At 44.6% G+C, this 72,089-nt stretch overlaps 4 non-coding genes across 4 annotated transcripts; 1 reads left to right on the top strand and 3 right to left on the bottom strand.

Annotated features, from left to right (window-relative positions):
• Positions 1–40,217: 40,217 nt before the first annotated feature.
• Positions 40,218–40,355, bottom strand: LOC119948249. Its single transcript, XR_005456658.1, has one exon. It is a non-coding gene; the product is annotated as a small nucleolar RNA SNORA7 (small nucleolar RNA).
• Positions 40,356–47,027: 6,672 nt separating this feature from the next.
• On the bottom strand, positions 47,028–47,165 carry LOC119948557. Its single transcript, XR_005456946.1, has one exon. It is a non-coding gene; the product is annotated as a small nucleolar RNA SNORA7 (small nucleolar RNA).
• Positions 47,166–48,817: 1,652 nt separating this feature from the next.
• LOC119948532 lies at positions 48,818–48,955 on the bottom strand. Its single transcript, XR_005456922.1, has one exon. It is a non-coding gene; the product is annotated as a small nucleolar RNA SNORA7 (small nucleolar RNA).
• Positions 48,956–65,967: 17,012 nt separating this feature from the next.
• On the top strand, positions 65,968–66,105 carry LOC119948417. Its single transcript, XR_005456813.1, has one exon. It is a non-coding gene; the product is annotated as a small nucleolar RNA SNORA7 (small nucleolar RNA).
• Positions 66,106–72,089: the final 5,984 nt, after the last annotated feature.

The raw sequence follows: 72,089 nt of genomic DNA, 5'->3' as shown, positions 1-72,089 counted from the left end.
TCTAGAAGGGGGAGACAGAGAACAAAACAAATTAACAAAATAAAATAAGTAGAATAAATATGTACAAGTAAAATAAATAGAGTAATAAATACATACAAACATATACATATATACAGGTGCTGTGGGGAAGGGAAGGAGGTAAGGCAGGGGGGATGGATGGGGGAGGAGGGGGAAAGGAAGGAGGGGGCTCAGTCTGGGAAGGCCCCCTGGAGGAGGTGAGCTCTCACTAGGGCCTTGAAGGGAGGAAGAGAGCTAGCTTGGCGGATGCTGGGAAGGAGGGCATTCCAGGCCAGAGGGATGACGTGGGCTGGGCATCGACGGCGGGACAGGCGAGAACGAGGCACGGTGAGGAGATTAGCAGCAGAGGAGCTGAGGGTGCGGGCTGGGCTGTAGAAGAAGAGAAGGGAGGTGAGGTAGGAGGGTACGAGGTGATGGAGAGCCTTGAAGCTGAGGGTGAGGAGTTTTTCCCTGATGCATAGGTTGATTGGTAGCCACTGGAGATTTTTGAGGAGGGGAGTAACATGCCCAGAGCGTTTCTGGACACAGACAATCCGGGCAGCGGCAAGAAGTATGGATTGAAGTGGGGAGAGACAAGAGGATGGGAGATCGGAGAGGAGGCTGATACAGTAGGCCAGACAGGATAGAATGAGAGAATGAACGAGCAGGGTAGCGGTTTGGATGGAGAGGAAAGGGCGGATCTTGGCAATGTTGCGGAGCTGAGACCGGCAGCTTTTGGTGACGGCTTGGATGTGAGGGGTGAATGAGAGAGTGGAGTGGAGGATGATCCCAAGGTTGCGGGCTTGTGAGACAGGAAGGATGGTAGTGCCGTCAACAGTGATGGGAAAGTCAGGGAGAGGGCAGGGTTTGCGAGGGAAGACAAGGAGTTCAGTCTTCGACATGTTGAGTTTTAGGTGGCGGGCAGACATCCAGATGGAGATGTCCTGAAGGCAGGAGGAGATGCGAGTCTGGAGGGAGGGAAAGAGAGCAGGGGCAGAGATGTAGATTTGGGTGTCATCAGTGTAGAGATGATAGTTGAAGCCGTGGGAGTGAGTGAGGTCACCAAGGGAGTGAGTGTAAATCGAGAACAGAAGGGGACCATGAACTGGACCTTGAGGAACCCCTACAGTAAGGGGATGGGAGGGGGAGGAGAAGCCTGCAAAAGAGACGGAGAATGAACGACCGGAGAGATAAGAGGAGAACCAGGAGAGGACGGAGTCTGTGAAGCCAAGGTTGGATAGTTTGTTGAGGAGAAGGGGGTGGTCCACAGTGTCGAAGGCAGCTGAAAGGTCGAGGAGGATTAGGATAGAGTAGGAGCCGTTAGATTTGGCAAGCAGGAGGTCATTGGTGACCTTTGAGAGGGCAGTTTCTGTGGAATGTAGGGGATGGAAGCCAGACTGGAGGGGGTCGAGGAGAAAGTTGGTGTTGAGGAATTCGAGGCAGTGCGTGTAAACGACTCGTTCAAGGAGTTTGGAAAGGAATGGTAGGAGGGAGATAGGGCGATAACTAGAAGGTGAGGTGGGGTCAAGAGAGGGTTTTTTTTAGGATGGGAGAGACATGGTCATGTTTGAAAGCAGAGGGGAAGGAACCAGTGGAGAGTGAGTGGTTGAAGATGGAAATTAAGGAGGGGAGAAGGGACGGAGCGAGAGATTTCATGATATGAGAGGGAATGGGGTCAGAAGCACAGGTGGCTGGAGTAGCACTTGAGTGGAGGGAGGAGAGCTCCTCTGAGGATACTGCTGGGAAGGATGGGAGAGTAGCAGAAGGCGTTGAGAGCTGGGGGGTTGGAGAAGTGGGGGGAGTGACTTTGGGGAGGTCAGACCTGATGGATTTAATTTTATTAATGAAGTAGGAGGCCAGATCATTGGGGATGAGGGAAGGAGGAGGGAGAGGAACCGGGGGCCTGAGAAGGGAGTTGAATGTACGGAAGAGCTGACGGGGATGATGGGCATGGGTGTCAATAAGGGAGGAGAAATAGTTTTGTCTGGCAGAGGAGAGGGCAGAGTTAAGGCAGGAAAGGATAAACTTGAAGTGAACGAGGTTGGCATGGTGTTTAGACTTTCACCAGCAGCGTTCGGCAGCTCAAGAATAAGAGCGAAGGAGGCAGACAGTGGCAGTGATCCAGGGCTGTGGGTTAGTGGTACAAGAGCGGTGAAGGGAAAGGGGAGCTAGCGAGTCCAGCTGAGTAGAAAGGGTAGAGTTGAGAGCAGTAATCTGATCATCAAGATTGGGTAGAGAGGAAAGGGAGGCAAGGTGGGGTGTGAGGCGCTCAGAAAGATGGATGGGGTCAAGAGAGCAGAGATCTCTGTGGGGGAGTAATATGGATTTACAGGGGAAAGGAGTGTGAGTGAGGAGGCAGGTGAGAAGATTATGATCAGAGAGAGGGATTTCAGAGTTGGTGAGGGTGGAGACAGTGCAGTGGTAGGAGATGATGAGGTCGAGGCTTGAAACCCCCTCCCTTCCCACATCAGAAAGACCACAGTTTTCCCTCCTAAAATCTCTCCTCTTCCAACAAGCTTGCCCCAATTAATTCCCCATCTCCCTATGCCATATCATCCCTCCATCCAACTCTAACACTATTTATTTATTCATACCCTCCTTAGCACTTGTGCATATCTAGGTCCACTTTACTACTGATCTCCTTAGTTATAAGTATTTTTATGATTGCCTCTTCCATTGGAATGCAAGCTCCTTGTGGGCAGGGAACATGTTGCTTCATTTTCTATACTTCCCAAATGCCTACCACAGCACATCAAAACCAGTGGGACCCCAATAAATGCTGCTACTACTACTAAACCGTCTTCTTAAGCACTTCTGCCTCCTGTCATAAACATTTCACATCCACCTGTCCTGTTAGATTGTCAGTTTCTTGAGGGCAGGTCCCAAGCCCTTAGTAGAGTGGTCTATACACAATAGGTGTTGAATAAATGCTATTGACTGATCAATGGAAATATCACTTCCTCATTTAGAATTTCTTAAATATCCTAAGATGCAAACCATCAAGGTCTGATGATTCAAATGCATTCCTTTGTTTCAAATATTCTATTTCTTTGCTATTCTTACCTCTTCATATTTGAGCTTTTCCATAAAGACAAAATTCAACACACATTTAAGAACCTCTATGTTTGCAGTCATCTACTTGCTTTTCCTTCCTTTCCATCAGGAATATGACATGTTCTCTATTCCACTTGTGTCTAATATAATTAAAGACTTTTTTTACTACTTTCTATGCCTAATGTTACAGGCAGCTTTAGCTTTTTGATTCTTGTCCCTACACAGGATTGCTAATTATTTATACACACCTCTTTGGTAAGGTGACCTTATTTCCATTTTTGCCACTTTCTCGTCTGCCTTTCAGGTCTCTGTTTAAGTCTGAGTTTAGCCAGCTCAACATCTTACGACTCCTCTTGTCCCTATACTATGAAATAGTTTGTCCTAGGGCCTGAAAATTGTTTTTATGAAGTACAGTCATCTGGACAGTCTGGACTCCTTTGCCTTTAAGGCTTCATTCCATTGGGTCCCTCTTACAAGTGCCCCAAGACTATCAATGTCTGCTTGTTGGTTTTGACCTTGCTGACATCTCTCCTTTGGGTCTTGATGACAAGCATTTTCACCAAGGTTTCAATTCACTTGAAATTCCTGCCTTTTTTCCATTCTATCATAATTCACTATAATTTCCCATCTTGCAACTCACACAGGCAGAACGCCCACTGATGCAAACCAAGAGATTTCCATTTTGTTAAATCCAAAAACCAATCTTGCCACACTGCAGTCACTGACAACATTTCTTTTTTTGCTTCACGTACACCATCTGGTCTTCATAAACCCTAGGGCTTCCAAACCCAGGAAACACCACTGTGGAAACTTTGCTGAAATGAAGGGTGGGCAGTCTAGAGTTCAGCTTCCCTATATTAATCAGTCAATCAATGGTGTTAAGTACCTCTGGTGTGTAGTGCTTGAGAGATTACAATAGCAGCAGAAAATATAATCCCTGCCCTCAAGAAGTTTACAATCTCATGGGGGAAAAAGAATGGAAAAAGGGAAAGGCGAATAAATAAGTGCTTAAATGGAGGAGTATGTACTTAGAAAGTAGGGGAAATTGTGGCAGTTTGGACCAACCGTGGCTTTGTCTGAAGTGGTGTGGAGTCCAAGGACTGTTCCCTCCCAAGAGTAATGACTGCTACTTGTTGACAGGTTATTGTTGTTTTTGTTGAATTTACCTTGTTACCTTACCTTGTTACCTTGACACCCATGGCCCTTGCCGTCATCATCAGTTGTTTCAGGCATTTTGCTCCCTCCTCAAACCCCCTGTCACCCCACCTACCCCCATCTCTTGCCCGTTATGACCTGGCCACCTACTTCACTGAGAAAATTGAAACTACCAGGCATCACCTCCTTAAAATCTCCCTTGCTCCTCTCCAGGTCCTCCCTCCTCCTGCCCGTTCTTCAACTCTCCCATCTTCCCCAGAAGTATCTCAAAAGAAGATCTCCTGGCTTCTCTCAAATTCCACCCCCTCCTCGTGCACCTCCAACCCCATCCCTTCACGCATTATCAAAACACCTGCCCCCTCCCTTCTTCCCTCCATAACCTCCACCTTCAACTGTTTGCTCTCCAATGACTTCTTCCCCACTGATTTCAAGCATGCCCAGGTCTCCCCATCCTAAGAAAATCCCTCCATTGATCCCATGGCTCCCTCCAGTTAATGCCCCATTTCCCTCTCCAAACTCCAACTTGAGTGAGTTGTCTACACCCGCTGCCTCAAGTTCCTCTCCTCCAAATCTCTCCTTGGCCCCCTCCAATCTGGCTTCCTCCACTTCACTCCACAGAAACGTCTCTCTCAAAGGTCACAAATGACCTCCTTCTTGCCAAATCCAGTGGCCTCTACTCCATCCTAAATCCAACAGCCTCTACTCCAACCTATCTCAGCTACCGGACACCGGTGACCACCCCCTTCTTCTGGAAATGTTATCCAACCTCAGCTTTACTGACACTGTCCTCTCCTGGTTCTCCTCCTATCCCTCTGGCCACTCATTCTCAGTCTCTTTTGCAGACTCCTCCTCTGCCTTCCATCCTCTAAGTGTGGGAATCCCTCAGGGTTCATTCTGGGTTCCCTTCTATTCTCCATCTACATCCACTCCCTTGGAAAAGTCACTTGCTCCCATGGCTTCAACTACCACCTCTATGCAGATGATTCCCAAATCTACATCTCCAGCCCTTATCTCCCTCTCTGCAGTCTTGCATTTTCTCCTGCCTTCAAGACATCTCTATTTGGATGTCTCACCAACACCTCTAACTTAATATTTCCAAAACAGAACTTCTCACCCATACCTTGTCCTCCCCCTGATTTTCCCATCACTGTAGACAGCACAACTATCTTTCCTGTATCACAAGCCCATTACTTCGGTGTTATCCTTGACTCCTCTCTCTCATTCAACCCACATACTCAATCACTACATCCTATATATTCAACATCTACAACATGGCTAAAATCTGCCCCTTCCTCTCCATCCAAACTGCAACCTTGTTAATCCAAGCAATTATCCCATTCCTCTTTGTTCACTGTATCAGCCTCCTCCCTGACCTCCCTGCCTCCTGCCTCTCCCCACTCCAGTCCATGCTTCACATTGCTGCCTGGGTCACTTTTTCGATAAAAATGTTCAGTCCATGTCTTCCCACTCCTCAAAAACATCCAATGGTTGTCTACCCACCTCTGTGTCAAACGGAAACACCTTATCATTGGCTTCAGAGCACTCAATGAGCTCTTCTTCTCTTACCTAACCTCGCTCATCTACCATTCATTCATTCCATCATATTTGAGTGCTTACTGTGTGCAAAGCACTGTACTAAGCACTTGGGAGGGTACAATACAACAACAGACACATTCCCTGCCCATAATGAGCTCACTCTCACATTTTGCTCCTCTAATGCCACCCTTCTCTCTGTGCCTTGATCTCATCTCTCTCACCTCTGACCCTTTGCCCACATCCTCCCTATGGCCTACTATAAATTATTTATATTAATATCTGTCTCCCCATGTAGGCTTTAAGAACATTGTGGGCAGGGAATGTGTCTTCCAACTCTGTTGTACTGTACTCTCCTAAGTGCTTACTACAGTGCTCTGCACATAGAAAACACTTAATAAATCCTATTGATTTATTGCAACTCCCTCCCCTCAATATCCAACAGACCAACACACTCACCTCCTTCAAAGCCTTCGCTTGGTTGAGTTTTAATCCCGGTTCTGCCACTTGTCTGCTGTGCAATGTTGGGCAAGGCACTTTACTTCTCTGTGCCTCAGTTACCTCATCTGTAAAATGGGTATTAAGACTGTGAGTCTCCACAAGGGACTGTGTCTAACCCAATTTGCTTGTATCTACCCCAGTGCTTAGTACAGTGCCTGACACACAGTAAGTGCTTAATAAATGCCATTATTATTATAATTACTATTCAACCCACCCTCAGTCTCACAGAATTTCTGTACATATCCATAAACTCTGCCATATCTCTTATCTGTAATTTATCTTCATATCTGTCTCCCCCTCCAGATTCTATGTTCCTATATTGTATTGTACCTTCACAAGTGTGTAGTACAGTGCTCTGCACACAGTAAGTGCTCAATAAATACCATTAACTAATTGATAGACTGTAAACTCCCTGTAGTCAGTAATCATGTCTACAAACTATTGTATTATAGTCTCCCAGGTGTTCAGTACTGTACTCTGCACACAGTAAGTACTCAATAAATACCATTAATTAATTGATCCAGTGTGTCACAGGTATGATACACTTGTGAAATGACATAAAACTTAAACTCTGTTTTATTAAGAGAAATAGTTCATTGAGACAAGTGAAGCTACACCTATTTAGAAACATGATGTAGATCTGAAAGTTGAAAGGTTTTTCTTTCTGGAAAAAAAAATATTGAATTCTAATGTGTTTGGGAGACTCACTGAGATTAACATTCAACATTTTATTTTTCAACCAACTGAGAAGAAATGACTAAAGAGAGAGAGGATATGATTTAGTGGCCTGAAGACTGGATTAGGATTTAACGGAACTGAAATTCCACCTTCTTTTTGATGTGCTTGAGCCAACTGCTTTATGCTCTCTGGGTCTCAGTTTCCCTGTTTGCCATCCTTAAGTGATGAAAAATTCCGGAAGATGATTTAAGGTTTCCAGTGGGCAGGTGTTATATGAAAGGGGGCAATTAGTTTGAGCAATAAAAAATCGACCTTGAGAATCCAAGCACTGTATGTATGGTTTCCATCGAAAATGTATGAGTTGTCTTTTTGCCCTATTACCTTTTAAAATTAGATCTAGTCTTTGCATATATATATATATCCCCTTTAATTTGAGGAGGTCACGGTGCTGTACTAGAAAATTAAGTCTGAGCCTCCTGAGACATGTAAAGGTTAGGGCTTGAGACAAGTCAGTTGTGGATCATGAGTAGAACTTACAATTCCAAATATCCAGTTTTCTGAAACTGCTCTTAGGCTGGAGGATTGGCAACAGTTTTTTAATGAAATAATAACAAACTAAGGAAGGAGTTTAAAAAGTTCTCAGTTTAAAGTTTTTTTTCATTGGCTGGGGGAGGGCAGTCACATAAGGGAAGAAAATCAATCAATCAGATTTATTGAGTACTTACTGTGTGCTGAGCATTGTGTACTAAGCGCTTGGAAGAGTACAATACAGAATTGGTAGACACATTCCCTGCCCACAATGAGCTTACAGTCTAGTGGGGGAGACAGACATTAATATAGATAAATTATTATTATTAGGTGGCAGGTATCGACCCCTATATACACTGAACAGTATTCTTGTACCTAGATCTCCCAAGGGTATACAATTTAGACCTCAGAAGCTACAGGGAGGAGGATAACCTTCCTCCACTCCATTCAATCAATCAATCGTATTTATTGAGCACTTACTATGTGCAGAGCACTGTACTAAGCGCTTGGGAAGTACAAGTTGGTAACATATAGAGACGGTCCCTACCCAACAGTGGGCTCACAGTCTAGAGCCCACATTCCTTTATTCCCTGCTCCAACCAAGAGTGAATAATGATAATAATAATGATAATGATGGTATTTGTTAAGCTCTATGTGCCAAGCACTGCTCTAAGCACTGGGGTAGACACAAGGTAAACAGGTTGTCCCACGTGGGGCTCACAGTTTTAATCCCCATTTTATATATGAGGTAACTGAGGCACAGAGAAGTTAACTGACTTTCCCAAAGTCACACAGCTGACAAGTGGCGGAGTCAGGATTAGAACCCACTACCTCTGACTCCCAAGCCCAGGCTCTTTCCACTAAGCCATGCTGCTTCCACTAATCAATCCATGGGCAGCAACAATCTGAATTTTCATGCTCTCCGCAATCCCCCAGGGCATTTCTCTCAGGAGCACAGGGAAGTTTGTTGAAGGGTGACAAGAGGGAGACCTATTTCCCTGAGTAGAATATCTGGGAGCACATTCACCCCTGACTTTTTGCCCCCTATTTGTCTCTACCATAACCCAGTGGCATGAAATCATAGCTATGATTTTATTTTGGGCATTTGTCTGTGCTCTGTTTTAAGGTTTCATTATTCCTCATGTGTCTGCCACCAGTCCTCCGTCCCCACTTAGAGCACTCTTAGAGCATGAGTCCCCCAAAAGGACAAGGACCACATCTAGTTCCCCCCGTATCTTCTCCCAGTCCTTAGCACAGTGCGCTTCACACAGTAAGCACTTAATACTGTTACCACTGCTATGATCCATCACCGACCTACCCAGGGACCTGCACTTCCCAAATAAGGTAGAAAGAGGGTTATACGAAGACTTTGATGAATTTGAGGCAGAGGAAGCCTGGTGCAGGGAGGTGGACCCAAGTCAAAATTACCCCCCACACCCACCCCTAGCCCTTGATTGCCTGAAAGGGGCACCTGTGTATCTCCCACACACCCACTTCCCCAATCCCCCCCACCCCCACCCCGGGGTTATCTTTAACTCGGCAGATGAGGGGGAAGGCTATACTGTCAGGAAGGACACAGGGAGCTCCCTTTGGGAGGTGGATCCAGGGCAACTGCCTCTTTTCTCCAGCAATTAAAGCAGCCCTGGATGGAAGAATTCTCTCACCCCCTAGGAAGTCCAGGAAGGGAAGCCTCCATGAGCTTATGACAGCTTTTCTTCCTGCCTGCATGGGGGAGAATTAGGCATGATGTTAGAGCCAATAAACCACTCTGAAACCCTTTGGATTACGCACAAAGTGAATGACAGTATCATAAGGATGGGCTATGAGCCAAAAGTCCTGAATTTTAGTTCTAGCTATGCCACTGAAACGCTGGGAGTTCACTAGAATTCCTTGCCTTCTGGTAAAGCAGATATTAAAATACCTCTTGCCTGCTGCTACTCCTCCCTTTGAACCTTGTGAACATTAACAAGGAGCTCAGTTCCATAGCAAGGCTTACCTAAGCACAAATATTCCCCCATATTAGGAGGTGAGCACCTCGGCTTACCTTGTCTTGCAGGGTCATTTACTTAGCATAAACTCTAAATCCAGGCATTTGACGGATCAGAATCCCCTTCAGCACAGCTGCCTCTAACATGCCTTCAGACAGAAAGCAGCTTCTCTCCGCCAGTTTCCTGTTAATGTTGATTCCCTGGTCTCCTGACCTGATCTGTTCAGCTGGGTTGGTTTGCTCCCTCTTCTTCAAGCAGTACACTTTCCCTTCCTGCACACTAGTATCCCTCTGAGGCCTCTCCTAATGGAATTTACTTTCTCGGTGTAACTCCTATGATGAAGAGGTGCTGTAAAAATAAGCATTATTATTACACTTACGTAAATGTGAGTTAGTGTGATTGTTCCTGCATGATTAGATGAGCTGAGTCTTTTTTTGTAACCATTTTTCCTGGTTTTGTAAAGCTGCCAATACTTTCTCTTTACTTGCCACAGGGTTCTTTTCAAAGCTGCTACATTGTCCCCAGATGATAATACAAAGAATAACACTGTATCCTTCTCCTATCAGTTGCCTCAAGAGGGATCCTCAGATGTTCATCCCTTTCCTTCCAAGAGGAGAAGAGAGCATCCCTGGGTAGCACCTGACAGTAGTAGCCATCACTGATGTCACCAACAACACTTCTGTCTTATGTATGGGTACAAAGTGTGGTGCGATCTATGGGGATGAGTCTACCTGGATTTTCCTGGTTAGCATTAGGAACTCTCTTTTTCTGTTATTTGAAATAAATATAGAAACTATTGGTCAGTGAGCACATTCTGTAAGCATGTGCTACAGTAAGGTCATCGTATGATTAGCAATATGTTTACACATGCCAAGCTTCTCCCCCTCTAGACCGTGAGCTTGTTGTGACTAGGGAATAAGTCTGTTGTTGAATTATACTCTCCCAAGCACTTAGTACAGTGCTTTGCAAACAGTATGTGCCCAATAAATATGATCGAATGAATGAATGAACTGTACCTTGTTTTCATCTTTCTCACTGCCGAATCCCCGCCCACGTCCTGCCTCTGTCCTGAAATCCCTCCTCAAATCTGACAGACAATTACTCTCCCCTGCTTCAAAGCTTTACTGAAGGCACATCTCCTCCAAGAGGCCTTCCTTTCCCCTTCTCCAATCCCCTTCTGCATCTCCCTGACTTGCTTCCTTTATTCATTCCGTCCCAGCCCCACAGCACTTATGTACATATCTGTAATTTATTTATGCATATTAATATCTGTCTCCACCTATAGACTGTAAGCTCATTGTGGACAGGGAATGTGTCTGTTTATCGTTACATCATACTCTCCCAAGTGCTTAGTACAGTGCTCATGACACAGTAAGCGCTCAATAAATAAGATTGAATGAATGAATGAATGACTATACATCAATGAAAAATGATAATAGTCTGGCATCAGAAATTACCACCACAGGTCACCGCTGAGGGTTAAATACTCTACTCTGCCTACGAGGCCGAGCAAGCAATGTGAGTTCTAATCCCAGCCCCACCACTTGGTTGCGTGTGACCTGGGGAAAGGCACTTCACTTAGAGAAGCAGCATGGCTCAGTGGAAAGAGCCCAGGTTTGAGAGTCAGAGGTCATGGGTTCTAATCCTGGCTCCGCCACTTGTCAGCTGTGTGACTTTGGGCAAGTCACTTAACTTCTCTGTGCCTCAGTTCCCTCAACTGTAAAATGGGGATTAAGACTGTGAGCCCCACGTGGGACAACCTTGATTACCTTGTATTCCCCCCCCCCCCCCCAGCACTTAGAACAGTGCTTGGCACACAGTAAGCACTTAACCAATACCAACATTATTATTATTATTATTATTATTATTCACTTCTCTTTGCCTCAGGTTCTTCATCTGTAAAAGAAAGATTAAATACCTGTCCTCCCTTCCTCTTAGACCATAAGCCCTATGTGAGATAGAGACTATGTCTGATCTGATTGTATTGTACCTACTCCAACACATTATAATGCTTGGCACCCGAAAGACACTTAACAAGTGCCACAATTATTATTATAAGCATTATAATTGGTGCCGAAGAAACAGCAGCTGGCTCTACCTATCCTGCACTCAGCTCTGGAAAAGCAAATAATATTGCTGCAGTAATACCTTCTTTCTACTAGAGCTAACAGGCAGGCAATAACCATCAGAATCTCCACTCAGCAGAGTGGTCTCCTTAGTAACATAGGCTCAAAGCAGCATCCCTTTTTCTGCCCTAAGTGTCGAGGGGGTCTCAATGCCCCTTGTTCTGATCTTAATAATAATGATGGTATTTGTTAAGCACTTACTATGTGCCAGGCAGTGTTCTAAGCACTTGGTTACTCCCCTCACTCTACTCAGCTCAGGCTGGACTCCTGCCCATTCACTCTGCGGCCCACGAAGCAGGGTTGGGCCCACAATACCTCCGGGGAAGAGGGAAAGACTAGAGGAGCTGCCCCTTCCCAGATGTGCACTCAGTAAACTTACTATAATGAGACCCAAGAGACCCCTTATCCATTTGTTATTTTAAAAATGGATGATCCAATCAAATCTCATTTTAACAAACACCACTGTAACAAGCTATTCATTTTAAGAGCCTTTTGCATGTCCTTTTGTAATATTGTATGTATTTCCAAAATAAGTAGTGTTTGTTTTAGTAATGGTGATACTTGCTAAGCACTTACTGTGTACCAAGAACTGTTCTGAGCACTGGTGTAGATTCAAGATAATCGGGTCAGATACCATCCCTGTCCTATTTAACACTTGCAGTCTAAGTAGAAGGGTGAACAGGCACTGAATCCCCATTTTATGGATGAGGAAATTGAGGCACAGCAGTTAAGCAGTGGAGCCAGGATTAGAACCCAGGTTCTCTGGCTCCCATGTCTGTGCTCTGTCCTCTAGGCCATGCTGCTCCTCTATCACAACATAACAGATTTTATATTGTTTCAAAATTAAAAAAAATAAGATTAATAAAAACAAACCTAGAGTGTTCTACAGTTCCCAAAAATGACCATTTACAGTACAAAAAAAAATCCCAAATGGTAAAATACAAGGCCACAACTGCTTACAGGCTCAGTTTACAGCCTCTGAATCCTACCCATTGTTCCTGAACACTCTAAATTGCCCCTGTAATCTGCTTGATTAGAGTGTTTTTCTTTTTCTCCCAGGACTTTGAGTTTCCACTGGAAAGGAGGGAAGGAAGGAGGGCTCTGGAAGAATGGGGGAGACTAGAGAGAGCACCAGGGCTGAGTTCAGACCAGAACAGAACAGAAGGGTAACTAAAAATCTGTAGGATGTGGAAATTTGTTCGGGAATAGAGCTGAGGGAAGGAGGAGAGATGAGTTCTTGAATTTTAAATGTTTGTTAATTTGAAATTTGTACTATTAAGAAAGAATGGAAACTGCGTGTAGTCATTGGAAAATATTTTCTTTACTTGAATGGGAATGTCCTATAGTTTTCAGCCCCCAGCTCCTTCCCTGGCACTGGCTCCACAGGAAGGGCAGCCATCTTGACTAAGAATGAGAGAGCTGGTCCAGCTTCTTCTGAACCAGGCAGGGATTGATTTAGAAAGCACTGAATTAGCTTGTTTTCTTTTCTATTCAGCCTCTTAGTCAGCTTGGTCCCATGTTAAATTTTAAATTGGGCATTAAGAATTTCACAGGACAGGCTCTAATGAAGCCCCAATGAAACTATATAGGTGTATGTGTATGCATGTAGACAAATATAGGCACACACACACACACACACACGGAGCTAACCCTTGCTAACCATGGGAGTTGTGTTCCTGAAAGTACTTGTGACTAGAAAAAGCAAAAACAGTAAGACCCACAGGGGTTAGAGTCTGCCCGGCTTCTATCACACAAGGTAAAATTCAGGGATGTTTGTGGAAAACAAACTCAAAGGTATTCTAAGCCAGTTTCAAGTGAACTGCACAACAACCTACTATCTCCAGCACCAGAATTACATTATACTTCTCTATCAGTTTATCAGTAGCTATCATCGATGACCATCAATGGTATTTATTGAGTGCTCACTGTGTGCAGAGCACTGTACTTGGGGAGTTCAGTACAACAGGGTTGGTAGACACCGTCAACAAGGAAGTAAAATTGTAATTGTTTAAAATTCACTGTTGCCAATAAACAATGTGACCCAGGTAGCAGAGGTAGAGTGACAGTACAACCAGAAGTTGTACGTACCTACAGAATGTAATGCACTGTACTAGCACTTGGGAAAATAGGTCAGAAGCAAAAACTTGTTCCCTGCCCACAAAGAGCTTACAATCTAACAGATTGTAATGTCTAATATTTTAATCCATGGCTGTGGTCAACCATTTTTACTCAAAACTGTCTAGCATAGTAGTCAAAATGGTATACAGAAAATTGAGCATGGGTACTCAAAACTGCAGTTGGGAAACCCATAGTTGGTAACAGAAACCTGTGCTTACACACACGCACACACCCCCCCACACACACACACGTATGTGCATAAATGTCTCGCCTTGAAAATTACATCACTGATGTAATCTCTATACATATTAATGCAAGTGTGGCTAAAAACTGAGGCGTGTCTGACAATCCCTTCCACACTGTGCACAAATAAAAATCATTCCCTTCGCTGTGTTCTTGCCTTAGCTATTGGCATTGCATCGTGCTATTTTCAATTCTGCTTCTTAGTGTCACTATTTTCACCAAATCTCTGCTCAAAAAGAACCCTGTTTCTTGATTAACTCATGCTCAGCTGGCTAGTCTTTTGCTATTATCTCCCAATATTTCCCCACTTCAGTCTAGGTTGCGCTTGACTGTTTCTGCCTGTCAGTCTCTCCAAATATGTGCTAGTCTTCTCGATTAGGCTTCCTACTTCTTTGGAGCATGTACTGCCTAGGAAGCAGAATTCATTGGCAGTTTTTGGTTCTATATCATCAATACAAATCTTTCACTGTGTTTAAATGTTCCACAGTACCGGCAGGCACATAACTTCTATATTCTTCAGGCCGGTTGTTAAATCTGCAGAACATAGTCATCAGCATAGAATAGTTTCTACCTGAATGGAATAAAAGCCAGAAGGAAGTCCAGAATAAAAAGAAGACAAAATAAACTCAATTATGTTTCTGAGACCGTGAACATCTTTTGGCTTTCATTCCCACACTCTGGGGTCTACAGCAGTAAAGATAGGCAGGGATGGAGACCTGTGTCAGGACTTGAATGTTTTCTCTGAACCCTCCTATTGGCAACATCCTGTATCCAGTACTAAATAAGACCCCTGTGGGCCACAAGGCTATTCAGTTTTGGGCCTCCTTCCAGTGCCACCCCCACCTTCCCCCCCCCCCCCCCCATTCCTGTTATCCTGTCCCAGTGCCACCCCTCATCTCCCTCCCCCAACGCGGGTCCCCATCAGCTCATTTCCACCCAACCTCTCTCCACCCTTCGTGCCGTCCTCTCAGGCCTTCCCCACAGCCTCAGCCAAGTGCAGCCTGTGGAACCCTCACTTCATTGTCGGAAAGTTTCCCTTCATCATTGACCTGTTCCTGACCTAGTCGCTGCTCCTCTTCGCCACCACTGAAACCTGGCTCTCTCCAGATGACACTGTCTCCCCTGCCTCTCTCTCTCTCTCTAGAGGGGGGCCTCATCTTCTCCCATTCCCCCAGATTCACCAGGTGGGCAGGGAAGGTGTCCACAAACTCCGACGTGGCTGGACTCTCCAAGTGCTTAGTACGGCGCTCTGCACATGGTAAGTGCTCAATAAATACTACCAATTTATCAGTTCAAACCTTTTGAGCTTTAGTTATGCAGGAGGGCCCCAGGATTATCCAGAATGTTTTGGGCCAAATCCTTGGATTTTTGCTCATGGGTTATTTAGAGATTCCCTCCCAGAAGGTTTCAGGAAGCAGCGTGACTTGGTGGAAAGAGCCCGGGCCTGGGGCGGGGGTGGTGGTGGCGGGGTCAGAGCACCTGGGTTCTAATCCCCGCTCTGCCACTTGTCCGCTGTGTGATCTTGGGCAGGCCACTTTGCTTCTCTGGGCTTCAGTTTCCTCAGCTGTAAAAGGGAGGTTCAATTCTGCTCCCTCCTACTGAGCCCCATGCGGGGTAAGACCTTCATCCAACCTAATTATCCTGTCTCTACCCCAGCGTTTATTACAGCACGGGCCCTAGAGTAAGTGCTTAACCAGACCCGTAATTATTATCGTTATTATTTCCATCTCCTCTCCTGTGGGCCTTGTGAATGAGGAAACAAAGCACAGACCCGTTTTGACAGGGTGGGTTTAAATGCCATTTTATATTAGGATATTGTCTCTTCGAGACCTCCAGGTGCCAACCTAATTCAGTCTGGCCACAACCAAACCCCAGGTGTGTACCTGATTCCTGGAAGCATTTGCCTGTCGCAGACCGGATTGCTTCTGCAGGCTACCGCAACTTAGACCCCAGAAGGACAACTTCCCAGAAACAAATGCACCGACTCCAAAGCCTCCTCCATTTCTTGCCTTCGCCCCCAAAGCCACTGCCGCCTTTTCACCCACCTCTCCAGTCAGGGCGAAGGGGTGCAGAGGGGATTTAAAAGCCATAAAACCAACACACAATCGGGAACTACCCACACAAAGACGAAACCATTATAAGTGGCTTTTGAAAACCCGGCCACCCCTGACAGGGTAGGATAAGTGGTCCTCGCTGGGGCCAGGAGGAAGGTGTAAAGTTTAAGCTCATGGTGGGCAGGGACTGTGTCTGTTTATTGTGGTATTGGACTCTCCCAAACGTTCAGTACAGTGCTCTGCACACTGTAAGCTCTCAATAAAGACGAAAGAATGAACGAAAGAGGACTAAGCAAGGCCTAGTTTTGCTTAAGAATCGGCGTGCGTCCGGGAGAGCCAAAAAATTCGCTGAAACGATATAAATCGCTAAACTAAGGGATGGAAAGCACCAGGCTAATTGGATGAGGAATCAGTCATATTTATTGAGTGCTTCCTGGGCATGGAGCACTGTACTAAGTGCTCAGTAGCAATCTCCATATGGACCAATAATTTGATAGTTTGACTTAGATTTCTTTTCCTAGGTAAGTACCTTCCAACTTCACTGTCCAAGTGTTCCCTTTCCTAATCTATGTCTCGTACATATTTACTATTCTATTTATTTTGTTAATGATGTGCATCTAGCTTTACTTCTATTTATTCTGATGACTTGACACCTGTCCATATGTTTTGTTTTGTTGTCTGTCTCCCCCTTCTAGACTGTGAGCCCATTGTTGGGTAGGGACCGTCTCTATATGTTGCCAACTTGTACTTCCCAAGCACTTAGTACAGTGCTCTGCACACAGTAAGTGCTCAATAAATACGATTGAATTAATGAATGAAAGGAATCGGCTTCCTTCTCACTTCGCAAAGCCGATTTTGTGACATTCCATTTCCCCCATCCCTCTCTTTCCCTTCCTCTGAAGCCCTATCATCCGCCTCTACCACCCACTCCAGATACTTGTCCTGGTCATTGATTGATTAATTGATTGACAGGCCACCACTCTCCCCACCTTCAAAGCCTTGCTAAACTCACATCTCCTCCAAGAGACCTTCTTTGACTGTGCCCTCATTTCTCCTTCTCTCTCTCCCTTCTGTATCACCAATGCTCTTGGATCTGTAGCCTTTAACCACTTCATATTCACCCCACCTTCAGCCCCACAGCATCTGTGTACACATCTGCAATTTATTTTCATCTCTGTCTCGCCCTGTGGGAGAAAAATGTGGGCAGGAAATGTGTCTACAACCTCTGTTGTACTTAGTACAGTCCTCTGCACAAAGTGCTGTTCAATAAATACCATTGACTCATTGAATAATAATAATGAAATAATGTGTTTGGCATTTCACCACCTGGAAGAGCTTAATATCATCTGCAAATTTGAAAATTTCACCATATACTCTCTCCTCCAGATCTTTTATGAAAATGATGAAGTCCAGCCAAGCAACAATCCCTTGGGGAAAATTATTTGCACTTTTCCATCAAAAAAAAAAAATCCATGTCCCTCTAGTCTTTGTTTCCTAGCTTTTAGCCGTTTTCTAGTCTCATAATGACTTTTTTTAAAACCTTTTGTGTGGAACCTTGTCAAAGATCTTTTGAAAATCTAAATACATTATGTCCACTAGTGTCCCTTGAACAATCTTATTATTGATCCTTTCCAAGACATTTGGCTGGTCACTAGCTTTTCCACAATTTTTTGAGCCTCGATCATAGTGATGATAAAAATGGATTTTTCATCCACTATTCCCTGGTGAAAATCAGGGCATGTGGAGGGGTCACGTTTGATATTGCCATTACTCAGGAAGCCCAGCCTTAACCATTTTTGTCTGTTTTCTCTTCCAGTTAAATAACTCCTCAATAATTATACTAATTAAGCTTCCACTTTCAATGCAAAAGTAAATGAAGTAAATCTGTTGTGATCCAAATCACCTACTAAATTATGAAATATCAGAGCTCTGTGAGACGATGAGACCACTCACCCAGAAAGAGGAATGGCACAAGTTACATCGAAGCCAGCCAGCTACAGAATCAACATCGGTTGACTCGATTATCTTGTACCCACCATAGCACCTAATATAGTAGTTGGCACATAGTAAGCACTTAACAAATACCATATCAGTGAGGGAAACCGACTTCCTAATAAAGGACAGCTCAGGGAGAGATCTTCAGATTTCCTATCAGCTGTCCAACCAGATAGTCACTTGCCTTGGGCCTCCTTAATCTTCCCAAAGGCATTAGCGACCTTCCAATGACCCTACTTCTAAATCTAAACAAAAATTCCTAGGCTACCATCATCAATACATATGTCCTCCAAAGTGACAAATACAGATGAAGAGGAAAGACTTTATATTGATCTGGCCCAACTCTCAGAAGCAGTACCAACACGTGTTTAGCTGATAGTCATGGAAGATTATTTTATTCATTCGTTCAATCGTATTTATTGAGTGCTTATTGTGTGCAGCGCACTGTACTAAGCACTTGGGAAGTATAAGTCGGCAACATACAGAGATGGTCCCTACCCAACAACAGGCTCACAGTCTAGAAGGGGGAGAAAGACACCAAAACAAAACATGTAGACAGGTGTCAAAACCGTCAGAATAAATAGAATTATAGCTATAATTTTATGGTATTTGTTTAAGAGTTTACTTTGTGTCAAACACTGTTCTAAGCGCTGAGGTAGGTAAAAGATTTCAGACCATGGGTTAGCCGTGTTACCACATTGTGGAGAAAAGTAACCAGAACACAGAGATTAGGAAGGCTCAAAAGCAATGGCCTACTTTGGGCAACACACTTTACAATGGACCTAGAGGAACCAGAGAGGGTCCAGAGAAAAAGAGCAAAAATATGATTTAAGGGTTGAGAAAATAGGTTCTATGAAAAAAAAGGTTATAAGCAGCATGGCCTAGTGGATAAAGCACGGGCCTGGGAGTCATAAGGACCTGGGTTCTAATCCCATCTCTGCCATTTGTCTGCTGGGCAAGTCACTTCACTTCTCTTGCCTCCCTGCCCACAAGAAGCTTATGCTTTAAAGGGAAGGGCAAACACAAACATACAAACTGATAACTTTGAAGACAGAAATGGCTGTGGTCTGGTGGATCTGAAGGGAGAAGGAATTCCAGGCAGGGTAAGGAAGTGAGGAAATAGTTGGGGACAGGAGAATAAAGAGCAAAGTACACAGAAAGAAAATTTAGCTTGGGAGGAGAAAAAAGTGTGAGCAGTGTGGTCTAGTGGAAAGAGCACGGGCCAAGGAGTCAGAGGACCTGAGTTCTAATCCTAGGAGGAAGGAATAACTACTTCTCTTCCAGGAGGTGATATTTAAGGCATTCTTTAAGTGATGGAAGGGAGAGAGCTTGCTTAGCCAGCCATGAAGGGGAGAAAGGTAAGGAGGACATTTTGGGTGTGACCGGTTCTTTCAAAAGACCCTTTCAGCATCGGCAACAGTAGTAAGTGTGGTTTTTGATGTTAAGTGCCTGCTATGAGCTAAGCACTGGGGCAGAGACAGTCCCTGTGTCACATGGAGCTCACAATCTAAGTAGGAGGTGTCTGAAGGTGAACTGGGGTAACTGCTATCTCAAGGTCAAATGCTATCTCATGACTGCCTGAGCCAGCAAGGCGGAACTCAGAAGCTCAGCGAGATACCACCACCACCACCAAAACCACTAGATTGGCAGCCCAAGCCCAGAATGTAGGTGTCCCTTGCCCCCGTGCCAATAAAATTAGGTATGGAGGAGGTAGGGAGGGCAGAGATCTGACAAGCTGAGGCTGGAAGCTGGAACAGCCTGGGGGCACAGGTAGTAAGTACCTGTGGGCTCGGACCTTCTGGGTAGCAGATCTAGACTAGTAGCAGCCGGCTGCAGGTCACCTCTGCCCAGAGTGTGGAATGCCAGCTCTGCCCGCACCAAGTGAGGAGCAGTGAGATAGGTGGGTGTCCCACTGAATGCTCGTGGGGCTGGAAGCTAGGGCACTTTGCCATGAGCATGGAACGCATAAATGTATTCCTCCCGAGTGGGACCTTGTGGGGTGTAGCTAGCTGCCTCACCACATACGAACAAGGCATCAGTGAATTCCTCTCTGGAGGGAAATGTTCGTGGGTGGGACCTAGGTGTTTCATGACCTGCGAGTAACCCATAAGTATATTTCTCCTGATAGGGAAGCTCTAATGTCATTAAATAATCATATTCCTCCTGAAAGGGAGATTCAGTTTGATGCATCCAAAATAAATAATTATATCCTTCCCGAAAGGGGAAGTTCATTTCGCCTCGTGGAATAAATTTCAGCCTTTCTGTCTGTCTCTCTCTCGCACGCGCACCGCGCCAATTCCTGAATGAACCCGTCCTCGGAAGATGGGTGACAGGAGGGAGGACAGGTATTGAATCCCCATTTTACAGATGAGAAAACTGAAGGACAGAGAAGTTGTGACTTACCCATGGTCACACAGCAGGCAAAGTAGCAGAATTGGGATCAGAATCCAGGTCCTATGACTCGCAGGTCCTTATTCTTTCCAGCAGGCCATGCTGCTTCCCATGCTTGACCCAGACTTTTCACCAGCTATCCAATGCCAACGAAACGGTAAGGGCTTGAACCCTACTAAGCTAGATAATGGCTTAGTGGACACCAGGAAGAATAGCAAGTTCTCAGTGAGTGAGGAGAAAATCCCCATTATGGAATTGCAGTCATTCCAAAGAGTAGGTCCCTTCCCATGTGGAGCTCCTGTTAAAGTCATCAAGGCTTATAGGCCCAGTGGGGGAGATACTGGGAGGAGGAAGAGTGCCAGATTTAAGTGAGCAGAACGAGCAACTGTGGCATTCCTCTTTATTTCTGAGCAAACTTTCCAGGAAAGCAATGAGTCAGTAATCTGTTTCCAGGTGCAATCGGAATACTTTTTGAGCTAAGGAAAAGTACCTATGCTCTCACCAAGTCCACTCTGTCAATCTCATGCTTTTCGAATGAAACAATGAACAAGGAAGGCAAGAACATCAGCCTGTTTTATTCCGTCAAATAGTGCCTCCAACATTTCTTTTCAAGCAGTCATCCAGCCAATTTCAGAGAACCAACAATACTCATGCTTTCTTGAATCCAGAATGCACAGATGCATATGTGATCCTGTGATTAGTGTTTTTAAACGACCAGCAGGCACCTTTTAACCAGTTGGAAAGTATGAGGTGCAGAATTTAAGAGAAACAAAGGGTAAGCCATATAGCTAAGGGTGAAAAGCAGAGGTGTATTCAGGGGTGACAGTGAAGTAATTCAGAGTAACTGTGGATAACCTGCATATCTAGATGTAATCATTTTCAATCTCTTCAGTGATTGGTGTGAACACATTTGCAGATATTTTGCTGCACTCACTCAATCATATTTATTGAGCGCTTACTGTGTGCAGAGCACTGTACTAAGCGCTTGGGAAGTACAAATCAGCAACATATAGAGACAGTCCCTACCCAACAATGGGCTCACAGTCTAGAAGGGGGAGACAGACAACAAAACAAAACAAGTAGACAGGTGTCAATATCATCAGAATAAATAGAATTATAGCTATATACACATCATTAATAAAATAGAGTAGTAAATATGTACAAATATACACAAGTGCTGTGGGGAGGGGAAGGGGGTAGGGTAGAGGGGGGGCGATGAGGAGGGGAGGCGGAGAGGAAAAAAGGGGGGGGTCAGTCTGGGAAGGCCTCCTGGAGGTGAGCTCTCAGTAGGGCTTTGAAGGGAGTAAGAGAGGTAGTTTGGCGGATGTGTGGAGGGAGGGCATCCCAGGCCAGAGGTAGGACGTGGGGCAGGGGTCGAGGGCAGGACAGATGAGAACGAGAAGCAGCATGGCTCAGTGGAAAAGAGCATGGGCTTTGGAGTCAGAGGTCAAGCGTTCAAATCCCTGCTCCGCCAATTGTCGGCTGTGTGACTTTGGGCAAGTCACTTAACTTCTCTGTGCCTCAGTTACCTCATCTGTAAAATGGGGATTAAGAATGTGAGCCCCCCCGTGGGACAACCTGATCACCTTATAACCTCCCCAGCGCTTAGAACAGTGCTTTGCACATAGTTAGCACTTACTAAATGCCATCATCATCATATTTTGAACTCCGGAGCTATAACCTCAGAGCCAATGTTCAGTCACAATACTGAGGTTCTGTTCTCCATAAACCTCTAAAGATGCCAAGCTCAAAGTTTCAAAACACAGACCCTTGTAAAAGTTCCTCACTGAAAGAAAAAAAAATGCACCACAGAAACTTTCTGGCACTTACAGATAATTCAAAATCAGCAAATGGGCTTGGGGTCAGTTTCATAAACGAACTCCCACCTGTGAAGTGCTCCACCAATTTTTATCCCAAATATCCCAAAGAGTAATTATATAAGAAACAAAGTAACTAAAAATTGGGAGTTAAAGTAGCAAAGTCCTTTCAACTGTGGAATTCTAAAAACAGTCTAATACATCTTGCCCCAAAATTTTGGCAATAGACGAGGTTTAGCTGTGTAAAGAGCTAAAAGTCCAAAAAAAAAGCTAATATCTTCAAGACATAAATCCCATGAGGAAAGGATTAGCCATTGAATTGTCAAGGCACAGTTAGTTCTCATTTAGTATCCTACTGCTCTTTCCCTCCCACCTTCCTTCCCTCCCTCAGGATCCAGTCATAAACCCCTTCACATGTTCCTAAATTGGGGCAAAGGTCCCAGTGTAACCCTGATCATGCTGTCGTTTCACTTTTTAATCCTATATTTTTTTTATGGACATCTGTAATTGAGGTTCTGAACTGTTCTTTTCCTACCTGGGTTTCTTTACAGGCCAAATGTTTTGAATTAGATGTGATTTTTTTTTTCTTTTTGCTGCAAAATTCAGACAGGAATGGATCTGCAACTGCACCGAGGAGGCAGTAATAGACATGAGTCTGAAGACAGGAATTGAATAGATCTTGGTATTTGTTATGATTTTACCCTCCTGTATCTAAGAGTTCAGAGCCGCTATCTGTTCTAGCCTTTCATTATCTCTAATGTACTCATTAGGTAGGAGAGAAGGATTCACAGAGCCAAAGTGACACCCTTCACCACACACTGGCAAGAGCCAGAAAGGCTGGGCTTCATAAACAACAAAGCAAAAAGGCATAGTTTTGCCACTCTTTAAAACCATGGTATACTATTCTCTTCCTCCCTTCAAAGCCCTATTGAGAGCTCACCTCCTCCAGGAGGCCTTCCCAGACTGAGCCCCCTTTTCCTCTCCTCCTTCCCATCCCCCCCGCCCTACATCCTTCCCCTCCCCACAGCACTTGTATATATTTGTACAGAATTATTTTACTTGTACATATTTAGTATTCTATTTATTTTGTTAATGATGTGCATATAGCTATAATTCTATTTGTTCTGACGATTTTGACACCTGTCTACATGTTTTGTTTTGTTGTCTCTCTCTCCCTTCTAGACTGTGAGCCCGTTGTTGGGTAGGGACCATTTCTATATGTTGCCGACTTGTACTTCCCAAACGCTTAGTACAGTGCTCTGCACACAGTAAGCGCTCAATAAATAGGATTGAATGAATTAATGAACGAATGAATACACCCACACCTGGGATACTGTGTGAGTTCTTTTCGCCACTTCTCAGGAAGGGCATATAGTACTACCCAGGTGCTTAGTTCAATGCTCTGCACACAGTAAGCAGTCAATAAAACACCACTGATTACTGGAAAAGGTACAGAGGAGGGCAATCAAGATGATTGGGGGGAATGGAGAAACTACCTTGCGAGGACAGACGGAAATTGTTAGAGTTCCTTATGGGCAGGCCTTGGGGATATGACTGACCTGACTGAAGTTTACAGAGTCCTGAAGTATGTGAAACCCAGAAGTGCTGTTATCCAAATCCCACAACACCAGGGTGAGGGGACAGCCCCTGAAGCTTGAAGGTGGCAGGTACAAAATAAATTAAAGGAGTGATTTCTTCAACAGAGGGTACGAAGCCTACAGAATTTGTGATCAAAGGAAAATGTGCAGGCTGAAAATATCAGTAGATTCAAGAGGGGTTTAGGAAAATCTATGGAAGGAGGGCTCTAGAACGGGTTACTTGAAGGACGGCAGAGGATGGAGAAGATAAAGATTAGGAATGTTAAGTAGTACACCCGGAATGTTAGGCTGAATGTCAAGGAATGTCAATGTCAATGTCAATGTGTGCTCTGCACACAGTAAGCGCTCAATAAATACGATTGATGATGATGATGATGAAGGAGGGCTTTCTCCAAGCATCCCATTGCCTCTGTCAGAGAAAGAATATTGGGCTGGAAGGACCACTGATTTTACCTAGACCGTAAGCTGACTGTGGTCAGGGAATGTGTCTACTAACTCTGTTGTATTGTACTCTCCCAAGCACTTAGTACAGTGCTGTGCACACAGTAAGCACTCAATAAATACCATTAACTGGTTGATTGATTACTGTCCTTGCATAAGTTCTAATCTCCCCAGCATGATTTTTCTAAGATAATTTTCTATAGACATCTCCGTTTTTGCTCCCAAATTACAAGGACAAACTCTCATTAAGGACCAACCTAATATTAGAAAGCTTGCCCCATCTAGACATGGTTCATATTTTTGTAGCTATATATACATCCTGTCCTTCAGGCTGCCCCAAGGACCCTGATGTCAGCACTGGGTTTGATCCGGTCATATTGCCTCTATCACAGTGCTCAGCACAGTCAATGCTTGGCACACAGTAAACTCTTAATAAATTCCAGTTAATGAATCAAACTAGCAATCAAGCAATGGCAGCTTTCCTTTTCTGCTTTTCCTTTCCCAAGCTCTGTTACCCTCCACCCCACCTCATTGTCTCCCTGCAGGCTCTCTGTGACCTCAGTTTTCATGTACTCAGTTCCTCTCAGAGCAATGAATGCAGCCTGGAAATTCCCAAATGTAATATTCTTATCATGTCTACTAAATATTAACAGCCCAAAGAACTATGAAGTTTTATTTTGGCCACTGGAGGGCTCCCATATTTTTTTTCAGTGAAAGTAACAAAAATGCATCCATCACCAACAAAACAAGTACATTTGAGGTTCCCTTACAGAGTGAGCATAGGGTGTTGTCATTCTTAGTGCAAAAGGCTATTAATGAAGATTTTACTTTTGCTCCATCCAAAAACCGTGAAAAGAACACAAACTTGCTAACATTGGTAAAGGCCGCTCACTCTTTTTGTTCTTCCCAGGAAAACTTTTTTTTTTAATTGCTTAGTACAGTGCAGTGGACACAGTAATAATGAGTAATAATACTATTACTACTAATCCTATTACTATTACTCGATTCTCCAACCTATGTCCTCTCGCTCACATTGTTACTGACATCTTCTGTCACCCAGGCCTGCACTCTATCCACTAGGCCATGCTGCTTCTCCAAGGTCCCTGTGGGCAGGGAACGTGTCAACCAACTATGTTACATTGTACTCTCCCAAGCACTTAGAACAGTGCTCTGTACACAATAAGCACTTAATAAATAACATTCATTAATTGATAAAGAAGATCCCACCAGCAGTAGCAGTAGCAGCAACAATGGGGGAAGGGCAAGCTCTCAGTACCTTGTCCTGCTTTCTGCAGTCACTGACACTTGATCTTAGGGAGCAGTGTAGCCAGGTGGATAAAGAATGGGTCTGGGAGCCAGATGACCTGGGTTCTAATCCCGGCTCCACCACTTGCCTGCTGTGTGATCTTGAGCAAGTCATTTAACTTCTCTGTGCCTCAGTGTCCTCATCTGTAAAATGGGGATTCAACACCTGTTCCCCCTACTACTTGATTGTGATCCTCATGTAGGACAGGGACTGTGAACAACCCGATATGCTTGTATCCATCCCAGTGCTTAGTACGGTGCTTGACACTTAGTAATCGCTTAACAAATACCATTAAAAATACAAAAAACACTGTCACAGTAGGAGTCCCTACTGCCACAATATTCTCAATGGCTAACATTGACTCCCAAGGTTATTTCCGCTGTGACTCTGGGCTGCTCCCAGGAAGCTGTGGCAGAAATGCCCTTGGAAGTAAAGGTCAGAAGCAGGGAACACAGCAGGAATGGCTAAGCAGCAGAGAATAATAATAATAATAATTGGTTTATTTGTTAAGCGCTTTCTATGTACCAAGCACTGTACTAAGCACTGGGGTGGATACAAGCAAATCAGGTTGGACGCAGTCCCTGTCCCACATGGGGCTCACAGTCTTAATCCCCATTTTACAGATGAGGTAACTGAGGCACAGAAAAATGAAATGATTTGCCCAAGGCCACACAGCAGACAAGTGGCGGAGCCGGAATTAGAACCCATGACCTTCTGACTCCCAGAACCATGCTCTATCCACTGCACCATGCTGCTTCTCATGCCTGCACTTCAGCCATGGCTTCCAGCTGCCGCCCCTCTGCCCTACACTCTGCTATGACAGAGGCAGCCAAGTGGCAGTATGGTGCCTCAGGTTTTATGACCGTCCTGGCCAAAACAGGACCTCTGGTCAGCCTGACTCCTGCAGCAGTGACCATTCTTGCCTGCCTCCTGTCTCCCATCTCTTCAATCCCCAAAATGGAGCAGCAATGGTAGCAGACCAGGGGCAAAGGTGACGTGTACAGTATGGTGTGGAGGAAAGGAAGTGATTCCATCCTCCCTTTTCTAATACTTTCCCTTCAGGGTCCACAGGCAGGCAAGTACCCTGGATGCACCCCATTTCAGAAAGCTAGAGGGTAGAGAAGAAACAAAATAGGTGGTTAGGCTTGGGAATGGGTATGTGAGTCTTCAGGATTAATTTACATGACTAACCTTAGAACATCAAGCTGTGTCTACATGAGGTGGGTGGGGCACATATGCTCAAGCATACTGTGTTGTTCATTCAGATTGTCTTTTCCTGGTCTTAATTGTTTATCTTCATGGTTGGAATGAGTAAGTGAGCAAACTCAAGATTACATGGGTGCACATGTTGAGTAGTTTGAAACAGAAATGATGAGGCAGCAATGAGTTTTAGATCAATAGCCTCAAATGTCTGGATTGTACATCGACAAGACTTTCCCAGATGGGAGGATGGGGGAGTGAGAAGAGGGAGTTGTCTGGAGTAGGCGGAGGTACCGGCAAAGCATCTGAATCAGCACCAATTTTCAACTTGCAAAGATTGGGGAGTCAGAACAGAGGCAGATTTACTTCTTCTTGGGCCAAGGGGTACAATCCTGACTCGGGGCCTTCCCATGTGTCCTCTCAGCATTGATGAATATGGGAGCAGGGGGGAGAGAGAGAGAGGCAGAGGAAGAGGGAGAGGGAGAAAGAAAGAATGGATTAGCTCTGTGGTTGTTCAGCTTCTGAGCCAGGGCAGGGTGAATTTGTGCTAGTGATGCTTTCCCTATACCTCTTGCCTCTTTCCTTGCCCATCTCTTTGCCCCAGATCTTTTGAGGTTCAAATGTTATAACGAAATTTCCATCTTCTTCTCTTAGTCCATCTATTTAGCTGATCTTAAGGCTTCAAAGATGGTGCTATTGACAGTGATATTTTATTAGTGTGTGCATGTGTGGCTGATAAACCAAAGTGTGAGCCCATTGTTGGGTAGGGACCGTCTCTATACGTTGCCTATTCGTACTTCCCAAGTGCTTAGTACAGTGCTCTGCACACAGTAAGTGCTCAATAAATACGATTGAATGAATAAAATCCCATCCACACTGTACATGTAAATATTGCCCCCTTGCTGTACTGACACATTTACTACTTCCAGTACCTAGAGCTGTTCTCATTTCCCTCCCTGTGTGTTATGATCTTCTTAAAGACTTTTTCTCAACATTACCTGACTGGTCTGTCATGCTGCTACCTCACAGCTTCACCTCATCATCTGAGGCTTTTCTTCATTATCAATAAATGTTATTTATTGAGCACTTTCTGTACTCTGTACTAAGCACTTGGAAGAGTACCACAAAGTAGAATGCAGTTCCCACCCTCAAGAAGTTTCCAATTCATTGGGACCTTAAAAGATTTATTCAATCCAGCCTGTCTTTGGGCCCCTCCCCAACTCCTTATTTTGGATCAGTGTAGAGAAGTTATTTGGATACTCTACTGTTCTCCATTCATTCACTCATTCATTCATTCAAATAGTATTCATTGAGTGCTTACTGTGTTCAAAGCACTGTACTAAGCGCTTGGGAGAATTCAATATAACAACAGACACATTCCTGTCCACAGTGAGTTCACAGTCTAGAGGGAATGGCTTACTATGTGCCAGGCACTGTACTAAGTACTGGAGTGGATACAAGCAAAAGGGGGGGGATCCCGTGGGGATCACAATCTCAATCCCCATTTTCCAGATGAGGTAACTGAGGCCCAGAGAAGTGAATTGATTTGCCCAAGGTCACAAGGCAGACAAGTGGCAGAGCCGGGATTAAAACCCATGACTTTCTGGCTCCTAGGCCCATGCTCTAGCCACTCCACCATGCTGCTTCTATTCCCCTCACATCTCTCACCCAAGGTGTGATGTGACCAGTGCTGAAAGTAAGCTAAAATAGGAAAAAAGTCAAAGAACAGGTGTTCCAGGATGGTGGGGGGCAAAACAGGGAGGGGCTGTACCCCCCAGCCTCTGCTTTCTGCTGTTTCTTTAGTCACTATCAGTTGCTGTCAATTAACTTCACCCCAGGCTGCATGTCTGGTGTCATCTTCAGTGGCCGCTGGATGGCCACTCCCTTTCTCCCTACCCTCCCTCAAGCCTGCTCGTGTGTCACTGAAGCCATCACCACTGATTCCTTCCCCACCCCAAATCCCACCCCTTTTTGGGGTGGGAGGGGGTACGGCAGGATGGGGACAGGGGCGGGACAGAGGCTGCTGGCATTCCAGCTGGAAAATGGTTTCATTCATTCATTGATTCATTCAATTGCATTTATTGAGCGCTTACTGTGTGCAGAGCACTGTACTAAGCATTTGGGAAGTACAAGTTGGCAACATATAGAGACGGTCCCTATCCAACAACGGGCTCACAGTCTAGAAGGGGGAGACAGACAACAAAACAAAACATGTGGTCAGGTGTCAAGTCATCAGAATAAGTAGAAGTAAAGCTAGATGGACATCATTGACAAAATAAACAGAATAGTAAATATGTAAAAGTAAAATGAATAGAGTAATAAATCTGTACAAACATATAAACAGGTGCTGTGCGGGGAAGGAGGTAGGGCGGGGGGAATGGGGAGGGGGAGAGGAAAAAGGGGGCTCAGTCTGGGAAGGCCTCCTGGAGGAGGTGAGCTCTCAGTAGGACTTTGAAGGGAGGAAGAGAGCTAGCTTGGCGGATGTGTGGGGGGAGGGCATTCCAGGCCAGGGGGAGGACGTGGGCCGGGGGTCGACGGCAGGACAGGCAAGAACAAGGCACAATGAGGAGGTTAGCGGCAGAGGAGCGGAGGGTGCGGACTGGGCTGTAGAAGGAGAGAAGGGAGGTGAGGTAGGAGGGGGCGAGGTGATGGAGAGTCTTGAAGCCAAGAGTGATGAGTATTTGCCTGATGTGTAGGTTGACTGGTAGCCACTGGAGATTTTTGAGGAGGGGAGTAACATGCCCAGAGCATTTCTGCACAAAGATGACCCGGGCAGCAGCGTGAAGTATAGACTGAAGTGGGGAGAGACAGGAGGATGGGAGATCAGAGAGGAGGCTGATGCAGTAATCCAGTCGGGATAGGATGAGAGATTGAACCAGCAAGGTAGCGGTTTGGATGGAGAGGAAAGGGCGGCTCTTGGCGATGTTGCGGAGGTGAGACCGACAGGTTTTGGTGACGGACTGGATGTGAGGGGTGAACGAGAGAGGAGAATCGAGGATGACACCGAGGTTGCGGGCTTGTGAGACGGGAAGGATAGTAGAGCCATCTACAGTGACAGGAAAGTCAGGGAGAGGGCAGGGTTTGGGAGGGTTTCACTTCCAATGCTAGACGTGACAAGCCTTGCTATGAAACTACTGCTCTTCTAGACTGTGAGCCCGCTGTGGGCAGGGATTGTCTCTCTTTGTTGCTGAATTGTACTTTCCAAGTGCTTAGTACAGTGCTCTGCACACAGTAAGCGCTCAATAAATACGACTGAATGAATGGTCTCACGATTTTCCAGGATCTCATCATTTGGGATCCTGTCTTGCCACTCAAACTTACGTTTGGCTCTGAGGTGACATAGATGAAACTGTGTTAGAAGTCAGATGTCAGGCACAGTAAGTGTACAGACAGATCAACACTGTGATTATTCTAGTGGTCTTCAATTTGGTCTAAACCTCACTCTCCCTTCTCCAGCATGGCAGAAGGAGGATGTAGCTGTAGTGACATCCTCAGGTAGTGAGCAGATAAGCTCCACCCTCCCCTCAGCCCCTTCCTTACCCAGCTGCCCATGCAGCTCAGTAAAACCCTTTCCCCCAGCCATTTCCACATAGCTCTTGTGGGCCCTCACCTGTGCTCCCAAATCTCCCTCCCACAAATCCCCTTCTGCTCTGCTGGGAATTTTTTTCATGGCTTTTTTTCTACCAGTTTTCACTTCTGGCAGCCCCCCTAACTGGCTAGCAGTCCCTGTTTTGGGACCATCCAAAGCTCCATGAAGGGGTCTGCCACTTCCCACCCCGTCCCATCCTTGCCCAACTCAATTCCCATGACTTCATTTTGGCACCTTCTCAGCACTTAGGTAGGCACAACCTCCAGCAGCACTGGCCGTTCTGCCTACCAATTTACAAATTCTACTATTTAAGCACTTCTTTTTCTGATCTGAAATTCATATCGTGTCTGTCTCCCTCATTAGATTGAAAAGTCCTTGAAGGAATGATCTGTACACCGTGAGCACTCAATAAATGTTGTTGGTTGATTGATTCGGTGGTCTCTGAAGAGGGTAAGGATGGGGGTCTAGAAGGGAACAGCCCTTTTTCCTCTGAATTGGGTAAATCCCATGTCAGGTGGCAATAGCCTAGTACATTTCAGGGTAGGGGTCTGATTTATTTAGCATTTCACTGGCATTTATTTGGCAAGTCACTGCTTCGAAATGGGCTGCTAATTTACCAAGAGGGAGGTGTCCAGCTAATGCTCTTGACTGAGGAAGGGGATTATCATAATCTCTTTCTTAATAAAAGCTGCCTATGGCATCTGAATTTGCCCAGCTATGACTGATAGCTTCAAGTCTGCTCAGAGTAACAGGGGCTGAGTTCTGATTCTCTGTTCACCTGGAAATCATTAACCTTCCTTATCCTGCATTTGCTTGCCAAAATAAGATACTTGTTGACTTTGAAAGTGTTTTGAAATCTCAGAGTAGGACATGATCAGCAAAACTGCCTTATTTTTAATCACTAGTCCTAGTGATATGTGTTACTATATTTGGACTTTCCATTTTTCATCTGCTATTTTCCCACCACAAACCTGCTTTCTGAACTGCAAATAATGGTGAATTATCATCCTGAAACAGTGTGCATACATAAGTGATAGCTGGTCCCTTTTTCATTTCTCTAGAGAGCCCATTTTAAATTATCTGGTTAGGAATAAGAAATATCTTCTCGGTAACATCATTACGGTTTTCTGCATGAGGATATAAAGGAATAAGGTGTTAATTATTTAATGTTTTTATGGAATAAATTTGGTATAATATAAACCGTGTGAACTTCCCTTTGTGTTTGTAGGAGAGCACAGATAATTAGACCTAAGTTTATGATAATATAAGTCAACATATAGAATATAGAATTGTTTGACATTCCCCTGCCTTGAGATTAGATAGCCTGTAGGCATCTATCTCTTCTTAAAATAAACAGCACAGTCCCAAACACTTGAGAGTAAATTAAGATTCTCTAATTTAAGAGAAATAAGTTTTATAGATAGCTCATGAACCTCCCAAGACAAACAAAGCCAGCATCAGCAGAAAAAGCTCAAAGAGTTCAGAGATCCCATGAACAATCCAGGGAGAAAAACTGACCCTTGCTAAAAATAATTGTGGTATTTGTTAAGCACTTACAATGTGCCAGGCACTGTTCTAAACTCTGGGGTAGATGCAAGATAATCACTTTAGACATAGTCCCTATCCCGCATAGGGCTCACAGCCTTAATTCCCATTTTCCAGATGAGGGAATGGATGTACAGAGAAGTCAAGTGACTTGCCCAAGGTCACACAGCAGACAGGTGGCAGAGGCGGGATTGGAATCCAGGTACTTCTGAATCCTCTTTGAAGTGGGATGGTATGTGTGTTGGGGGCTGGGGGGGGGAGTGGAGAGGGCAGTAGAGAATGAAGGAGGATGTCAAATTAGGATAACCAGCTTCTGAAAATGTCTCCAGAACTGGTATGGGGATGTCATTGTGACTGCCATTTTAGCTAGCCCCACACCTAGAGATAGGAGCTGGGAGAGCTTCAAAGTTTCTGGGACAAGTAATTATTTCCTCCTAGGTACCCCCTCCCAAAGGGAAAGATAATCTGCAAAAGTACCAGGTACTTATCTGATGACTCATCTGGAACACAGTCAAACTCAGGGAAAGCACTATAATTGGAAAAGGAGGAGGACACTAGTTAATTGGAGAAAGACGTTCAATGGCCATTATAGCAGGAAGGACTGAGAAATCCTTGGGACAGGACACTGGTGAAGATTTCTCCATTTTGGGGGTTCAGACTTTAGGACAAAAAACTCCCTCTGAAGGGTGGAAAGGAAACAGTTTCAAGGATCTTTTGTACTGTTTATCCTGACATCTAGAAATCCTGACAGAAGTACCTGGAGGGGGTGAACCTGAAACACGGGATTCTCTGAAGAAGGCCTAGAACAGCAAAGGGGGAACAGACCCAAGGAAAATCCATCTGGACTGCCTGCAGGTAAGAAGGTCCTGAGGAAGGGGAAGTAGTAGTAATAGCATATATCACGTGCCCAATGGGTGTAACACATTGTAAAAAGCTCTTGGCAAATACAAAACAAGCAAGCGCCACATTCCTTACCCACAAGGAATTTACGCTCTACTGAGGAGATAGGAGTAAAACTATCTTAAAACAGGAATCAAAATAAATGCTCAAATGTGCAACTGAATTAATGCTTGAGGGAAATGCATTAGTTGGGGGACAGGTGGTTTGGAAAGGCAACTTGATTTACAGTTGTTACCCAAGAAACTTTATTTGCTAAGTGCATTATCAATGAAAAAGAGGGTTAAAAAGTTTAACCTTGGTGTTGGAGTTGAGTAAAGAAGGTAAAGGACTCAGGTTTGCTGGAGAAAGCTCTGCTTGGGGAAAAATGGCAAATGGAGAAGGAGCATGGCCTAGTGGATATAGCATGGGCTTGGGAGTCAGAAGGACCTGAGTTCTAATTCCAGCTCCATCACTTGTCTGCTGTGTGACCTTGGGCAAATTACTTTTCCATGCTTCCGTTATCTCATCTGTAAAATAGGGATTAAGAATGTGAGCCCCAAGTGGGATAAGGACTGTGTCCAAACTGATTAGCTCATCTCCCCTAGTGCTTAGTACAGTGCCCGAACATAGTAAGCACTTAACAAACACCATAAAAAAATGCAAAGTAGAAAAGCCCCTTCAAACATCCAGCAATCAACCCTCTTGAAGTAGAACTGATTAGCTGGGCCCCAAATAATTCCCTTGCCATTTGGGGGTGCTTAAGTACAAATTCAAGGGACATTGGCAGTGAACGGAAGGTGGAATCATTAGGGCAGGGACTTCTAAAACCATCCCACCCTTAGAAGGGAAACACCAGAGGTTTTAGGACCCAGGTGCCATCCCCCTGTATGCAAGCCCTCCTTCGAGTGGCTTTGGGGGTTATTTTGGCCTGGAGAAAGGCTGGAGGGGCTCTCAAATTACCACAACCTTCCTTAGGTGAACTGCCTTTAAAACGAGATGCTGTTAACAGATGAAATGCTGTTAACAATAATAATAATAATGATGATGGCATTTCTTAAGCGCTTACTATGTGCAAAGCACTGTTATAAGCGCTGGGGGAGATACAAGGTGATCAGATTGTCCCTCAGGGGGCTCATAGTCTTCATCCCCATTATACAGATGAGGGAACTGAGGCCCAGAGAAGTTAAGTGACTTGCCCAAAGTCACACAGCTGACAAGTGGCAGAGCCGGGATTTGAACCCATGACCTCCTGTTCCATCAGGAGGGCTATATCCCTCAAATTGCTTTACAAACTGTGCCTCAACAGCCTTTAGTTTTTCAAATTTTCACATGTGACTTCTATTTCTCAGAGTATGGCTCAACGGAATCATCTTATTCCAGTCAAAATGTTCAACCAGTCATACCTGCTAAAACATATTCACCTTTCTTCACTCTATCATCAAATGGTCTTCAACACCACACTGAACTAGATTCATATGGCCCTTTCTCTTCACCATGTTTGCTATGACAGCAAATTAAATTCTAACTTGGTATTGCTTCTGAAATTTGGATGCAGCTAGAAACAAAGACTAAAGATACCATGAAAGATATTAAAAGAGACGCTGTGACATTCAATCTATGTAAGATGGTTATCTGAAGAGCATTCATATCTAATTTTTAATAAGTAATAAGTACAGGCTTTGGGAAATCTGATCAAGAGAATGGGTTCTGTAACTTGTAAAATCCTGACCTGTTAATCCAGTACAATCTTCCTAACTTTCTAGTTATCTCCAACATCTCTCATTAAACATAACAAGTACTGTGCACAATTTCATTGGGCTTTTTAAAAAAAATGGCTCACACCCCTCCTTGTACTACAAAGGAAGCATTTTTAGAGACATTATATCATGTCATCACAATACCCCTGTGAAAGTTAAATATAAGTCCCATATGGCAAACTGAGGTATAGAAAACTACCTTGTCAACCAAGACTGAGCGGCATGGATGACTGGGAACAGAATTCATCTTTCCTGACTCTTATTTTTGACTGTACCCGTGCCCAAGATAATAAACTTTCACTTTCACAAGTTAGCTGGAGTTTTTTCCTTTATATTTGCAAAGGCCCTCGATGTTTCTTTAAGCTTTTCTTCACAACAACCCTGCAAGACTGGCTCAGCATTACTCCCCCTCCTTTTTTAGCTGTGTCCCTGAGGTCTGGGAGGATAAGCACTAAATCAGAGCCAAGATTTGAGCTGCAGAGTTTCTGAGGTGCATAGCACACCAAACCACACAGTCTCTCAAATCACAGAGTTTCACATATTGGTAACAGGCACATGTATAAGAGAAGTAAATGCCTCATCCATTTAAAATCTGCTGGTTTTCCATCCAATTAAATTTATTTGACCACATTATGGAGTATAAACAAAAGAACTGAAATGCATGAACACTACAAGAACTTTGCATTGATAAGATTTGATTTAAAAAAAACTACACAGAGAATTGATATATTTTCAGTCCTTGGATGTTACATTTTAGCCACAGGGCAAAATTTCATGACCAAATGCTTAAATTGTTTAGGAACTGGAGCTATGGTAAGTTGACTTTATAGTAATGATAACTGCTCAAACAGCTATTTTTAGTATATTTTAGTAAATATACATTTGAAAATGAATGTAGAATACTATGGCCAGTTTTCAAACTTGTGATTTCTCCATAGAGCTCCGATTTTTTTTCCCAAAATTACCAAGTAGCATTACCAACATTCCTGGGGTAAACTGATGACTCTCATAATTTAAATGTTGGGAGGAAGCATAGCCTAGAGGCAAGAGTCCAAGATCAGGAGTCAGAAGAGTCTGGTTCTAGTCCCAGCTCAGCTATTTGTGTCCTGTTTGACCTTGGGCAGGTCACTTAACTCCTTGGTGCCTCAGTTCCCTCATCTGTAAAAGGGGGATAAAATGTCTGATTCCCCTCCCTTTTAGACTATGGGCCCCTTGGGAGACAGGGACTGTGTCCAATCTACCCTGCCGCTTGACACATAGTACGTGCTAATAAATGTTACTATTATTATTATGCAGTTGTAATGCAGAGTGCCTAATGCAAGGATCCATAGCACAGATACTTCGCATTTCCCAAGTCGAGTGCTAAAAAAAATGTATTCCACATCTTTGCATTTTCCTTTTGGGTGCTGGAGTTCCCAAATTGATTATATGCACTAAACTGTTTTTCTGGCTTCCTCAGAAACACAAGGTTCTGGCCCCTGTTCACTAACGAAGGCAGCCATTCAGCATCAGGTGGACCTGTGATATGGAGATTCTTTTGATCCTGTGTGTCAAATCTTGACTGCGAACACAAATTATTTGATTTATTGAATTTCTTGAATTTACCAGTTCCTTTGCACAGTAACTCCAGATTTCCAAACATCATCCAGAATCCTGAAAAATGGGGTTGCTGATGTTGGAAAATGATATCGAACCACTGCAGGGGATCTGAGCAATGACACTGGAATACGTATCTTGTCCTGCATCTGAGGGTGTTCTACTTTGTACTTCTTGTTTGTCCCGCCATGGAAATAGCTTGTGCTCAGTCACAAGGTAAGTTTGGCAACTGCAGGAACCTGTTATGTCACATCACTGGTCTAGCGGATTTTTATTCAATCAATCAATCAATCGTATTTATTGAGCACTTACTGTGTGCAGAGCACTGTACTAAGTGCTTGGGAAGTACAAGTTGTCAACATATAGAGATGGTCCCTACCCAACAGTGGGCTTACAGTCTAGAAGGGGGACTATCAACTATCTTTCTGGTCATTTTCTAAATCTTCTGGTCCAAATCTGTGGTACTAATAGTAATTAAAATGAAAATAACAATTTCTATTTCTATAATACCTTTCTCCCGAAGAGTTTAGGGTGCTTTTCACAAATGATCTTTTAACCCCTCAGTTATCACTACACAGTATGGAGACTGTATACTCACTGTGGGCAGGGAACAAGTCTACCAACTCTGTTGTGTTGTACTCTCCCAAGCGCTTAGTACAGTGCTCTGCACCCAGTAAGTGCTCAATAAATACCATTGATGATTATTATCTCCCTTTTAGAAATCAGAAAATCGAGGCATTGAAAGATGAAATGTCCTGCCCAAATTCCTTCTACAAATCAATCAAGTAGTCAGGACATTAAATCAATATTCCCATTCCCTTTTCTCACCCAGGGTCTGTCTACCTCCTTGGAGCAAGTCAGAGGCAGGAATTTCTAAAGGCAGGCCTTCTGGGAGGTGGGGCACAGAGATAGCCTATTCCTCGCTATAAAATGGAAATCTGCTTTGGTGTTTTTATACCCCAAAGGAAGGAATTATGTCATGTCTACTGACTATATTGCATTGTACTCTCCTGAGTGCTTAGTACAGTGCTCCGCACACAGTAAGTACTCAATAAAATAGCATTGATTGATTACTGGATGACTGGTTATGGGCATGGCCATATTAAAGAAGAGGCTCACCAGGCTGAAGCCCAGGACCCCCAAACATCTCACAGTGCAGCTCCCAGCCACATGAGCTACCGCCTCCACTGCAGCCCCCTCCCCTACCAAAAGTCGCCAATCAATCAATAGTATTTTCAGGTAGGTGAAGCATGCTTTCCCCCTCAATCACTCTCCCTCCTGCAGTGGAACTCTCCTCCCTGCAGCTCTGATTTGTTGCGAAGGACAGCATGTAGGTGACTCATTGTGAACTGCAGCCCCAGCCAACCCAGTTCAGATCCAGTTCAGCTTTGGTAAATTGGGAAGGGGAGAGAGCCCCTCAACCGACAGAGAGAGAAGCGGAGGTGGAGGATCACCCCCCTCACCCATCCTCTCCCCTTTCCCTGCCCCCAAAACACTTCCCTGGGAAGAAACTGAAGCAGGCAGAGTTGTACCAGCAAGCCCTGGAAGGCTGAACATAATAGCCCCATCAATTAGCAATAGCTAATTACTCTATCTAATTTGTTAATTAACCAGGGGATTAGTGAATGTTAATGGTGGGAGTGAGGAGGAGTCTTGGGGCACACACTCAACTCTCAGAGCCAAGCAGTTTCCCCCTGGGGAAGGGGACTGGCACATGGCAGCTAGCATGGGTATGGGGGGGGGGGGAAGGGGGGGGTCCGATCTAATTCATTCATTCAACCATATTTATTGAGCGCTTACCGTGTGCAGAGCACTGTACTAAGCACTTGGAAAGTACAATTTGGCAACAGAGACAATCCCTCCCCAACAACAGGCTCACAGTCTAGAAGGGGGGAGACAGACAACAAAACAGAACAATACAAGTAGACAGGCGTCAATAGCATCAATATAAATAGATGGAATTATAGTTTCCCTAAACTTGAAGGCTGGGGCTGTACTTACTAACGTCACCATACTCTGCATAATGTAATAACGTTATGGAGGCTCCACAAAATCTATTAGCCCTGAGCCCATGGAGGTCCTAGTTAACTTGGCCCTGGCTGGGAGTTTTGAAGCCAGTAACTACTCCTAGGTCTATCACCTCTTCTTTTTCCTTTCATCCTCTTCCCCAGTTTTTCCTCTTCTATTTCTCTGTTCAGGGCCATGACAACTCTATAAAAGGCTGATTGATCAAACAATCAATGGTGTTTATTGAGCAATTACTCTGGGCAAAGGACTGTAAGCTATAGCAGAGATGGTCAAAACATTCCTTTCCAAGTGCTTAGTACAGTGCTCTGCAAACAGTAAGTGCTCAATAAATACAATTGAATGAATTCCCTGCCCACAGTGAGCTTACAGTCCAGAGGGAGAGACAGGCATTATAAAGAAATAAATTACAGATACGTACATAAGTGCCGTGGGGCTTAGGGAGAGGTAAATAAAGGAAGGGTACAAAACCAGGGGCAAGAGCGAAGCAGAAGGGCGTGGGAGAAGAGGAAATGAGGGTTTAGTCGGGGAAGGCCTCTTGGAAGAGATGTGCCTTCAAAAAGGCTTTAAAGGTAGGGAGAGTGATCATCTATCAGATATGAAGAGGAAGGGCGTTCCAGGCCAGAGGCAGGACATGGGCACATGGGTCAATGGGAGATAGACGAGATAGAGGTAAAGTGAGTAGGTTAGCATTAGAGGAGTGAGGTGTACTTTAAAATAGCATGCTTCTTTGAAAAAGATCTGCTTTTCATTGACTGCGATAGGTGGGTTACTCATATATTCTAGTACAAAATCAATGTCCTTGGCACTGAGTGCTGCATTTGTCCACAAAATGAAGGCTCCTGCTCTCTGAAGAGCCTCTCTAAAATGTCTTTGACTGTAGCATTTGATTGTTCCTGAAATGTTTCTCTGGGCTTGCCACACATCTAAGCCACTTGCCTGCTGATACTCTGAAAGAGGTGTAAATGATCTAAACATTTTCATTGAGTAGTAGATATGGCTTCAAACCCACTCAGCAACTGTTTTACTGTCCTAAACCCAAATCTAGTCCTGGAGGCGTATTTTCAACATCGCCATTTGGTTCACAAATATTGAATTAGTTGCTTCTTTAAACCTCCACTTCTCATCGCTCCCACATGGCTACTGATGAAAGGGTGAGAATCCCAGCAGGGTCAGGGAACGTTCTCTTGCTGATCATTCCTTTGCTCTTTTCCCTTTCAAATACTTCACCTTTGATTTTCAATCTCCCTTCTTGTCTCTGCTGAAATGCTCAGTGATGAGGATGGAGTCTCCCGTAAAGAACGGTATCCAGTCTTGAGATATCTGGACCAAGAACCTATATAAAGAAATAATAGTGAAAGTGGTTTGCACAGGGCTGGTTGCACTCTCTTTCCTGTCTGTTATGGTCTCTCTGAGGAACAGGGTGCAATGAGCGAGTAGGCAGGAATGCAGCATATTGTCAAGAGCACACAAAAAAACATTTATGTGGAGCACTCATTTGTGACTGAGATGGCTGCAGTCCACTGCCAATCCAGGCCTTACCACCGTGGGCTGGTGAAGAGTTGCCTTGGAAGCTGTTGCTTTCTTCACCATCCACATTAGCTGGCTCTATTTCACATTTACTAATGGATTTGCCCAAGGTGGTTCTTTGCTCAGAAACTTTGACCACTAATGGCATAGCCCTAACAGGCATTCCCCTACTTTCCTAGGAACTGACTGTTCCCTATGTAACCAGATGATTTTAAAAAAATGACCAAAAGAGTGTACAATATAAGCTGGAGATTTTTGCTGCTTGCTTTTATCACCACTGCTGTCTGCAAGCAGCATGGCTTAGTAGAGAAGCAACGTGGCCTAGTGGAAAGAGCATGGGCCTAGAAGTCAGAGGTCTTGTCTTATGCCGTCGGGTCGTTTCTGACCCACAGCGACACCACGGACACATCTCTCCCAGAACGCCCCGCTCTCCATCTGCAATCAATCGATCCATCGAGTTTTCTTGGTAAAAATACGGAAGTGGTTTACCACGGCCACCCTCCGCACAGTGAACTTGAGTCTCCGCCCTCGACTATCTTCCAGGCTGCCGCTGCCCAGCATGGGTGAGTTCTGACTTGTAGCAGATTGCCTTCCACTCGCTAGCCACTGGCCAAGCTAGGAATAGAATGGGTAGGCCTCTGCTTGACTCTCCCTTCCGTAGCCGAGACTGGTAGAGTACTGGAAACTCTTCAGGTGCGACCCTGAGAGGGTGGAAGTCAGAGGCCAGAGGTTCTAATCCTGACTCTCCCAAATGCCTGCTGTGTGACCTTGGGCAAGTCACTTCTCTGTGCCTCAGTTACCTCATCTGTAAAATGGGGATTAAGACTGTGAGCCCCATGTGGGACAACCTGATTGCCTTGTGTCTACCCCAGCGCTTAGAACAGTGCTTGGCACATAGTAAGTGCTTAACAAATACCATCATTATTATTATTATTACTATGTGGGACGGGGACTGTGTCCTATCTGATCATCTTGTATCTACCCCAGTACTTAGAACAGTGCTTGGCACTTAGTAAATGCTTAACAAATACCACAATTATTATTAGTATTATGATTCTGCTGTTTCCCAGACCAAGCGGGCGGCTCCCTGATCCAATTGCTCCCCGATAATAATAATAATGACATTTACTAAGCGCTTACTATGTGCAAAGCACTGTTCTAAGTGCTGGGAAGGTTAAAAGGTGATCAGGTTGTCCCACGGGGGGCTCACAGTCTTAATCCTCATTTTACAAATGAGGTAACTGAGGCACAGAGAAGTTAAGTGACTTGCCCAAAGTCACACAGCTGTCAATTGGCAGAGCCAGGATTTGAACCCATGCCCTCTGATTCCAAAACCCGTGCTATTTTCCACTGAGCCACGCTGCTTCTCTACCCCGATCCTTCTGTACCCCAGGTCTGATGCTGCCAAGACGGAGCTAAAATCGTGGAGGTGGCCTCAACTGCAGCACCCTCTATCAAGCAAATCACTCCTTGACTCTTGGCCATACTCTGACCAGTCAATAGTCCATCATCCCGGTTTGAAACTGGAATGGGAAGGGGCAAGGCCAGAGATGATTTCCCACAGGTATGGATCCCACGTCTGTAGCTTAAGCAAGGGAAAGATCAGCTCACTCCCCTCCCACCTGAGAGCCATGTGAATATTTTGCTATTTGCCGCTGTTTCTCATAGCACAGCCAGGGAGGTCACAGCTCACCAGCTCTCCAGTTCCTGGCTACTCTGGCAAGTCAAACTGCGCCAGAATGAAAACGCAAATTCCCTCAGTCCCACCTAAATTCTAGCTGCAGCACTAGAGCATGTTTCTTTGGAAAGCTGATTAAGGAATAATGCACAATGTAATCTTGTCCTTTTGACTAGTCTGTCTTAGAAGCTCCATTTTCCCAAATGGCAGTTTTGAGTTGGGAAGAGAGGCACTGGATATTGGGGGCCCTTATACACCCAGGTCAGCTCTAACAGAGAAGCAGCATGGCCTAGTGGATAGAGCACCGGCCTGGGAGTCAGAAGGACCTGAGTTCTAATCCCAACTCTGCCACTTGTCTGCTGTTTGATCTTGGGCAAGTCATTTCACTACTCTGGGCCTCAATTTCCTCATCTGTAAAGTGGGGATTAAGACTGAGAGCCCCATGTGGGACAGGGACTGTGTCCAATCTAATTAACTTGCATCTTCCCCAGCATTTAGAACAGTGCTTAGCACTCAATAAGCACTTAACAAGTACTGTAATTATTATTATTATTATTATTCATTACAGAATATGGATCTAACATGATGGATGGAAGTATTAGGGGATAGTCTTCCCTCAACACAAGCCTATTCTACTAATCTCCATTTTACAGATGAGGCAACTGAGGCATAGAGAAGTTAAGTGACTTGTCCAAGGTCACACAGCAGACACATGGCAGAGCTGGGATTAGAACCCAGGTCCTCTGACTCCCAGGCCCGTGCTCTTTTCACTAGGCCACTGAGTACAGGGAGCAAAGTATGAACGTACATGTGTGGCATCAATCTAGGTACACTGCTGCTACACTTCCCAGCCTCTGCTTCAGCCATACTTTTCTGTTCCATAGAGTACTTTGTGTTTCTTTGTGTTTTTGTAACTTCACAGTATTCAATACAATGAAATAAATCAGTGGCAAGGATGCAAAGTGGTCTGCTACTGGTGGACATAATAATAATAGTAAATACAGGAATTTGTACTGCCAAATATCAGTCACGGTGGTAATTCTGAACCATCTACCCCTCACCCCTTAATTCCCATTGAATCCATAATTACTCTAACACAATACCCCATAGGACAGGGATCTTCCAGACTGTAACCTCCTGTGTTACAAGAAAAAAAACCCGGTACAGCAAAATGTTATTTCCTCCTCCTGGCCCTTTAGCCCCATCCTGGGGTGGGGCTGACTTCAAATCTTCCCTTGTGTAACAAGAACTGCAATGTCCAAGATCAAAGGAATGTGTTTTTCTTTGTTTAGGCTTTCCCTTATTGCCATCTTTCATTCCCCACTGAAGCACAAAAGCTGAGGTAGCAAGGGAGTCGAAGGCTGAGGCATGGTTGAAGTTAAATGATTCATACAGGGAAGAAAGATGTTGTTGCTTGGTGAGAGAGACAAAAAGACCCTTAGCATAAAAATACAAGGCTAGAAAAATCTCTACCCACCACACAATGTTAACCCTTAGTTGTCTTTTGAGCTTTTCAATTATGTTCGGTCACGGGAGATACACATCTTTTTTTCCCCACTACAGGATAAAAGCAGTATGAGGCTGGTAAATATTATGCAAAAAAAATTAAATAAAAATATTTTGCATAGGCACAATGTTTTATAACCATCCATACTGCTTTCATTACCAATTTTCCATATCACCTGGCAAACTTATTTCTGTCAGCCAGGAAACAACGTACAGTATATAAAGCCCCACACATCTGTACACTATGAGTTGTTTCAGTATCAATTTTTTTCCCCACTTTCAAACTAGGATGAAATCCAGATTTCCTGAGAGAGTTAGCCTCCCAGCCAGCCTTCAACAGAACTAACTCCAGAAGTTGGAGACAAATAGTGCAAATCATCTCCCAGGGAGGGGCGACCTGCCCTTGTCCTCCCCCAGGCAAAGGCAAGCATGGAGGAGAAGCAGAACCAGGACTTTGTGAGGGGGTTTTGCTTTATTTCAAGTTTCTTCACAGGGATCTTTTCTGCCCACAGGGAAATCCTAAGGGAGAATTTTTCAAATTAGGAAAAAAAAATCTACAGAAAACAAATTGCCAAATGGAAAGCCATAATGTTCCTCTTGTCCCTTCTTGTGTCTCAAAGCCCTTGAGAGACCATTCTGCTTTTCTGTGGAGATGGAGGACATGAAGGGCACATAGAACTGAAATTAACCAATAGCTTTGCTCCCCTTTCATCATAGACCCTTTTCACCAGATCTACTAGCAAACAGCAAGAATGACTGGTTTGGATTTCATTTGTTGCTGAACTGTACTTCCCAAGTGCTTAGTACAGGGCTCTGCACGCAGTAAGTGCTCAATAAATACGATTGAATGAATGAATGAATCTCCTTTAACTGCTACTGCTCACTCTCTGGTAGGGGTGCCGAAAAACAGTGAAACAAATAGTTGAACAGTTAGCATGGATGGCAAGGACCAATCTATTGATCAATGATCAGTCAATAGAGAAGCAGCGTGGCTCAGTGGAAAGAGCATGGGCTTTGGAGTCAGAGGTCATGGGTTCAAATCCCAACTCCACCAATTGTCAGCTTTGTGACTTTGGGCAAGTCACAACTTCTCTGTGACTCAGTTACCTCATCTGTAAAATGGGGATGAAGACTATGAGCCCCCCGTGGGACAACCTGATCACCTTGTAACCTCCCCAGCACTTAGAACAGTGCTTTGCACATAGTAAGCGCTTAATAAATGCCATTATTATTATTATTATTATTAATGGTATTTATTGAGCACTTACTACATGCAAGAAAGGCTGGTACTAATAGCTTGGGAGAGTTCAGTATAATAGTTGGTCAATCCCTACCCACAAGAAGCTTACAGCTGAACTCCTGGCAAATCCTAATCAATCGATCAATCAAGAATATTTACTGAGCACCCACTTTGAGAAGAGCACTGAACTAAGCTCTTGGAAGGGTACAGTAGAGTTTGTAGACATGATCCCTGCCCTTAAGGAGCTTACAGTCAAGTGAGGGAGAGGGACACTAGAATAAATGACAGGAGGAAGGAAAAAGGGATATCTACATGAATTAGTACTTAGGAAACAGGACGTGTAAGATGATTCATAAGTGCTGAGGAAAGTTGGGAATACTTAAGTGCTTAGATAGTACTGAAGTGGTAGTTGAAGAGATATAAGGTGGGGTGATTAAAAATTAATAGAGGAAGGCATCCTGAAGGAGATGTGATTGCAGAAGGGGTTTGAAGATGGGGAGAGCAGTGGTCAGTTGGATTGGGAAGAGGGAAGGCAGAGGGAAAGGTGTGGGGCAAGAAGTCAGAGGTGGGAGAGGTAACAAGGTACAGTAGTAAGTAAGCCTTAAAGGAACAAAAAGTGAGATCTGAGGCATAGGAAGGAGAGAGTGGATAAGAAGGAGGGAGAGAACTGATTGAATATTTGGTCAGGAGTTTCTGCGCGAGGCAGAGAGGAATAAGCAATCTTTGGAAGTTTTTGAGGAATGGAAAGAGGTGAACAAAACAATGTTTTAGAGAAACGATACAGGCAGCAGAATGAAGTAGGAACTGGAGAGGGGAGAGATAGGAGGCTGGGAGATCTGCAAGGAGGCCGTTGCACAGTAGTCATGGGAAGTTGACAAGTTCTTGGAACAGCCTGGCGGCAGTTTGGAAGGAGAGCAAGGTGCAGATCCTGGAAATATTGTGGAGAAAGAACTAAGATGATTTGAAAACAAACTGGATATGGGGACTGAAAGAGAGGGAGCAGCTAAGGGTACTGTCAAGGCTGCAGGCTTGAGAGAAAAGGAGGATGTTGGAGGATTGGGGAAGGAAAATGATAAATTTAGTTTTAGACATATTGAACCAGGAGAATGAGAGAGAAATGCAAAGATGCAAAATGCAAAGCAGTTGATTTAACGATTCTATAGCAAATCTGATCAAAATCTTTGGTGGGGAAGAAAGTGGAAACTATACATGTTTATTTTATCTGCATATTTTAATCATCCACAATAGTCCTGGCCTACATTTACAAGGCCTTTCCTTCAGTAAAAACAAATATGAAATGTATAATAAGTATATATACATATATAAATGCATATATATGCTCAAAAGTTGGTATTAATAGATAATAATAATAACAATAATGATGGTATTTGTTAAGTGCTTGCTATGTGCAAAGCACTGTTCTAAGTGCTGGGGGGGATACAATGTGATCAGGTTGTCCCACGTGGGGCTCACAGTCTTAATCCCCATTTTACAGATGAGGGAACTGAGGCACAGAGAAGTTGAGTGACTTGCCCAAAGTCACACAGCTGACAATTGGCGGAGTTGGGATTTGAACCCATGACCTCTGACTCCAAAGCCCACACTCTTTCCACTGAGCCACACTGCTACCCATTATATAGTTTTTGTTTGTTTTACTGAGGAGACACACCAAAACAACCACACATTAGTAACCCAGATAATCAGGTAAAGTGAAAACACATAGAGCAAGAAAGCAAATACCTCAGCAAGGAAAAAATAAGTGGAGGGTGAATACTTGGTTTCCAAAACCAACATTACTGAGGAATACAGTATTAAGCTCCACTCCTATAATGCCCTCCCTCCCAGCCTGACAGGGGCATGGAAATTGCCAGTTTCAGGACTGTTTTTGCAAGGAAAAGCACACTGTATTTACATATGCATTATTATACCAGATTTTCCTCTATGCCCAAATTACTCCCAGTAGTAAGAAACAAATAGACAACCATCAGCCCTGGGGCTCTAGGATTCCAACCTCTTCTATGATTCTATGGGGCTTGAGATCTGCAATCCCTCTTTCAGGCAACTAGGAGACCTTTAGTATCCTGTAGCAGTAATGGATTATTAAATGGCATCCTACAGTTCTGAGAGGATGGATGTGCCTCCTTTTGTGCTTTAACTTAACTACCAGGGAGGGACTTGGGCCCTGTGGAGAATAAAAGCCAGTGTGACTCACTGTGTAAATACAATCATGTAAATACCACTTTTAAGTGCCAGAAATGTGTGTGAGTGTGTGTGTGTGCGCGCGTGTAGCTGCCTTTTATTTTTGAAGAAAATGCTTCCGATACTTGCATGCAAATGTGACTGAAATAACCAAATGGAACATTGTTTACAAATAAGGAAAAATCCTTGGTAGATGTTTTCTGCCTTGGATCTGCCCCTGTTTTTGACCCTGCCACCTGACATCTTGGTCAAATGTTCCAAGCATACAGTGCATTAAGTGTAGGATATAGCACCCCTGCAAATATCCTAAAGGGCTGGAGTGAAGGAAGGGAAGCAGATGCAACAGATTCCCTCTAGGCCCAAGGCTGGTCCAGATCGAGCTGTTTGCCTTGGGACCGACCCATTCTTGGGAGGTCTTGTCTTGTCTTATGCCGTCGAGTCGTTTCCGACCCATAGCGGCACCACGGACACATCTCTCCCAGAACTCCCCGCTCTCCATCTGCAGTCGTTCTGGTAGTGTCTCTATGTTGCCAACTTGTACTTGTACAACTTGTACTTCCCACGTGCTTAGTACAGTGCTCTGCACACAGTAAGTGCTCAATAAATACGATTGATTGAATGAATGAATGAATAGTGGATCCATAGAGTTTTCTTTGTAAAATTACAGAAGTGGTTTATCATTACTGCCTTCCTCACAGTAAACTCGAGGCTCCACCCTCAACTCTGTCCCAGGCCACTCTGGCAGCATGGGTGAGTTTTGACTTGTAGTAGATTGCCTTCCACTCTTTAGCCCCTGGCCAAGCTAAGAATGGAATGGGTAGGCCTCTGCTTGACTCTTCCTCCCATAGCCAAGACTGGTAGAGTACTGGAAACCCTCCTGGTGCGACCTTGAGAGGGGATTCTTGGGAGGTAGGGAGAGGATATTAACAGATCCCTGGTCAATTCCAGTCCTGTCCACTCTGGGGAGGCAGGGTGGGTCTTTGGACTTGGGAGAGTTCGGGTGTCCATTTGGTGAAGAGTGGGGTCTGGTTTAGGCCTCACTGAACAGCAGCCCAAACTGGGGTGGACCTCAAACCTGATGCAGACTCCTTGAGAATCAGAGATAATTTGGGTGGCATTGGTTACCAGCCCAAATAATAACTATGGCGGTATTTATTATTAATAATAATAATAATAATAATAATAATGGTATTTGTTAAGCATTTACTATGTGCCAAGCACTGTTCTAAGCACTGGGGTAGATACAGGATAATCAGGTTGTCCTACATGGGGTTCACACTTTTTTAACTGAGGCATAGAGAAGTTTAGCGACTTGCCCAAGGTCACACAGCAGACAAGTGGCGGAGCAGGGATTAGAACCCAAGACCTCTGACTCCCAAGCCCAGGCTCTTTCCACTAAGCCACGCTGCTTCTGTAAGCAATGACTGTGTGTCAAGCACTGTACTAAACACTAGAACTATTATATAAGATAATCAAGTCAGAGGACATGGGTTCTAATCCCAGCTCCGTCATTTGTCTGCTGGGTGACCTTGGGCAAGTCACTTAACTTCTCTGGGCTGCTGTTACCTCATCTGTAAAATGGGTAATAAGACTGTGAGCCCTATGTGGGACAGGAACTGGGTCCAACCTGATTACCTTGTATCTACCCCAGTGCTTAGAACAGTGCTTGGCAGATAGTAAGCGCTTAACAAACTATCATTATTACTATTGTCAGACATAGTCCCTGCCCTACACAGGGCTCACACTCTAAGTAGGTGGGAGAACAGGTACTGCACCCCCATTTTTCAGATGAGGAAACTGAGGCACAGAGAAGCTAAGTGACTTGTCCAAGGTCACACAACAGGCAAGTGGTAGAGCCGGGATTAGAACCCAGGTCTTCTTATTCCCAGGCCCGTGCTTTATCCACTAAGCCATGCTTTTTGTCTCCGAACCATCGTACACACCTTCCCTCCATCTGGCCCACATATCTTTCGATTTGTACTGGGCAAGTAGCAGAGACTGTTGATTTAAGTCAATTTTACTGCCTGCCTTTAAAAAATCTGTGGCCTGAACCTATTTGCAAGGCTAGTACTTAGAACATATCTCTCTCCTGGCAAATGATTTATTAGGTAACTGTAGCTCATATAAACTGGGATGTGACTTTTTCGAATGTATCAAAAGGCATTGAAATCAATGTCATCTGACCCATCAATACTGCGCTACAAGAAAGTGAATATTGATGTTTCATTTAGAGGCCATCACCCACTGCCAGGTCAATAATGGGATGATTGCTGCACTCCTAGAGGAACAGGAGTTCTGCAGAATGGTGTTGGCATTGGTGAGTGGATTATTAGGAGGGAAGGGAAACTGGAAAGCAAGGTTTTACAGGTAGGATTCAGTCAAATGGTTTGTAAAAATTCTCTGTAAAAGCACTGAACATCTCTCCCCCTGATCTTTCAATTCCCCCTCTCCCTACACTGCCACTGTCACTGCCTTCTTCCGCTCAGTAAACCTAAGTCCCCACCCTCGACTCTCTCCCGGGCCACTTCTGCCCAGCACAGGTAAGTTTTGATCTGTAGCAGATTGCCTTCCATTTGCTAGCCACTGCCCAAGCTAGGAACGGAATGGGTATGCCTCTGCTCGATTCTCCCTTCCGTAGCCGAGACTGGTAGAGGACTGGAAACTCACCAGGTGCCATCCTGAGAGGGGCCAAAATGCTCTAGATCATGCAAAATTTCACACTTCCAGAAATTGGCACCTGTGACATCATCACTTTAAGCTGCATGCCAAGAATGCCCCATACGCTGCTACGTCCATCTCCTTGTCTGGTATTCCAGAGTGGCCAGCCACCATAGCCATGAAGGCTTCCTAAATCTCAAGTTCCAATCAGTCAATCAATCAATGGTATTTACTGAGCCCTGGCTGGGTGCAGAGCTCTGCACTAAGCTCTTGGGAGAATACAGTACGACAGCATTGGTAGACACGTTCCCTGCCCAATAAGGAGCCAGGATCCCTTCTCCATATCCACCTCTATGTCTCCACAGGAGTAGTATCTGGGTCTGAATGTGGCCATATAGATTTACAATCAGGTTTGCAGGCCTGAAAAATAAGGCATATTTAAACCTGATTAGTAACGTTTCCTCCCAACAGGTGAAGTCTGTGCATATTTTCCAAGCTCTGCCCAAAACATTTTAGGGAATTCATTTCTCTGTAACTGTGTACAAGGCTTCTAGGTTAATAGCTGAAAAGGTTGTTTTGGTCTTCACTTTCCCTGAATTTCTCCATTTCTAAAACAAGACTAACCCAATTTACCACCTACCTGTATCAGGAGAACTAGGAAGCCTAATGAAACAGCAGGATCTACCCTCCCCCAGCCTAAGTTCCTCCCTGCTAATATACCCTGCGTTTCAAGAGGCATGTTCACTCTTTCAGTGTCCTGCAGGGCTGCAGAGCATAACAGAGAGGTTCTGATTAATCCCAGGGCAGCGGTGATTCACTCTCTGGCCCCAGTTGGCCTGAAAGGGCCTGAAAGGGTGAATGCATTTCCTCATCAGGCCTCCGGGCCTCTGGCAGCCCAGGGTAGGTTCTGGCTCCGTGCATTAAGGAACCCAAGATTCTTGAGTCAAAAGGTGCTGTAATGTATGAAGTATATGATTAGTATTGCTGTTATTACTGCTAGGTGCCCAAGGAACCATTTGCATTGTTAATAGAATGTTCCCAAGAAAGCTTACGAACACGTAGTTTATGTACTACTCAGCAGATCGATTGAGAAGAAAATCATCTCGTTTCACAAAGGGCTATGGAATATGTGAGAGCCTCTTGCATTGATCTAATTAGTGCACATGTATTGACTTTCTCTGGAATGACTGGGTATTACAGAGACTTACTGACTAGTTGCTTGGGGGGGGCGGGGGGGCGCTCTGAAACAGCAATGAAGCCATTTAGATTCAGCAGGATATGTGTCGTTCTAATGTATGATTAAACAAGACACCAAATGTTACGGGAGGTAAAAAGGTAGAAAACATTGGGCCAGACTCTCCCCAGTGCCCAAGTCACTTTTACTCAGGGAGACAGATGAACTCTTTCCATCCAGTGGAGCACCAATTACTTCAGGAGATCTACACCTCTGTCGGTGGTCTCTGCTATAACCAGGACACTTTCCCACCCAGACAACTCTCCCCAACTCGTACACCTCCATGTGCTAGTCTCCCATCTTGAATGCCCACTTCATCCCTATTTGGTCAAACTCTTTTGCTTCCATCCTTCAAAATGCTGCTTCAAAATCCATCGCCTCCAGGAAGGCTTCTCAGATATCTCTGCCCCTTCATACCTCATTAATCTATGTTCATATATTTCTGTCATTTGTCTTCTAGGGTAGTGGTTGATAGACCCCTGTCATTTGTTTGGGGGATTTTATGTATTCAAGTTAGTCCTTTCTTCCTCATTAAATAGTGAGATCCTTCAGGGCGGGGACCTTGTCTTCTTCCTTTGTAATTCTGCCCATTACTTAGTACAGGGCTCAGCAGCCTGCAGACATTCAACAGAAACTGCTGGGTGGCTGACTGGCTAGGGGCCAATACTTTCACATACAGCCAGTGAGCAACGGGAGCCCCCTTGGCTTCCTGTTCTGACCATAAATTAATTACCATCTGGAGTGGCAGCATGGCCCTCATAATTGTGCTCATAAAGTCGCACAGTTACTCAATGGAGAGAGGAGAGAGACCATGAGTCTATTAGTGATTTACCCATGGAGAACTACAGCAGGGTGAAATAAGAGAGTGCCTTCTCCCTGCCACAATTACTGCTCACCAGTAAGGAAGCTGTTACTTGTCACCTGGCCAACGAGCTCCCCAACCCCCATTGCTCTTCCTCACAGGCTAAACTGGGTAAATCATCCTCCACACCTCACTTCCTACTCCCCATTTCCCTTACACCGCCTCCGGGTTGCACAGTAGGTAGCCCACAGTGGGCTTATTGCTTATTTCTTGGGCCTTTGAGACAGGCCTCTCAAAAAAAAATAAGGCTGGACGCTAGGAGCCTGGAGAACATAGAAATACACCATAACTTCACAGTCACTCATTTGAAAATTCTGGTAAACAAGGTTTACACTGGAGCTCAGTGGAGAAGTCTAGCAAAATTATTTAGAAAATGGCTCTCAGGGAGCAGCATGGCAGATGGAAAGAGGTAAGGGAATTGGAGGATCTGGGTTCTAATCCTAGCATTGCCATTTGTCGGCTGTGTGACCTCGGGCAAGTTCAATCATTTATTCATTCATTCAATCATACTGATTGAGCACTTACCATGTGTGGACCACTGCACTAAGCGCTTGGGAGAGCACAACACAACAGACACATTCCCTGCCCACAGCAAGCTTACAGTCTAGTGGGGGAATCAACTATTAAAATAAATAAATAAATTACAGATACATGCATAAGTGCTGTGGGGGTGAAGGCGGGGAGGAATAAAGGGACCAAGTCAGGGCGATGCAGAAGGAAGTGGGAGAAAAGGAAAGGAGGGCTTAATCAAGTTATCTTGATTATCTTGATCATCTTAATCAAGCTCTCTGTAGGTCTAAAAATAATAATTGTGGTACTTGTTAAGCACTTACCATGTGCCAAGCGCTGCACTAAGACCTGGGGTAGATCACAAGATAATCAGGTTGGACACAGTCCCTGTCCCACATGGGGCTCACAGCCTAAGGGAAAGGAGGAAAAGGTATTGAAGGTTATTCAGCAGGCAGGAGGTGGAGCTGGGGTTAGAATCCAGATCCTCTGACTCCCAGTCCTGTGATTATTCACTAGCCCATGCTGCTTTTCCTTACAAAGTGCACAGTTCTAATCCAACCACAAATCCACAAAAGTTACTTCCAGGCTTCCACACTGGAGTAATAATTTGCTAGATGACTTCTTGGTGACCCAAAAGAGCCAAGAAAGCTTTTCTAGTCCTAACTTGCCCCTCCACTGATCATACGGACTGGAAGACCAGAGTAGACAATGTGGCCTAATGGAAAGAGCATGGGCCTAAGAGTCAGAGGACCTGGGTTCTAGTCCCAGCTCTGCCACATGCCTGCTGTGTGACTTTGGGCAAGTCACTTAATTTCTCTGTGCTTCAGTTACCTCATCTGTAAAATGGGGATTAAGACTGTGAACCCTACGTGGGACATGGACTGCATTCAACCCAATTGTCTTGTGTCTACCTCAGTGCTTAGCAAAATGCCTGACACATAGTAAGTGCTTAATACCATTAAAAAAAAGAGTAATTCACCAACTCTGGGATTTTACAAAAGGAACTCATGTACTAGTTCATAACTCCTGCAGGAACATTTACATTTTTTTTCAGCTAATTTTGCGTAAAGAAGCAAAATTATGCTTCTTGTGCACTAAAAATAAAGAGTGGTGTAAAAGCTGCTTTAAAGTACAGTCATTTCTGCTATAATGTGGGAGTCGTATTCTTGAAGAACCTGGTGTTATGGGAAAAGAGCATCATATTACCTATTGTTTCAATGGGAATTAAGGGATTAGAGGGAAGATAGCTTGAAGATACCATCACGACTGATATTTTGTGGTACAAATTCCTATATCATTTTTAGGTCTCCCACTAGCCGAGTGCTTTACCCTTAATAATAACTGTAGTATTTGTTAAAGATTTACTATGTGCCAAGCACTGTACTAAGCTGAAGGGCAGAAGATAATCATGTAGGACACAGTCCCTGTCCCACATGTATACTTAACAGTGTAAGTAGGAGGGAGAACAGGTACTGAAACCCCATTTTACAGATGAGGAAACAGAAAAATTCAGTGACTTGCCCAAGGTCACCCAGCAGGCAAGTAGAGGAGCTGGAATTAGAAACCAGGTCCTCTGACTCAAAGGCCTGTGCTCCTTCTACTAGGCTATGCTGCTTCTCTTTTGCCACACTTTGTAACTTTACTGTATTGAATACCTCATCTGTAAAATGGGGATTAAGACTGTAAACCCTACACAGGACATGGACTGTGTCCAACTCAATTATCTTGTATCTACCCCAGTGCTTAGTAAAGTGTCTGGCACATAAGCAAGCACTTAACAAATTCCTTTAAAAATAAAAACCTGGGAAGGGTGGCAGGATAAATCCTTCACTGATGCCAAGATCACCCATTCTTTCATTCGTTCCTATACCAAAACTACTTCTGCCAACCTCTGGATCATGTTATAAACAAACAGACTCACGTTTTGGGAAAATGTTTCCTAATTCTTCCACCAGTGCTGCATCCAAATCGTGTTATGAGAACATGTGTGAGCAACTAACTGTTATTTGGTTCCATAACGATTTGTGTCTTTTGTGCTATGAAATGTAATGATAATAGTTGTGATATTTGTCAAGTGCTTACTATGTGCCAGGCACTGTTCTAAGCACTGGGGTAGATACAAGATAATCGTGTTGGACACAGTCCCTGGGGTTCACAATCTAAATAGGAGGGTGAACAGTAGAACAGGAGAAATAAGAGGGTGAACAGAGAAGTTGAGTGACTTGCTCAAGGTCATACCGCAGACAAGTGTTGGAGCCGGGATTAGAATTTAGATCCTTCTGACTCCCACGCCTGTGCTCTCAGGCAAACTCCTTCAAGATGACCCCATAAGGGAGCGGGTTATAGTACCTCCTGGTCAGCTGTCTGCATAATTTAAATTACAAAATCACCTGACCTTCAGAGCCCTGTTTCCAATCTCCCTGTCTAGACTTCCAGAGCCACTGGGAACAGAGAGAAGGTGAAGGATAAACCAAAAGGACTCAGTCCTGGCTCCTTGGGGAAGCACAGCCACTGACTGATGGGGATAGAGAGGCCTCTGTCGGAGGCGTGGGAGCCAGGACACTTATGACGGGACACGGAGAGCCACTACTGCCACCACCATGGCGGATGTGCACATGGGGCAAGCCCTAGGCTGGCATTGGATTGTGCCATATGACTGACAGATAGGTGTCAATTATAGAAGAGACAGAGCCATGTTGGGCTGTAGTTCAACCCCTTCACCTCAGGATTGGTTGTCTGTTGTGTGACCTTGGGCAAGTCACTTCATTTCTCTGGGCCGCAGTTACCTCATCTGTAAAATGGGGATTGCGACTGTGAGCCCCACATGGGACAGAGACTGGGTCCAACTCCATTTGCTTGTATTTATTCACTCATTCATTCAATCGAATTTATTGAGCGCATACTGTGTGCAGAGCACTGTACTAAGCGCTTGGGAGAGTACAACAGTAAACAGACACATTCCCTGCCCACAATGAGCTACAGTCTAGAAAGGGCTTACAGTCTATCCACCCCAGAGCATAGTACAGTGCCTGGCACATAGCAAGCGCTCATCATCATCATCATCAACTGATAGGATTCTCAGACAAATTTATAAGCCAATCAAATGCTTGTTATAAAAATCACACCCCCATCTTGGACCCCATAGTTTGATCATTTCAAGGAAAATATTGGAGTTTTTTACTAGTGTTGCTACATCCAGCAACCTGTACTTAAGGCCATTTAAATCTACTCATAAACTGAATCTCTCTAATATCCACAGGAGCTTCTTGGACACCTGATATAACTTACATTCTGTACATAAATGCAGTTTACTTAAAAATAAACAATTTCATCAACCCCACGGTGAAGGGATAAACATTGCCTGTGATTCAGGAGAGCTGGTAAGCAAACCCAGGAAAGAACCAAAATCAGGAAAAAAATCAAAAAAAGAGCTCTGCATTTGAGAAAAAATAAATTATGGTTCACTATACCAGCCACACAGTTCAACTGAAATATTCTACCTCTGCATTTTTTCTTACCAAGAGAAGCATCTAGGCCTTAATGTTACCTCAAACTTTTCCAAAGTATTGACTTTTATGGCTTGTATCACAACTTTCTTGTTCAAACCAAAGCTCTGGGTTCCATCTGCAATGTGAGCCTGTGGGGTTCCTTAAGATAAGATGACAAAATGATTGATTTGGAGATTTAGAATATATCATGCTGAAAAGCCTGGAGTAAGCACTGATACACCCAGGAATTAAAAATTATAAGGCTCATTAGGGACAGTGTGATCTGATATTCTAAGTAGTTGGCTGGGTGTCAGAAAACGTGGGTTCTTTTCCTGGTTTGCCCAAGCACACCAGTTTTTTTTTCTGTAACCCTTGGCAAGCTGCGTACTCTGCCCATGCATTCCATTCATTAAAAGGAGCACATTCTTGCCACCAACCTCACTTCACTGTGATGGCTAACAAGACGAGGTTTATAAAATTCCAGGAATTCCTGGGAAGTTACTGTTGCAGTATCAGAACCGAACCCATACTCATGCTCTGAGTTGCTCAAAAGAAAGCATTTAAGGGGCTTGGGCACTTTGTCATGAGCACATGAACACGTCACTTCATTCCACTCAGGCTGTCAGATCAGGAGGAAAAACATGTTTATGCCTCTAATCAATAAGAATGTCCATGAATGCTAAGAACCGTGTCTCTTATTTTTGCAATTTCTAATTGCTTCCAGAATTTCTGTTCCAGCCTAGCCCTAGCTTCCTCTGACTGAGTATTGGAGAGTCTCACCAGAGAGAAATTCACCTGTCTCCAAAGCAATACACGCATGCTCCGTTTCATTAAATGCTTGTTGCCAACTCTTATTGAAAATCGTGTCTTCTGTCCAATTCCCTCCTCTGCAAAAAGGAAAGAAATCCACCATGAATCTTCCGAGAGATGTCCTCAGCATCCCGCTTGGGTTGTCCACAGGACACGGAGAATATACCCGCCCCCTTATGCACTAGCTCTGCCAGAAAACTCTGCTCCACTGCATTCTTGCATTGCTGTGGCTGCACACACTGAAAGGGGGAGTGTCAAGGGAGGGGAGGGTGGCTACACATGAGTGGTAATTCTGCTACTTACCCAGTAGCAACCACGCCTCTTCCTGGCAAGGAAGAGGCTATGTTACAGAAGCCGCATAATAATTCTCTTTAGCTAACAGACATACAGCTAGCTAGTGGCTGGGGAGCAATTCACCCAATCGTTCAGGTGCACTCCTGGCCAAGGGAAATAACCTAGGGAAAATGGAAGGGCTGGAGGGGAAGAAGCATTTTTCACTCCTCTGTGCCCAGAAAAGCACATTGCTCACACACTCTTAGGTCCTGAGGGAAGGATTGAGCTGATAGAATTGAATCGTTTATGACCTAATCACCATTTCTATTATGCTTGGTGATATCATTTTCTAGAACATGTTATACAACTACAGTACCTATTTTCACTTTCCTGTGTCATCCAAGTACAGAGAAAAATGAAAATGTAAAGAGGAAAGTCACCTAAACACAGATAACCACTGTGCAGAAATCCACACCTGGGAAATTTTCAGTAACTCCTTTTTAAGGTTCGATCCCCCCCACCCCACCCCATTGGTTATATTCTAACACCTACAATCTCCTCTCCTCTTCCCTCCCCATTCTTTTTTCTTATCTCCACCTCTTCTTCCCAGTTCCTCCTCCTTTCCTGCTTCTCGAATCTTCCTTCCCTGCAGCCCTGAAGAAACACCCCCAAGGCCAGTCCCCAAATTTGTCCCCAAGCTCAAAATAAAAAGTTGGTACCCCTAGAACTTATCCTTTTCTGTTGCCACCTTCTGCCAGGGTACACTCTGGTAAATGTTGCCCATCAAAATTGTCACTGTATCTTATTCCTGGGAGAATTCCAGGAATGGGATAGATGTCTACCTATCCTTTTAGGTGTAGTTCTGCCTGGAGGCAGGGTGTTGGACTATGGGACTTTTGGAGGTCTCTTCCAGCCCTATGAATCTGTGATAAAGATGAAATTGGAAGAGGAGGGAGGGTGGAATGCTGCTGGGATCAGAATTAAGTCTGTTCTTATTTAAAGATTTCATTAAAGATCTGGAAAAGGTATAAGCATCACAATAATTAAATACAGAGATAATCCTAAAGTAAGAAGTGTAGTGGACACCAGTGATAGCAGAAATGCTTGGTTAAGCATTAGTGCTTAACACCCAGGGTTATTATTATTTGCAAAAGTTTAACAATCATTTTATTGTTTGTTCTATCGTTATTAATTCCATTGCTCTTTATCAAATGTACTGCCCAATTGCTAATTTAATACTACATAATCTGGCCTCTGATTATATAGTAAAATCTCCCCATTTGCCCCTTTCTATTCCCCTTCCCCTCTCTGCGCCACAGCCCCCCCTCCCCCAACTTTTAGCTGCCTTCCTTCTCCCTCCAGCCCCAGCACTTCCACCCAATCCCACTGAGGAAGTCTAATACTAAAACGGCTTCCAATGGGCCTTAATTCTCTAGCCCCTGGGTCCCCCTAAACTCTTTTCCCACCAGGATCCAGATGCCTTGTTGAATTGTTGCCTCAGAGACTTTGTCAGCAAGTAGCAGAGATTAATTGACAGTGGATTAATTGACAATAGGTAAGGAAATACTGAGCAGGGAGATGAGATAAAAAAAAGTCTTACAGCCACAAGGCTCTATTCCAGACAAATCCCACTTTAAGGTTCATAATCAGCCAATTGCTAATGACTTGCAAACACTGCCATGTCACTCCCTGAAGTGAATCCTACATGATTTTAATTATTTAATGCAGTGATTTTATGCATGGATTAAAATAATCAACTTCATTAATATGTCTCCACCGGGGTTTTCACCTCCAACCCCTCTCCATGAGCTCTGCCCCTCATTGTGAGAGACTGCTCCAAAATGGCCCAGATCCACAGAAGGCCAGAGGCAACCATGTTTCCTTTCCCACAACTTTCCCAAATACAAAAAGTAGGTGAAATCCAATTTTCAATTCAAATAATGTATTATTAAAACTTTGAATGAATAATGAAGTCTCAGCAGGTTATCCCAGTTGGGTTATTCTCACAGGTTATCCCAGTTGGGTTAATCCCCAGAATGACCCACATCCTCCCCTTCTATCCTCCAGTGTGTGTCCTCTTCCATAACACCCCAAAAGACTTTATATTTTAAAATACTACAAAAGTAGTTTTGTAGTTAGACGGATAAGTTGTTTGACTTTCCTCCCTCCCCCTCCATCTGACCCAACCTCCACCACACACACGCAGACACGCGCGCGCGCACACACACACACACACACACACACACACACACACACACACGCACAGAAAGAGAGAGAGAGAGTTGGGGGGGGGGGGGGGCATGCCCAGGTCTGAGTGAGATCAAATGGAGTTAGGAAGATGGGGATGGGGAAGAGAAAATAGACTGCATACCCTTTGAAGGCAGAAATTATGTCTACTAACTCTACTAGACTCTCCCAAATGCTTCTTAGAGTTCTCTGCACACAGCAGATGCTCGATAAACACTAGCGATTGAATAATCAGGGAAAATATTGGGAGTGGGAAGGTCCATTAAATTGATGGGTGAAACGCTGTAATACGAACTTTCCTCCCCAAGACTTTTAATGGCAGGGGAAGAGAGCATCTGAAATGCAGTTCTTTGGTCAGAGATCAAGTCCTGTCGTTTGCATAAGAAAGCCATGTTGGCCAAATCTGCAGAGGCCAAAAAATAACCACAGTTTGAAAGAAAGGCTGAATCTGCAGTCTTGCCTCATTAGTCAGCTAATGATGGGGCCCTTTGTTACTTGGATGTTTTTAATCACAATTCAGGATGGAAGGACTAAAGGTATTAGATTGAGGTCATACAACTAGGGCTTTTTTTCTGTAGGGTTACATGCCTGGGGTTGTCCCCTGATTAACCAAGGAGCCTCACCCTTTGACATCTGTTACTGAGAGGTTCTGGCTGCTCTCCTGCTGCCTCCCTCCTCAACTACTGCCCTGTTTGGACAGTAACCACCCTCCCACCCGATACCACCTCGAGGGATTCGGGCTAGGGCCTGGAAAAGCCAGAAATGCTTTTTGTCCATCAGAAAAATGTGGAGATGGAAGGGTGGGAGGATCAGGAGCCACAAACAATTGTTTGTATAGCTTGAAGCCCACTAACAATAATTTGGAACCAAAGGTTGGATTTGCTCTAAGAAAAGTTTTCCCTCTAGAATTTTTCCACTATAAAATTTCTTTCACAGAGTATGCTTGGGACAGAGTGAAAACACAATGCTATTTTGTGGCTAAGAAAGAAAAACTTCCTGTCAACTGACTCGATTTTAAAGAAACAAGCAGATAAACCCAGAAACATTTTACACCTGGAAATGTTGATCCCAGTGCCTCTCGCTTCCTCCCAACTGGCAACTGTATTTATCTAGTTTCTGGGACAGAACAGATCAATTAATCAATCAATGATAATTATTAAGTAATAATAATAATAAATGTGGTATTTGTTAAGCACTTACTGTGTGCCAGACACTGTAGTAAGTGCTGGGGTGGAAACAAGCAAATCGTGTTGGACACAGTCCCTGTCCTACATAGGGCTCACAGTGGAAAGAGCATGGGCTTGGGAGTCAGAGGTCATGAATTCAAATCCCGGCTCCACTGCTTGTCAGCTGTGTGACTTTAGGCAAGTCACTTAACTTCTCTGTGCCTCAGTTACCTCATCTGTAAAATGGGGAATAAAAGTGTGAGCCTCACGTGGGACAACCTGATCACCTTGTATCCTCCCCAACACTTAGAACAACGTTCTGCACATAGTAAGCGCTTAACAAATGCCATCATCATCATTATTATTATTAATTCCCATTTTACAGATGAGGTAACTGAGCCACAGAGAAGTGAAGTGACTAGCTCAAGTTCACACAGCAGACAAGTGGCAGAGCCGGAATTAGTATTTACTGTGTGCAGAGCGCGGTACTAAGCACTTGCCAGGATACAATACAATAGAGTTGGTAGAGGTGGTACAATACAATAGAGTTCCCTGACCACAAGGAGCTCACAGTCTAGTGGAGGAGGCAGACACTGAAGTCAAGTACAGATAGTGGAAATAGTAGAGTATAAGGAGATGCAAACGAATGCTGTGGGGTTGGGGTGCATATCAAAATGCTTAAGGGGTAGATAGCCAAGTGCACAGGTGATGCAGAGAAGAGGGTGGGTAGGGGAAATGAGGGCTTAGTCAGGGGAGGCCTCTTAAAGGAGATATGATAGTTTGCTCTTCCTATTAATCTGGGGAAAGAAAATTAATTTTTATCCTGTTTATACTAGCATTAGGGGAAGGAAAGGGGATTGAAGGGTTAGAAAGTTGATCAAACCAGTAAGTTTTGGTCGGGGGGGTAGCAGAGAAAAGTCAAAGCGGACGGAGGCTCGTAGGCTCGGGATATTAGGGAAACGTTACAACGGATCGAATGGTCTATGGTATTTATTGAGCACTTGCTCTGGGCAGAGCACCGTACAGAACTTCAGAGAGAGTCCAATGGAGTTGTTAGACAAGATCCCTGCCCTTAGTGATCTTACAACCTAGTGGGTGGAGACGCATGTTAAAATAATTTACAGGTAAGGGGAAGCTATAGAGTCTAAGTATATAATATGTGCAGAGGGACTGTGAGTCCCCAGGTGCTTAGGTGATGTGGAAGTGTAGAAATGGCCTTTGGGTGGGTGGGGGCTTAGAGTTGGGAGATGCCTTTGGGTGGGTGGGGGCTTAGAGTTGGGAGATGAGAGATTAAGCAAGGAAGGCCTCCTGGAGAAGATGTGATTTGAGAAAGGCCTCGAAGATGGGGAGAGAAGTGATCCCCCAGATGTGAAGAGGGAGGGAGTTCCAAATAGAGGGGAGGGTGTGGGAAAGAGGTGGATGGAGGGAGAGATGAGAATGAGACACAGTGAGTAGTTGGCTTGAGAGGAGTGAAATGTGTAAGCTAGGATGTAGTGGAAGAAGAATAAAGATCAGTAGTGGGTGGTAGGAGAGATAGCTGATAGAGTTTTAAGGCTAATAGAGAACCAGGAGAGGGCTGTATCAGAGAAACCGAAGGTTAGTTAATGTCACGTCTTTAGCCAGAACTATCCGGGCGACTATGACAGTCGCCAGGGTAGTTCTTGCGTTATGCCATCAAGTCGTCTCCAATCCATAGCGACACCATGGACACATCTCTCCCAGAATGTCCACCCCCATCTGCAATGATTCTGGTAGTGGATCCATAGAGTTTTCTTGGTAAAATATGGAAGTGGTTTGCCATTGCCTCCTTCTTTGCAATAAACCTGAGTCTCCACCCTTGACTCTCTCCCGTGCTGCTGCTGCCCAGTAATGGTGAGTTTTAGCTAAAGCCAAATCAGACCTTACTGGTTATTATAGATACTAATTTTTCATTATGAGAGCATGGGAGCACAGAGTTTCAGCTTCCAGGGAGCAGTATGAAAATAATCACAGGAAAGATGAAGACCTCCAGACGCACAATGTGGCATCCATAATGGCAGTCCAGTTCCATACAACAGCCAGAGATACAGGGATGAAAGAATCAGAACTGGTGAGTGGAGAGAGGCAGCCAGCCAAGGGACTCTCTCCTCAAGAGCTTGTTCTGAGCCTGAAAGAGGGGACACAAGAGCATCCCTTCCTCTCTATCCATTTCCAGCCTCCCAGGACACAGGAACAGGTGCAGGGGCTGAGCGGGGGGAAATGGGGGAGGGAGAGAAAGAAAGAAAGAAGAGAGACCAGAAGCAGGACATGGGTGGAGGTAGAACGATGAGCCTCCCCAAGCCCTTTCTATATGCTGTGCCTGCCTTAATTAAGTGAGAAGTGCACAATGCATCTGTGGAACACTCCAAAATGCTCGCCAATAACAAACCACTGCCATTCTATTGTTTAAACAAGAATAGAATGTGTTCAGGTTTATATGCCTTCATGATGCTTACAGCTCAAGATTTTATTACATTTTTCTTTTATTGAGAGATAAGACATTGGGGATATCTCTCAGTGATGGGAGAGATATATTGAGAGAACATTTCAGATAGAGGGACTTTCTAATGAGTTTTATAGGAACTTTGAAGTTGAATTTAGTTCCTTTCTTCCCAATTGCAGCCAGGAACAGCTTTCCTTGGCCAGTTTGGCAAAGTAGCGAACTCTTGGATTTGTAATCTAGCTCTTCTGCTATATGGTAAACTCCAGGTGGGCAAGGATCATGTCTACTAATTCTATTGTACTCTCAGAACTGCTTATTACATTGCTCTGTGTGCAGTAGACACTCAATAATGTTGATAGATTGATTCAGAAAGAAAAGAAAGATGGCACCCACGTTGTCTCCTCCAAAACAGATTCTAAAATAATTCAAAATATTTAAACCTACGAATGGAATGCCTAAAGGTCTATTTGACATGGCCAGTCAGTCTGTCAATTGTATTTATTGAGTGCTTACTGTGTGCAGAGCACTGTAATAAGCACTTGGGAGGGTACAATATAACAATATGACACAATCCCTGCCCAAGGAGAGAATTGGAGGAGAGGAACTTGAGACAGCAGGTGTAGACAACTTGCTCAAGGAGTTTGGAGAGGAATGGTAGGGGGGAGATGGGGTGATAACTGGATGGAGCCATGGGGTCAAGGGAGGGTTTTTTTAGGATAGGGGAGACATGAGTGTGTTTGAAAGCAGTAGCGAAGAAGCCACTGGAGAGTGAACAGTTGAAGATGGCGGTCAAGGAGGGAAGAAGGGAGGGGAGCAAGTGCTTTGGTAAGGTGCGAAGGGATGGGGGGGATGCTCAGGTGGAGGGGGTGGATTTTGAGAGAAGGCAGGAGATCGCCTCTTGAGATACTGCTGGGAGAGATGGGAGAGTTGAAGAAGGGGCAGGAGGAGGGAGAGACTGGAGAGGAGCACCCAAGATTTTAGGGAGATCACACCTGATCATTTCTATTTTCTCAATAAACTAGGTAGCCAGATCATTAGGGGCAAGAGATGGGGGAGGCAGCGGGACAGGGGGCTTAAAAAGGGAGTTAAACTTCTAGAAGAACTAGCGAGGGCAATGGGCATAGGTTTCAGTAAGGATGGAGAAATAATTTTGCCAGGCAGAGAAGGCAGAGCTAAAGAACGCAAGGATAAACTTGAGGTGGACGAGGTCGGCCGAAGGGGCAGAGAGGAATCCCCAGCCATACTTCATCTGCTGGCTTCAGGACATTCAGGTTCCTCTCTCAGACTACCCATTTCCAGCCTACCCACTGCTGGAGCTGAGCCCCTTAAAAGGATGGTTTTCCTTTTAAGAATCCGCCACACTTGGACTCAGCCAGACATCAGACTGCCTAGTTCAGGCTGCCTCATCCCTGAGGCTGTGCTCTGCACGGATGGACAGTGTGTGTGGAAGAGGGAGAAGGGGGTGAGGGGTGGCGGTAAAGGCAGAGCCCAGGGCCACGCCAAGGCAACACTTAGAAGACAGAGCTGAGCTCCAAGAGCACAGCCCCACATAGACCTTTCCTTCTCTGCTCCTCTAGCAGATAACTCTCTCCTTCACAGAGTGGAGAAATTTAAAGTGGTATCTGTGTATGCATATATTCAGAAGGAGTAGAAGAGTCGGGAAGGCAGGACTTCAGGTCAACTCCAGTGCCGTCCCCTCTGACGTAGCACTTGTGCATCAACCACCTTGAGAAGGCCTCATTTGAACACTCTATTCTCAATGGCCCAAGCTGCAGACATGTTGGTAGGGTCAGGAGACGACAATTGCCCCCTGAAGTGGCAGTGGTTCAAAATATATATCCCTGAGGCCCCAAATCTGGCCTCTAGTGGCAAGAGCACAGGCTTGGGAGTCAGAGGGACCTGAATTCTAATCCCAGCTCTGCCACTTGTCTGCTGTGTGACCTTGGGTAAGTCACTTCACTTCTCTGTGCCTCAGTTACCTCATTTGTAAAATGGAGATTAAGACTGTGAGCCCCATGTGGGACAAGGACTGTGTCCAACCTGACTGCCTTGTATCTACCTCAGTGCTTAGAATAGTGCTTGACATATAGTAAGCACTTAAATACTATATTACTATTATTCAGTCTGGCCCTGTTCACAAAATTGACAGCTTCCTTTCCATCTTTGCTTAATCAAAAAGTTTAGGTATATCTCTACATCTTTTACACTTTAGCCATTTTGAGGGTTTCTGGTTTTTTTTCTTTTTAATCACTCCAGTGGAGTTAAGAATCAATTCTGTTCAAAACACAGGTGCAACGTAGAAAACTTAACACATTTTTGTAAGAATTGCTGCTCAGGTGAAATAATGAATGGCCAATTTCTAGCCAAATACTACTTTTCCTAACTAAATTAGAAATTCTTGAGAATAGGATTTAGGAACAAAAACACATTCTGCATATCTGTTATTTATTTATTTATTTGTCTTTTCATTTATATTCATGTCTGTCTCCCCCTCTAAACTGTGAGCTCATTATGGGCAGGGAATGTGTCTGATGTTATATTGTACTCTCCCAAGAGCTCCGTACAGTGCTCTGAACACAGTAAGTGCTCAATAAATGTGATTATCAATAATAATAATAATAAAACACTTGCACTCCCTCAGCTGAAGTGGTACACAACAACTGAATTGAGCTAAATCTAGGGAAATATCTGGCTTTCACAAAATCACCCAAAATCGTTATGGTTTTCAGATTTTCTGCCTTTCCACTTTAGCTCTTTCACGGTTAATTTGAAAAAAATTTACTCTTCCATTAAAAACAAATCACAATCCAATGCATACCACCAACTGAAGGGTTCAATTTTACTTAGAAATTTTGCTTAGTGTAATAGAATTAGAAATCAGAACTTCTGGGATCCATTACTTGGCTCTGTCAGTGACTTGTCCTGGGATTTTGATAAAGCATCAAACCTTTCAGTGCCTTCATTTATCTAACTGGAAAAATCTAACTTATGAGTGCATGATTAGGCTTAATAAACCAATTTTGAGATACTTAGACTAGGCAAAGAGACAAGATTAATCAATTCTGCCACCCAAGCAGAATTTAAAAGGTTCTTGCTTACAGACTGTCACCACTTTGTCTTATTCCATACACCTGATTGTATTCAAATAACTAGTTACTAATAATCTGCTTTCTCTGCACAGTGATGACAATAACATTTTTGGATGATGTGTTCAACGTATATGTGCTGCACGCTCATATTGGTGATAATTAAAGAGCTAGCCTGCATCATTTAACTGGTTTTGAGCATAATTGACAACCTAAAGTAACTAAAGACATAAACTCCATCGCACTGAGTTAGTAACAAGACATATATTAAACACAAAACAGGTGCAGGATCTCACTGTGTGGCTTTGAACTCCAAGGATGCAGAATGAGACGACATACATGCTGCAGCAAGGGAGGGGTTTTTTGTTGTTGTTTTTTAACAACATTTGCTAAGTATTTACTATATGCTAGGCTCTGGGGTAGGTGCATGGCTCAGTGGAAATAGCACAGGCTTTGGAGTCAGCGGTCATGGGTTCAAATTCTGGCTCCACCACATGTCTGCTGTGTGACCTTAGGCAAGTCACTTAACTTCTCTAAGCCTCAGTTACCTCATCTGTAAAATGGAGATTAAGACTGTGAGCCCCACGTGGGACAACCTGATCACCTTGTATCCCTCCCAGTGCTTAGAACAGTGCTTTGCACATAGTAAGCGCTTAATAAATGCCATCATTATTATTATTATTATTATTATTATTATTATTACAAGCTAATCAGGTTTGACACAGTCCATGTCCCACGTGGGGTGCACAGTTTTAATCCCCATTTCACAGATTTTAATTCCCATTTCTTCCAGCCCACCCTTAATGAAGTCATTATTGCAATCACTGATGAAGAAAGGCAAAGCTCCCAGATCACGTTATACCAGTTCAGAGTTACCTGTCTCCCCCGCCCCTTAAGGCTATAAGCCCCTCTCAGGGTCACACCTGGAGAGTTTCCAGTACTCTGCCAGTCTTGGCTACGGGAGGGAGAGTCAGGCAGAGGCATACCCATTCCATTCCTAGCTTGGCCAGTGGCTAGCGAGTGGAAGGCAATCTGCTACAAGTCAAAATTCACCTGTTCTGGGTAGCAGCGGCATGGGAGCGAGTCGAGGGCAGAGACTCAAGTTTACTGCGTGGAAGAAGGCAATGGTGAACCACTTCTGTATTTTTACTAAGAAAACTCCATGGTCCACTACCAGAACAATTGCAGATGGAGAGCAGGGTGTTCAGGGAGACGTATCTGTGGTGTCACTAGGTGGTCGGAAACGACTGTCACTAGGTGGTCGGAAACGACTGTCGCTAGGTGGTCGGAAACGACTCGAAGGCATAAGATAAGACAAGGCTATGAGTCCCATTTGGGACAGGCACTATGTCTGACCTGATTATCTTATATCTACCCCAGTGCTTAATACAATGCTTGTCACATAATAAGTGCGTAAATACCGCAATCATTAGTATTATTATTGTTACTATAATTATGGGCATCATCATCGTTATTACCCTAGCAGTTATGGATAGGGATTATGCTGCTGAGTCATCTGCAGTGGCTCTTCATCAACAAATGGAACATGGGAGATCTCAAAGATGCTATCATTTTCACCATTTTCAACAAGAAAGGGAGAGAGAGGAATAGAGGCTATCATTGGATTTCAATGCTCTGGCAAGATCCTAGTTAGAGTCCTCTTGGACAGACTGCTACCACTTCCCCCTCCAGACTGTAAACTCACTGTGGGCAGGGACTGTGTCTATTGATTCTCTTATATTGTATTCTCCCAAGCACTTAGCATAGTGCTCTGTACACAGTAAGAGCTCAATAAATACAACTGATTGATTGACTACTGAGGAATATCAGTAACTATGTAGGACTCCTTCCTTAATTCATTTCCCTTCTCCTCAGATTGTATGTTCCCTGAACTACCACCTCCCCACTGCTGTGTCAACTACACACATACTCACAACCATCTGTACCATTTCTGAACATACTGACTTACCTTTTTCCATCGTATGTACACATGTATACTCACGTATGCAATCCCCCTTTCTTTCCTCCTCCTCTGTGTAAATGATTTTAGTGTCTAGCTTCCCTGCTACATTAGGCAAGTCACAACTTCTCTGTACCTCAGTTTCCTCAACTGTAAAATGGGGATTAAATACCTGTGATACCCACGTGGGACAGGATCCATGTCCAACCTGATTAACTTGTATCTATCCCACCATTTAGAACAATGCTTGACATATAGTAAGCAGAAGAAGGAAAAGAAGAAGAAGGAGGAGAAGGAGAAAGAAGAGGAGAAGAAGGGTAAGGAAAAGGAGGAGGAGGAAGAGGAAAGGGGAAGGAAAAGGAGGAGGAGGAACAGGAACAGGGGAAGTAGGAAGGGGAAGGAGGAGGAGGAGGAGAAAAGAAGATAAAGGTAATGATAATTATGATAATCATCATCATAATAATAATGGCATCTGTTGAGTGTTTACTATGTGCCAAGCACTTTTCTAAGCACTTGGGGGGGATACAAAGTGATCAGGTTGTCCCACATGGGGCTCACAGTCTTAATCCCCATTTTACAGATGAGGTAACTGAGGCCCAGAGAAGTTAAGTGACTTGCCCAAAGTCACACAGCTGACAAGTGGCAGAGCCGGGATTAGAACCCATGATCTCTGACTCCCAACTGAGCCATGCTGCTTCTCTAATGATGATTTGGACTCTGAAAACTATTAAAAAATATTCACTGTACAATGATATGACTAGCCTTGTCATAGCCTTTCCTAATCACCAACAAAAGAAAGCAAGGCTGTGTACCATGAAAATTTTTCTGCACAGCCATGCTCGAGGATGCAACAAGGACCGTGAAGGCGTGGTGTCAGAATATGATTCCGCTCCTCTGGGAAATTATTTCAATTCAACAGACTGAGAGCATTTTCGAAGGTCTTTCAATAAATCATACAGAAGCTCCCATGTGCCAATGATTGCGCTCTGGAAATGCTCATACAGAAATACATGCAGATGATTAGAAACCATTTCTCAGAAACAGCAAAGCAATATGGATCAACGATTAGTCTGAAGACCAAGGTCATATACCAGCACACACCTGGGAAATCCTACCCACAACCAAGAATCAGCATCGGAAATACAGAGACTGTCAGAGAATTCTGTTACTTGAGTGGCGCATTGTTTATTTTCTGGTTATTACTACTAATTCCCACCCCTTCTGAGGAGAGGAGCAGATGCTGGGAAACCAGCAAAGAGGGAGAACTGTGGAAAGTGGAGAAGGAGGAAAAGCTGGTTTTTCTCCCCATGCACAGTGAAAAGGTGGGCTACACATTGAAGTGGACCTGACACGAGCTACTACAGTAATTTTCCCATTATACCCTGTGTTCTCTTTCCTGGAGTCAGTTAGATTAGGGGACCAGAGTCCTGGTTATCTTATGGGAGATGATGTGGGGCCTAAATGTAGAAGTGACCTGAGGAGGAAAGATGGAGAAGGATAAAAGCAGGAAGGGGAGTAGGGAGATGTTAGAGGGAGAAAAGAAAGCGGGTGTTCACCCTTCACTCGTACTTTGACCTTCTGTCAATGTTGCCACTACTCTAGCAGTGGCGGCGACAGTGGCCCGGTTCAGGATGCTTATGTAGGCCACTGATGCCACCACTGCTTCTGCCCGATGGCAGCCTAGTGTAACCCATTGTGGTAGTTCCAACACCTGTGGCCCATCCTAAAATGACACGAGAGGAACTTTCCAACTTAACCGGAAACGCACAAGGATCTGGGTTCTAATTCCAGCTCTGCCACTTGTCCGCTATATGACCTTGGGCAAGTCACTTAACTTCTCTGTGCCTCAGTTACCTTATCTGTAAAATGGGGATTAAGATGATTGTAAGCCCCTGTGGAACATGGACTGTGTCCCGTTTGGTTAGCTTGTAGCTACTCAGCACTAAGTACCGTGCCTGGCACAATAAGCACTAAATAAATGTGATTTAAAAAAAAATTCCAGACACATTAAAAGCTCCCATCGTGCATGGCCACATGATAGACCAGTACAGCCATGATAACAGTGGCAACAACAGCAGCCGCAGCAGCCATGGCTGTTGCTAAAGAGGAAGACTAGCACACAAAAAATAATAATAATTATGGTATTTGTTAAGCACTTACTATGTGCCAAACACTGTTCTAAGTGCTGGGGGAGATACAAGGTTATCAGGTTGTCCCGCGTGGGGCTCACAGTCTTAATCCCCATTTTACAGAGGAGGTAACTGAGGCACAGAGAAGTTAAGTGTTTCCCCAAAGTCACACAGCAGACAAGTGGTGTGGAGTCAGGATTAGAAACCATGACCTGTGACTCCCAAGCCCGTGCTCTTTCCACTAAGCCACACTGCTTCTCTATAAGGCTCCTTTTCCTCCTCCCTGCTGCCATGACACTGCCATTGCCATCCTAGCTGAGAGGGTCCCTTCTCATCACCCTGGGTGAATGCCTTTGGCTCTTCAGACTGCAGAATGAAACACTAAATTTTGTGAACCTCCCACCCATTTGGGAACATCTGGTCATAATTAGGGGGCGGAGGTAAAGGGAGAAACACAGAGAGAGGATTGCTTAAACACCACATAAAGTGAGCCACCTCATCATCTTAAACCATAGCTACTACATAGCCAGAGGGCAGCATTCAAACATAAACCAAATTAGATCAGAAAAGACAGGAAGGGGTGGAGGGAGAGGCTTGTCACTTTTGTGCTCATGAGGCATTGCTAGCTTGAGGGTGAGGATTAAACTCACTTGGGATTATATACTGCATGTTTTGTGATCTATTGGAAATGAAAGAGGCCATAGGCTAGGTCCGATACAGTTTTTAAAACCATGATGTCCACTTTATACACTGAAAGGAGTTTTAATGCTCAACAAAAAATGCATATGCAGTGTGCTGACATTCATTTTAATAAAGGAGAAGTAGAAACGTTATCAATCAATCATATTTATTGAGCACTTACTGTGTGCAGAGCACTGTACTAAGCGCTTGGGAAGTACAAGTTGGCAACATATAGAGACAGTCCCTACCCAACAGTGGGCTCACAGTCTAGAAGGGGGAGACAGAGAGCAAAACCAAACATTAACAAAATAAAATAAATAGAATAGATATGTACAAGTAAAATAAATAGAGTAATAAATATGCACAAACATATATACATATATACAGGTGCTGTGGGGAAGGGAAGGAGGTAAGACAGGGGGAATGGAGAGGGGGATGAGGGGGGAGCGGAAGGAGGGGGCTCAGTCTGGGAAGGCCTCCTGGAGGAGGTGAGCTCTCAGAAGGGCCTTGAAGGGAGGAAGAGAGCTAGCTTGGCAGATGTGCAGAGGGAGGGCATTCCAGGCCAGGGGGATGATGTGGGCTGGGGGTCGACGGCGGGACAGGCGAGAACGAGGCACGGTGAGGAGATCAGCGGCAGAGGAGCAGAGGGTGCGGGCTGAGCTGTAGAAGGAGAGAAGGGAGGTGAGGTAGGAGGGGTCGAGGTGATGGAGAGCCTTGAAGCCCAGGGTGAGGAGTTTCTGCCTGATGCGCAGATTGATTGGTAGCCACTGGAGATTTTTGAGGAGGGGAGTAACATGCCCAGAGCGTTTCTGGACAAAGACAATCCGGGCAGCAGCATGAAGTATGGATTGAAGTGGGGAGAGACACGAGGATGGGAGATCAGAGAGAAGGCTGATGCAGTAGTCCAGACGGGATAGGATGAGAGCTTGAACGAGCAGGGTAGCGGTTTGGATGGAGAGGAAAGAGCGGATCTTGGCAATGTTGCGGAGCCGAGACCGGCAGGTTTTGGTGATGACTTGGATGTGAGGGGTGAACGAGAGAGCAGAGTAGAGGATGACACCAAGGTTGCGGGCTTGTGAGACGGGAAGGATGGTAGTGCCGTCAACAGTTATGGGAAAGTCATGGAGAGGGCAGGGTTTGGGAGGGAAGACAAGGAGTTCAGTCTTGGACATATTGAGTTTTAGGTGGTGGGCAGACATCCAGATGGAGATGTCCTGAAGGCAGGAGGAGATGTGAGCCTGGAGGGAGGGGGAGAGAGCAGGGGCAGAGATGTAGATTTGGGTGTCATCACCGTAGAGATGATAGTTGAAGCCGTGGGAGCAAATGAGGTCACCAAGGGAGTGAGTGTAGATCGAGAACAGAAGGGGACCAAGAACTGAACCTTGGGGAACCCCCACAGTAAGGGGACGGGAGGGGGAGGAGGAGCCTGCAAAAGATACTGAGAATGAACGACCGGAGAGATAAGAGGAGAACCAGGAGAGGACGGAGTTTGTGAAGCCAAGGTTGGATAGCGTGTTGAGGAGAAGGGGGTGGTCCACAGTGTCCAAGGCAGCTGAGAGGTCGAGGAGGATTAGGATAGAGTAGGAGCTGTTGGATTTGGCAAGCAGGAGGTCATTGGTGATATTGGAGAGGGCAGTTTCCGTGGAATGTAGGGGACGGAAGCCAGACTGGAGGGGGTCGAGGAGAGAGTTGGTGTTGAGGAATTTGAGGCAGCGCACGTAGATGACTTGTTCAAGGAGTTTGGAAAGGAATGGTAGGGGGGAGATAGGGCGATAACTAGAAGGTGAGGTGGGGTCAAGAGAGGGTTTTTTTAGGTTGGGAAAGACATGGGCATGTTTGAAGGCAGAGGGGAAGGAACCAGTGGAGAGTGAGTGGTTGAAGATGGAAATTAAGGAGGGGAGAAGGGATGGAGTGAGAGATTTCATGATATGAGAGGGAATGGGGTCAGAAGCACAGGTGGCCCGAGTAGCACTTGAGAAGAGGGAGGAGAACTCCTTTAGAACTTTAGAACATTTTAGTTCAATGTAACCAGAAAAAAAGACTATCTGAGAGTACCATGAGGGACAGGGACAGGGTTGAATCTGATTATCTTCCATCTACCCCATAACTTCAGAGAGACAAGGAGGCAAAAGAGAAAACATTAAGTGCAACAACATTAAGTAGAGCAACACAACAAGGGACAATCTTTTTTGTGTGCAAGACGTGTCCAAGACTGTGAATCCCACATTGGCCTTTTCAGCCACACATGCACTCATAG

The sequence above is a fragment of the Tachyglossus aculeatus genome, chromosome X4, assembly GCF_015852505.1.
Source record: "Tachyglossus aculeatus isolate mTacAcu1 chromosome X4, mTacAcu1.pri, whole genome shotgun sequence".
In the NCBI taxonomy this organism is placed as follows: Eukaryota; Metazoa; Chordata; class Mammalia; order Monotremata; family Tachyglossidae; genus Tachyglossus; species Tachyglossus aculeatus.
This window is presented reverse-complemented; position numbering and strand designations above follow the sequence as displayed.